Genomic DNA, 60,215 nt, shown 5'->3' with positions numbered 1-60,215 from the left:
ATTATGCTGATGTTAATATTCAAGTCCCTGTTCTGGAGAAACCTGCAATTTAGCACATTTGCAGGTTATTCCCGTTAAAGCTTAATGATCTCAGAAGGTTTTGCCACTCGAACCCATGCAATCAACACCCTCACATCTCCCTTCATCGCGAGAAAGCAACGGTGGGCAAAAAAACAAAAATAAATATGATATAAAATAGTACACAGTTATTTGAACATTGCATCAGATTATTTTCATGTCTACCTTTTCTGGTTAAGAGAAGCAAACATTTTTTATTACTGAGTTATAAATGAAGGCCTGTGTTCCCATGCACTCTTTCTGTTCTTGTTTGTCTTTTGCAAACTACACGCTACTGTGTTTGTTGCAAAGCTAATCTGTGCATGCAAATTAATGGGCATGCATTGCACACACAAGAAAATCAGTTGCTCTTACTGCATCGCATTACTTATGTCTTTTATCCCATTCAGACGCTGCTATGCTGCCATTTTCAAGTAACAAGTGCTGTTTTTGTTTTGTTTTTACAGCTAGAACTAGGATGTGGTGTCACTATGTTGATGAACATACACATTGCTGAGCCCATCTTCCGTGCAACCCCCACACGCAGACCCGCGTTTCCACCCCACTATTATGAGTATGGGATGTCTCCAGTTAATATATGGGTGCTTGTCTGAACAGTCAACACTTCCGATCATTTACTTTTTTGGGTGCAGCACACCTGAGGGTAATTTAAAACCCCCTAAATAACCTGGAATTTACAAGGATGGCCCCTCCTTACCTTTGAGCTTCTAAAGGAGGATTATACAGTATATGCAATTTAACGCTGTAAACGTTTATTTTAGAATTACTTCATAACATAGCTATGCTATGGATGTGGGATGAACACATGAAGGTTTTTGGCAAATACAATCAGCATTTATTAAATAATAATCGGAACATTGACAACAAAACGTTGTCAATTGTATCTTTTTTTCGCATTAAACATATTGAAGGAAAAAAATGGGGGGGGGGGGGAATTGTATTTGGGGCCCCATTTATGTTTGAGCTGGCACTGCATTTACTACAAATGTTTGGTCATCTATCTATGCCAGTGGCGTATAGTGACAGGCACAACAATCAAATGGCCTTCCACTAGATGGCAGAAGGTACTTTTTGTGACAGCCATATAAAATGTTTGCATTTGCTCAGTCAACACTGCTTGATAACACCATTTGTGGAAGGCAAATAGGAAATGCAGGAGTTAGTAAAACTCCCGGAAGAGTACTGTATTGTAGTTTTGATAAGTCGTAAGATAGCGATTTTCTCCCAATATAGAAAAAAAACCCACACTATTGTGCTATTAAATTCACAATACCACAACATTGAACAGCAACAAAAGGGCCAATTGACTTCAAGTGAGCGTGTTATGTGTGAGTGTCAGTGACAGTCAGCTGATGGAAGAAGGGTGGTGATGGGAAAGCCCCCAATCCCCATTCCCCATTCCGATTCCCTCCCCTTCTTCCTTCGTGTGCGGAGCTCCGTAGCATCCCGAAAAGAAACCAGCCGACGGCGGAGGAGGACGCCTGGGTAGCAGACAACCTCTCACCGTCACCCCTTGTGGGACCCCCACAAGGTGGAGAAAGCAGACCCTCCAAGCGGCCAAACACGTAACAAAGGTATTGTGACGCACTTTATAAAAAAAAAAAAATAAAAATAAAAAAAAAGGAGCTTGACTGAGTGTTTGCGCAATCAACCTGGTTAAAATGGTGGTACTGAATGCTGAACTCAATTAGTGTGACCTGGGATTCGGAGCTGTATTCGATGATGTCATTTTTTCTTTTTTTTGTCTTTCAGACTCCTCGCTGCTGTTGCGCAGCATCCTCAACTTGGACACTTGCCCGCCTCTCCTAAGCAGGACTATCCCGCTTTCTCTACCGCGGCTGTGTCAACTTCCTCCAGCGGATGTGGAAGTAGCCTCTTGTCCCCTGTTTTCTCCCATCACTTGAACTCACCTCACGACGATGGCGGTCAAGTGAAAGTGACGCCGAGGAAGGAGCCACAGCGGGCGGGCGGGCGGGGGCGAAAGCCATGCGGAGTCGTCGGTGAGGAACCGCGGCTGACCGGAGAGGATGGCGGGAGGCAACCGGGAGCTGCCGGTCACCACCTCCCCGGCGGTGGCTGCCAACGCGGAGGGAGAGGAGATCGAAGTGTTGGAGAGCACCGACGTTCTTCCCGTGGCTCCCGAAGACGTGAGTCGGCGCCAATTTTGCACGTGCACAAAAGTATTGGCACGCGCTCATTGGCTCTTTAATTCTGACTGTTCACAAAGTCACTCTGCACTTATAAAGATTTTGTTTTTATTAACATACACGTTTCAATCAAGAATAAAAGAGATACAGATATGATAATGTTGAAATTGACCAGTTGACATCAATCAATATAGGCTTAGATCTTTATTTTCTTTCTAATCACTGCGATCTGTTGCTAGCTTGAAATAGACTCGGTTAATTAATGCTGCGCTTTTCATTATCAGTTGCTTTCAGTATTCGGACCACCATTATTTTGTATGCTTTACGAGAGCTTTAATTTTGTCCTGATGGCCTTGTGCGTGGTTCCAAGATAAATATTGTAACTTTAATAACGATGATGATTGGGTTGGCCAAAATGCTAATCGCGATTGTTTTGATCATGATTATTCATCACAATTATTCATCATATTAGGGAAAACATCTATATTTTTCAACACAAACAAACAAACAAAAAAAATCAACAGTTTTCAGTGAAAATTAAACATTAAAGTAAGTTTATAATTTTAGAATAAATGATAAGTAATTCAAAAAATACCCTTTAAATAAAAAATGTACCAATGGCTAACTCGGTAAATATGCTATCATAGTGTTACGTCTTTTGCCCTGAGTTCGAAACACGTCCAGACAACGGATGTTGATCCCATGTTGCTCCTCATGTCCAATTATTGCTGTAATTTATTCTCTCAACGTGACTCGCTCTCATCAGTCCAGCGAGCGACTTTCGCCCCCCGCCGCACGGTGCGCTCGCTTGTTATTTCGGCGGCTTAATCAAGCCTTAATCGTGCTTCCGCCCCCTGCTGGTTGGCTGACTACTGGTTGAGAAAGTGTAGAGGGGTCTTTTGTGCACATTGGGCATAAAAAAAGTGTATGTTGTAAAATATAAAAGTAAAAATGTCTCTAAAGCTCTGACTCTTGAATAAGTGCATACAAAATAATTTGCTTGCAAAAGATTAAAAAGTGCGCGTTAATTGTATGGTGCAGAGCATGCAAAAAAAAAGAAATAAAAACTACCATTCCAGTCCTACTGTAATGCACGTTTTACAGTTATTCAAACCATATTGGGGTAAAAATCTGAACTGTATAAAAAAATGTGTTGAGAATGATCAACGATTTTCCGAATAATTCCGTATAAGTCATCTTATCAATATGTTTTGTTGGCAATTCTCTACTTTGCCCACCCTGTTCTAGATGTATGAACAACTAAAATATTCCCTGCGACACGCTCCAAAATCTTGGGCGTCACGTTCTTTATTCACAGTTTGAGTTCAAATTTGCTTTGAATGTGATAGCACAGTGGATTTCAAACAGTCAAATGTGTTCCAAAACAACGGAAGGGGTGATGCCATTTAATTTTAGAAGTTGGAGGCAATACTCGCCCAAATGAGAGCAGCTCCTTGTTGTGATGCGCTCTCATATTATGTTTGGCTGCGGCTCAGCGAACACGATGATTAGGTAATAGTCCAGTGCGCACAGCATGTTTAGGATAGTATTTTTAGTATCATCCTTTCCAAACAGGTACTCGGGCCTCACGTCTAAATTCCCTCTTTCCCCTTCTCTTTTCCCAGAAATGGAAGGAGCTCTTTGACAAGGTATGTGCTGCGAGATGGCTCAACTGTTGTTTGCATCACGCGTTGGCGTTCATCCTGTGTCTGACCTCTGTGTTATCTGCATGGAGCAACACGTTTATTTTAGCTGATGAAGGTCAGCAGTGTGTTGATTTAAAGTCATCAGACATTCAGATTGAATGCGCATAAACAAATAGCACATGATTGGACTGTAAATAACTGGTGGTATATTTTCCAAATGGTACGTTTGTGTGAACCTCTAAGGTGGAACACCATTTGTTCGGGGATGCTGTTCAACCTTCGATTTGTTCTGATTTCAAACCAGCCTGTGGATAGGAAATGGCAATAGTCTGTAATTGCATAGTAACTCACGATACCACGTAATCACTATATTTGACCAATGATAAAGATAATATCACAATCCAATCTCCTTAAAAGACAGTCTCCTTGTTCATTATGTACAACCCCAATTCCAATGAAGTCGGGACGTTGTGTTAAACATAAATAAAAACAGAATACAATGATTTGCAAATCATGTTCAACCTATATTTAATTGAATACACCACAAAGACAATATATTTAATGTTCAAACTGATAAACTTTATTGGTTTTAGCAAATAATCATTAACTTAGAATTTTATGGCTGCAACACGTTCCAAAAAAGACAGGGGCAGTGTTGCAGCCATAAAATTCGAAGTTAAGTCAAAAACTTGAGAGGTTCCACTATACGTATACCGCAGAGCTGCAAGACATTTCTGTTCGCCAAGCGGTGTCGGTTGACTTCTTTCTCAATCTCAGCTCGCTCTTGCTCCCCATCAGCTCCCTTTTCATTGAGTCTCATTAGGCAAATGTATTTTTAGATTAAAATTGTGCATCATGCTGCTCGATTTAAATCCTTCTTTAAAAGCCTGCTGGCTCGCTAAAAAGTGGAACCGGTGCTTTGACTTTAGTCAAAGCAAACTCCTGCAGTGACCAGTAGCGGGACACACACACACACACTGTGGCGAATTATGTGTGTGTGTTTTCATCATTGACCCCGATAATGCAAATAGGGTGACACGCACGCATCGGCCATGCCAGTTTGGTAATAATCTCAAGAGAGGGGAACACAGACCAGCTGATGCGAGGAGCAGGTTGGGCTGACAGACGGCGGACGGACCCCTATTACCGCACACACACACAAACACAAACACACGCGTACACACATAAACACGCACACAAACAGTCCTAACTCACCCTAGGCGGCTGCCCTGGCACCTGCCTGCCCTGGGGCCCCATACTCTCCCTGAGAGGAAATTGTATGCATGAATTTAAGTGTGTGTGTGCACATGGGATTTCAAGGTGTGAGGTCACATGGGATTACAGGAAAGGCAAAGACGATGGTGGGGTTCCCTTGTGTGTGGGTGTGTTGATACTCCACGAGTACACAAGAAGTCTTAAGTCTTCCTTTATGTGCCTTTGACATAAGTGTCAGTGTGAAAAAAGTGTCCAAATGGCGAGGTCGACGCCCGGTCTAGCTGCGTGTCATTTACAAATGCGTCGTCGCTCTTTTATTCAACTCGGCTACCCTTTTGTCTCGCAGTGACTTGCTTCATTTGTCAAATGACAAATGAGGGGGGGGGGTGACCCTGGTGTGGCGCCGTCCTCGCCGGCATCTCTGAAGCGACACAGGCCGCTTGCCTCATGTGTCTCAATTGTGCCACTGAGGCCAGATAAGACGAACAGGAAGGAGTTTTGATCAAAGTTGACACAAAGCTACAGGGTTTTTCCTGGCTCAAATTAAGCAGGGTTGTATATTCCGATCACTCGCGCGCATGCGTATGCCGTGCCTCTCACTGTGAGAACAAATACTTTTTCACATTATTTTATGTGTTTGTGTTCTTACATACAGTATTTCTTTCTTAAATCATACAATAAAATTCAAAATACATTTCACTTCCAGAGGCAGGCCATGTATATCTCCAATTTTTCATTTTGTAAAATGTCCTTGTGCACTCCTTGTATTCCTGATTTGGCCCATCGATGGCCTCTCTGCAACAGAGATCCAAAAGCTTGGCTTTGAGTCTGTTGGGATGGAGGACTTTCACATTAGAAAAATCAAACAATTCATGTATTACAACATTACAATTTTTCTGATACAAGCATGATGGTGTTTTTTTTTTTTTTTTTCAAGTTATATATGCTCCATTACAAGTTTGAGTGCAAAGTGTTCTCATCTTCTTCTGTTTTAGTACCAACCGTTTCTGGTATGGTGCTGCATTACTAAAGTTAAAATGACAACCAACAGAGTGCAACATTTGTCAAATAACAGTTTTCATGATGTCAGGTCTTTTAGAGACGGAGATCGACTCTAATTTTGTATTGCTGACCAGTCAGAAGTATACATTTAGGCTGGATTTCATTCACACTTCATGGTTCAAAGTGACCCAACTTGGATTTTTAGATTTTGATCCTAGGTTGGATATGTGTCATCTGCATATAACCGTAAACACATAAAAGTGGGACCTCCTCAGATCTGACTCGGTTATTTGCTGATAAAAATCTGCCCAAACAACACACACGGTAAAACCACATTTCTGCAAAACGGGTGCATAGATCATCTGCTTGTTCGTTAGAAGGTTAATTCCTGGTATGACAAATACTTTTACTATTCTGCAGATGAGATGGTTCCATTGATGCCTGGTGAGGTGAAATTTTGAAGTTAAACTCCTGTATCTGGGCCATTATCCAGAATTTTTTTTTAATGTTTTTTTCATTAGCCCATGCCCCGCCCCTCTGTCCTTTCAGTTTGGTATTTTTCACATCATCCTGCAAAACATATCCGTCTTGACTTTATTAGGGCCCAAGCACCAAGTGGTGTGAAAGCCCTGTTGGATTCCTTGTGGGGACCTCAATGTGTATTTTAGGGTCATCAACACGACCCCCCACACTAGCGCCCTCTGGAAAGTTTTTAAAACGTGTTCGCCCCAGACACCCATCAGACTGATCAAAACAAAATTCACAAAATTGGGTGGAGCTGTCTATCATAAGAGAATGCACGAAAAAGTCGTATTGACCCATGGCCAAAATTAGACAGAAAAGTCTACCAGTTTTGTTTTGACACAGACATTTTGCGCAATTCCAGAGCTTGTAATTTCCACTAAAACCACAAAAATGAACCCTAATCGGAAGAAGGTAAACTAACAACCTTTTTTTTCCTACGGCATTTAATTTAGCCAGAGCATGTTGGAATGCTTGATGATCATTACGAAGATTTGCAACGAAAAAGGGTGTGCGAGGGCCCATGGGTTTCTGCTTGCAGCTTTATTTTCCTTAGTTTGACCTTGGCTCAAGGCTTCAGTGTACTTCAATGGATCATTGGCGTTGACCAACTGGAATGCGTACTGTAGTCTAAAACAAATGCAGTAAAAGCCAATCATTTCAGAGTAGAATAAATTAATGTATTTCCAACCCCTTTGTCTCTTGCACTCCATTGGTCTTTAAATCGAACAAACTTGCCACATGCTACAATTGACCTTCAAGATAGATGTATTTATTTAGAATAAGATGTTCAATCAATTCTGATGTCCCCAGTGTGTCAGATGGAGAGCACATTCCTGTCTGGTTTGTTTATGCGGCAGAGGCAAGACTGAATCCTCTTCTTTGTTTAGTTTTTCAAGTGCTCCAGCTTCTTTGTTTAAAGCAAAATCTTCCCCTTATATACTGTAATATCATTTTTTTTTTTTTTTTTTTTTTTTTACTGACTGCACATATAAATAGATGGGTTTTCAGAATCACTGATTCTGGGATCTTATGTGCTGTGTTGTGCTGTTTGCGTTCCACTTCACCCTCTCTTTCTGTTTCCCAGAGGAGGATTTTGTTACTTTTTGTGCTAACCTCTGCATGTTGGACGTTTGAACACGAGCTGATCACAGACAGAGGTGAGCATTTAATTCGGCCAAACATGCAATCCTAAAAACAAAGAAAACCTCAGAGAAACTGTTATAAAAAGCCAAGAAACAATAAACCCACAAATACCTCATTATATTTAAGAATAAACAGTTGTTAGACCATATCATCAACTGAAAATGAAATGGCCGTACTTCTATTTTTCTGTATGTTATGCATCATGCGAAAAAGAAGACCTCTTTTGTGGCGTGCCCATTATACGTACATAGGTCCGACCTAGTTGTCGTCAATAAAGTGCTGTCTCATGTTGTTTTTGTGGGGATTTCTGGGGATTTAAGGATGGACCATAGCTCACGTCCTGGATTTTATCTGATAAACCGTATTAAGGTTGTTTAGATCACACCACCACGTGAAACGGTTCTGCTATCCTATTGTGAGGGAAGAATCGCTAATGGAGTCCCTTTGCAACTTGACACTACAAGTGATCTCGTACAAGTTGCCTCTGCACAGGTACGCTCGTTAACTCATTCACTGCCAACCTTCCCAGTTAACATGGATGTTTGACTTCTAAAGCCGTCAATGGCAGTGAATGTGTGAAAAGCAATGGGAGTGGCACACGTAACCTGTGTGGAAGTTCCCGCTGTTAATGTAGACTTGCAGTGGAGCCTTGGAATTAGGATTATTGTTTGACAAAAACGTGTGTGTGTGTGTGTGTGTGTGTGAGAGAGGGAACTCTGTGTGTGTGTTGCACAGTTGCTTTCATGTTGACAGCCACCATGCAGTGTTGGAAATGCCCCAGGCATGCACCCACACAAGCTTAGTGATTAAACACTTTCACATGGCTGCGTGTTTTCCACGAAATGGCTTTTCTTGCTTGATGACTGAGAGAGAAAAAAATCCTCTGAGCGTGAGTTGAGACCTTATAGGAGAGTCCATATTGAAGGGAGTATGTTCTCAGAAGAACAAGTACAGGTCATGCAGTTTGTTTTGGGTTACTGGTAAAGCTTTGGATTGATAGAGTTGCTTGGTTTGTTATCAGGAGTATGCAATAACTATCAGCCATAAAGAAAGAGAAATAAGTCATAAAATCTACTCAGAATGAAAATGTGGATCAATCAGTTTTTCTTGTTCAACCGTTCTGCTCCCCCCAAAATACAAATGGAAGTGGAACCATCCATCTAATCAGTCTGCAACAACTTCATGAACTTTTATAAAGAAGCTTCCTAATGAACAAACTATTGAAAAAACAAACACAAATGACTAATTTCCCAACTGTCTTTCCATTCTGGCCATTTAATAAATGGGGCTTCATTTATTCCTCATGTTTTACATCATTTTCTATGAACCAGGAACTAACACACGGACAGACAAACCAGCACATATACAATTTCCACAATTTCTTTCACTTTTTTTTTTTCTTCTAGTTTTCCTGTTTGAGTCAGCGGTTGGCTGATTCTTCACTTTAATGAGAAGATTTGATTTTGTTAACCTCCACTAAACCTGCGTTATGTAAGTCTGGCAGTTATGTTTTGACTACCATTTGTTAGTTATTAGCATTACGGTGTCTTGTACAAAGGCAGAACCTATTTTAATTTTATTGAGGGAGATCCAGATAAATATTTGAAGTGAGCACTCTATTTTCATTTTTGTGCTGTTACAGTCAATTTGCATTGCTGCCAAATTGGGCAGTGAGCCACTAGATCCAACAGATGCCATTGTGCGTGGCAGTTGCTACACACCTTTTAATGCGCTTTACTGCCACCTACAGGGCCGGAGTGCAACAATATCAACCGTATTGTCAAGCGATGCTTTTCCCTCGCCCAGCAACTTTCACATTTGCCGCTCTTCCCAATGAACACGTTTCCTCTTCATCCATGTCATCTGTGTCACGTTGATATGCTTCTCAGCATGATTGCCATTGACGTGTGCACAGATGGCGAGGTCACACTCTGGTGACCCGCTCATCCAAAATTCCCAGAATGATTGCGATCCCAATGGAGAAGCTGCAAATTACCCGCATGGTATTAAAAAACAACAACAGACAGCATTTCAAACTATTTAATTGAAGGATTTAATCCGAGCTCGTTGTTCTCTGCTGCTGCTCCTCCTCAGGGCCCTAAATAGATTTCCATACTGAAAGGCCGAGTTCCAGCTGGCGGAGTGTGAAAACCGTTTCCGCTTTTATGCTGAGGTAAAAATAGCCCCTGCGCCTGTTGATCGTTAAATGGGAAAAAGACGATGTGCCAGATCGGCGGTAATTGGCTTCACAGTTGCAACTCACAGCAGTGGCGGCATGAAATTGAAATGTTGCGCTAGGTGCAGTAGCTTGAACGTGTTATGCTTTATCCCTATATAAATACTGGACCAGTGTTCTCATGATAAATTACGAGGTCAAAACATGGGGGGTTAGGGGTGGCTTGTGATGAAAGCATGTGTATGCTTCTCAGTGTGTTGATGTCTGATCTCTCTATAAAATGTATGTTACTTGAGATGGGCAAAAATGGGGAAGCACGGTGGTCTAGTGGGTAGCACGTCTGCCTAACAGATCTGAGGTTGTGGCTTCGAATCTCGACTCCGACCTTCCCGTGTGGAGCTTGCATGTTCTCGCCGTGCTTGCTTGGGTTTCCGGTTTCTTCCCTCACTCTCACAACTTGTTAGGTGGATTGAAGACTCAAAATTGTACATCGGTATGAATGTGAGTGTGAATGCTTGTTGTCTATACGGGGCCTGCGATGGACTGGTGACCAGTAAATAATATGTAATAATTTGACCAGAAAACAACTGCTTTGAAACCATGTTGAGGTTGACATTGGAGTAGCAACTCCGCAATTGCCACGGCAACCCAGGAATACCGACACTCCCAGTGGTCTATGACATTTAGTGGACCAGGACACCACACATTAGTTAGCGTCATTGTCACTGGAGCAGTTTGTGTCACAAAATGTTATGTTAATTATTTCCAGAAATAATAAGATAACACAGCAATGTGCTTTATTGTTTTTTTTTTTTTTTTTTTTTTAAAGAATGTACATTATTGGCTTCTTTCATCCTTGAGTTACAATCGCTTGAGTTTATTGAGGATACTGTGTCAGCTATTTTCAACCATTTTGGACACATTAATGGTGATGAAGTTTGGTCCCAAAGACAATGCGCGCGCTGGTCCATTCACTGTTAACATAGCTGGAACTGTACTACGATTCCCACTGGGCATCGTTCCACATCTGTTGACAACGTTCTCAGTGCATGTTCGTTTAGCAAAGGTTCAAAGTCTTCGAAGGTCCGCATGGAGCCGCACAAGCGAAAGCGAACACATACAACACCAGACATGGACCGCAGACTGCCAATTTGACATTTTACTCCAGCGACTTGAAGCAGGGTATCCCAATTTTTTTTTTTAATTTCTTGTACCTCGTCAGGCAGGGTTCCAAGTGTAGTAACTGAGTATTTGGTTGATTTTAAACCACTGCTGGCCTCTCATCGGTCGAGCAGATTCATCAATGTTGTAACATTTGAAGATACACTGCTAGAACTGGCAACAATAAACTCACATTTGAACTTGAACATACCTTGTCACCAACAATCCCCAACAATAATGTGTTTGTGTGTGTGTGAGCGCGCACGTTAACTGTCTCGTTTGCGGCCCATTAGTGAACGTTCCACCGAGTGTGTAATTTGAGGGAAGGAAGTTTAGTCTAGCGAGGCAGATGGAACACCGACAGTCACCTTAAACCGAAGCAGATAGCTACCGGACCCTCCACATTTACACATCTTTGTTAGATTTACAATGCCAGATACGCTCTCGAAAACATTTGTGGGCTTTTCTGATTGCTTTGTGTTGTGCTCATCTGTCCATCAGGCTGCCTTCCAGCAAACTGCCTCACTGGCACGTCACTCGATTCATAAAAGACTTTGTGTTTGTTTACATTTTATGGTAGGCATTTAATTCCTTTGAATGAGAAGGATATTACCTATAAACGACATAATCTGCAAACATAAGAACATATTGTGTCTTGGCGTTTGTATTTACATGATGCCTGTAAATGTTTTGTGTGCAGGCTTTGTTTCTTGGCACAACGTCCTTTTTGTTTCTTTTGGCAGAGGAGTTTTGGCTCTGTTATAGAGCCATGATATTATGTGACAACAAGACCTTTGTCAAAATCCTCTATGCCAGTAAAAACAGTTTGTTCAACTACAGTATGAATCAATTTTATTTTAAAAGTGGGGTTGGTAAAACAAAAAAATTAAAATGCTTGCAATATCTCAATATTTTTTAAAAGTGAACCCAATTTGGAATATTGGTATTTTAGCAAGAAACACAAAGTCAATGCACACTCTCGCGGGCCACATAAAATTACGTGGCGGGCCGGATCTGGCCCCCGGGCCACCAGTTTGACACCAGTGCTCAATGCACTGAACATTGCTCAGATGGAGCACACAAGTGGCTTCCATCCACACGTCCCACTTTCTCGATCAGAGGGCCCAAAGGCGCTGTTTATTGAAATTGTGACTAATCAGAAAATAGGAAAATAGCTCTTATTGATCCGGAAAAAGATTGACCTCAGATGCTTGAATTCGTTTTGCATGGCTGGAAGCAGTGACATGCCATGTGCAGAAACAGCAAATGAGGTTTTCTACTTATTTTGTCTTTGTCACTTAAAAGTTGTAAAACTGGACACTGTTAAGACTAGTGGTGGGAATCAAAGAGTAGCCTGCGCTACCAAATTATGCAGACAATGACGATAGTATCACAATACAGAGATTCTGCAATAGTACTGTATATGTTTGCAGGTGCATCTCAAAAAATGAAAATATTGCACTGATTTATTTCAGTTGTGAGAAAGTGGAAATGAAACTCGTATATTATAGCAATTCATTAAAAACAGGAAATTAGTCCTAAAATATTCCTAAATGGAAAAATAATTCAGATTAATCCTTATGTACTATTCAAATTTCTTGAAAATGTTGTATTTTTCATTAGCTTTAAGCTATAATTACCAAATTATATATACAAAAATAGTGAAATATTTCACTCTGTGTCGAGAATCTATGTTTACTTTTTTGAATTGAACTACTGAAATAGTTTGTTTTCAAATGAGATTCAAATTTTTTGAGATTCACTCATTTATTGGAAGAAATCTATGACACTTCGCTATATGCTGTATGTATATTCCGCTATACCTGAAGATAATCAGGTCTTCTTGGACATGACGCATAAAAAATTGGAATGAAATTACACTTCGGTCATAAGTGTATCATAAAAATTAAAAGCTGTTTATATGTATTTTTAAGCCACTGTGGTTAGTGTAAATGGACAACTGTAAACGTGTCCACATTCTCCTCATGCTTTCCTTGGGGGGGTTGCCATGTTGGTGACCCCTGCGCTACAATAACAAAAATCCTTGATGTCTAAAATGTCAACCCCCAGCATCCCCACCATTATATCGACCCCGAAGACAAGTGAGCCACAGTCGCCAACGATTTGTTATTACAAGCCAATTTGTTCAAGTAACCACGGTATATATTTTTGACTTAACGATCAATGAGAATTAATCGTTCACGCAGGACTTGACGACACTATCTCTGCTTTTCCAAGTTCGCCCTTTAGCCCCATTACACGGCATATAAATCACTATAGCTTTGCTTAACTGCTGCGGTAAAGCTCGCTGATCGCACGCGGGTCCGCCGCGACCCGACGGTATCGGCACGTCCAAGGTGAGCGACAGCGCTTAGTCATGGCGGCCCGACCTTTTGTTTTCCGTTCCTGTATCATCTTACAGGACGCGGCTGCCAAAATCCGACAGCGGTGCCAAAGTGCTGAAGTAGCTGATACGGAGCACCCACAGTATAGTACACAGTACAGTATATGATTTTGACTTGATATGAACCAGGAATGGCCATAATAATTGATTGGTAATTGGTTAATTGTTCATTACAAATTTGATTTGAGTATAGAGAATTAATTGTTGATTAGCAATCGGGGCAAAATAGAATGCAATCATGGTGTTTGCTGTCTGAAGAAGTGGAACTTCAGTCAACACCTCCATTAAAGCAAAGACAAAGACAAACTGGCATCCGAAGTTCAGAACTTCCATTTTCTGTATTCTTCTCCATGTGCAATACAAAATTGCATATTAAACAACCAAAGAAAACACATTTTAAAGCGTTTATCTCCAGTAGTTGCCAGAAGCATTCGTCTCCACGTCCTTCCACTCTAAAAACGTAGCCACTTGTCATGACTTTGTTTTGATAAACCAAGTGTCGACAACAACGTTGTCATGTCATTTTTTAAATTTTTATTTTTTTTACTTAGCACAGTCTAACACACACAAATCAAGAATGGACGGCCTTTGACCTTTGTGATTGCATGTTTTTAATGTTGAATATTAGTGCAATGCGTCAGTCGTCGGAGGTGGAGGAGGACATGCGATATGTAAGTCTTGGATGCCACGTATTTTTTGTCATTTTTAATATGAATACCTGAGTAACTACAATTCCAAGGCAAACGAAATTAAATAGGGCTCATGTTGAAAATTATTATTTTTTTAAAATAAAAATTCCCAAAGCATTCAATTTTACGCACGATCCGTGAAACAACACACGTTAAGTTGGTCCAGCTTGTTGAATTTAAAATTTGTACAAAAAGTGGCCTCATCCCTGAAAATGACTCGTTTTCCCCAAACTACATATTTTTAAGTTTATTTTTTGTAGCATTACAGAAAGGCTTGTGCTTTTCCCTGTCGTCTGTGTTTCAGGCTTGAACAAGCCTCACCTCTAAGTTGTTCTTCCTTATTACACGCCAAAGTGTTGTACGAGGAATCTGAGTTTCCATAGATGCTCTCTCCCAAACCTGTTTGATAATATCTTCCATTTTAAATTGTGAAAAAAAATGCATGGCTCCTTTAAACTGTTGTTTTATTTTTTAACACATCTTGCTAATATTTCAGATCTTTTGAGCTCGAAGTGTCTGTTATTAGACTGTGAAATGATATCACTTTGTTTTTTTGAATTGGGATTTGTGCTTTAGGTAGTGAGGAAATTTGAAATGACTCAATGGACAAAGCGGTGTTTCACAACCTTTTAATTATTATAGTCTATGTAAGACGGCCTTTAACAAGGTGTTCGGCCAATCTTTTGAAGGCAACCATTATCGACTGAGGTTTATGAGAATGTCACCACTGTGAACCATCTTTTTTTCTGGAAGTTCTCTTGAGTTTCCCGCCAATGTCATTATATATTTTGAAAGAACTGCGTTCCAAAAAAAGGACATGACATCGCTCCAAGGATTATGGGAAGTGTGTTATGAATTCAAAGGGAACCCAAGTGCGGTTCTTGCCACTTGTAGCAAAGAGGATCAGTGGTGGCCAATCTTAAGACCCGTCAGGAAACATCTCACAGAAACAACGCTGCAAGTGAAAAGTGGATGGTCACCCCCACGTCCATTCATCCCTCCAGGTAGCGGAGGGATTTTTATTGGGGATTGACAGGCACGTCAACCCTGAAGGCAACCTTGAAAATGTTCCCGACAACGCCGCTTGCTAGCTACCCCCCAACGCGACGCCTGCTCCCCGTTTTCCCTTCTCTTCCACATTTGGAGAAATCAAAGCAGAAGGGGGAGCAGATTGTCGCAGCTCCATTTGCCAGCTATTAAGGCTTCTTTATACTCGGACGTCACTGCGGTTGTCCCACGCGCAGTTTGCCTTTATACTCGAGCGCAACCCACGCGCGCAGTTTTGAAAATGTACTGCAGTTCACCTCCAAGTCGGGGGTGTCGCTACGGCTGGTATTGGCTAGGACACCACAGGGTGGAGTTTCCTCTGCATTTTGTGGGCCATTTCCGGTAGCTGTTTTTACTTTCCTTTCAGTAACAAGGAACAAAGCAACAACAATGGCGACCGTGGAACAGCCTCTGCTAGAACAAATGGACCTAGATGACCAGATGATACGTTTAATTATACTGCAAAATCGATCGAGAAGGCGGCGGCGTAGGGGCACGCTGAGTACGTCATCACAGCATGTGACTAAAACGGACCAATCACGAGAGATGATCTCCGCAGCGCTTGACGCGCAGCAACAATTTTTGCCGTGTGGGCCAATTCATCGGTCACATGATGCAACGCGGGCGTTGTCGGCCGCGCGACCGCGGGAGTATAAAGAGGCCTTTAGAGCTCATAAATATACGCTGAATGGAGCTGCTGCCGTCATTGGTGCTGGGTTTTGAAGGTGCTGTGAAGAATGGGGTGAGGGGGGGAGGGGTGTTGACCTCCAGGCAGGCCTGGAGGAAAACAAACGATTGAATGGGAGAGGAAGACAGCCAGAGAACGGCTCGTTAAACAAATGTTTCTCCCCTCTTTTTGTTCCCCTTGTTCTTGTCGTATAATGCCAGCCGGAGTGTTTGATAGAATGTTCGGCCTGACGGCCCTCTCACCTCGCTGTAAATGGGAGGTTTTGGGCTCTAGGTCACCGATGTGCACTTGTCTTGATGCTGACCTGAGCGTGCTCTTTGCCCGAGTGACGCAGCCGCTCCATTACTGCTTTGTTTATGCATGTGTGCCTTTTGACGCTGCTTTCACGGTCTCTGTGTCGGTGAGAGTGACTTCTATTGCAAAACTTTGCCTTTTCCTAGTGGGAGGTGTGTGCGTCTTAGAGCAGGAGTCGTGTTTACGTCACGTGCGTTTACGCGCGTGAACGCTTTAGCAAGCAGCAGAAGGAGGTTAAGTGTTTATATGAAGACATGCTGAAGTGCCTGCTGAGAGGCGCTCGGCTCGGCTGCGCCTCCCTTTCGCTACTCCAGACACCCCGAGGGGCTCCACTCCTTGCTCTCTCTCACACCCCCTCACTGTCCTTCCAAACATCAACTATCAACTAGCATTTTAAACAGTATTGCCCGGGTGTGTTTGTTTACGCAACAAAATGTCATTAACACAATGATAGCTAGTGAACAAAGACCTTTCTTTCTTTTTTCTTAAGCACATGATGACTTGCTGATGTGTCGTACTGCCACAGTGTAGCGCCATCTTCTGGCGAGGATGACTTTCTTGATGTCCTTTTTTTTTTTTTTTTTTTTTTGCTTCAAGTATATGTGGCCGGCATCGGCAGCCTGCTTGAGGCAGCGCGCTTGGAATGTTTTATTCAACATCGATCGCTCAAGCAAGAGGACGGCGACATTATTCACAGTCAAGTTGTATGGTTGGGGCGCACAAGTCAGGATGCAAATGCCACATCTTCAGCACAATACAATATACAGTATATTATATGGCTTCCAGTGAAATAATAATAATAACATTATTGTAGCTTTCACCAAAGTTATTTAGTTAGTTAGTTATTTTTATTGAATACAAAAAAACTGTACCATTAACAAAGTAACAATACGAAATGGTTCATAAATTGGTTAATAACTAGCTGGTAATGCTATTTAAAGCTGTAAGAATGGCAGTAGCTTATATGGGTACAGACAAACAGACAGGTGAGCTACTTCAACTTGATAGTTCAGATAAGCTGGTCAAACATGAACTAAGCTGCATGTCGGTTATGTGTTTAAATGAATGAAGAAATGAAGAAAATAAAGTACTGGACGATACATAGACTGCTTTTGGAATCAATACAAAATATATGATTGGGAATATGTTAGAACAGCTAACAATTGCAACTACAGATACTGAGTGGAACGTCGCTGATGTGCGAATATGTATGCTGTAAACTGAGCAAGGTTTTATGACTTGACTTATGACTTGCTTGAAATTTTGTGGGGATTCAAATTCACTTGTTTGAGTTTTGCCATCGTAACTTGGGACTTGCATAAAACTTGAAGTTAAAAATCCATTTAGGACTAATACATCCAGTATGTGTCTGACTCCCACCTCTGGTGAGCCAGCACCTGTGCTGAAAATTGCAGTCATGTGTAACTATTTATGATTTTCAAATAGTTTTTGTTATTTATAATTTACAAAGTGTGTTTTAACTTCACAGTAGTAAGTTGAATGTCCACCGATGTAACCCTTCAGTGTATCACGGGGATTAGTTACGTCTCCAAAAAGCATTTTAATGAGCACTTTCTCATTCAGTCACAAGAGCGTGAAGCACTATTAGCGCGGGGGAAATGAGGAGACGCCACTGTGGTGTGAATGACATGAGCCTCGATCAGGATTTTTCAGACACTCGTGAAAACTCACTTGATTCTTAATGCACGCGTGCTCCTGTGCATAAGAGAGCGGGGATTTAATATAACACCTCAGTGTCTGACATCCAACTACACATCTTCAAGTAGCACACGTGTCAAGTGTATATGTGCACATATGGCCGCTTAGGGCATGGCGGTTGCTTGGTTACAGACCATTTGGCAAGGAAATGGTGCATGTATGTGATGGGCTCAGAAGGCTGTGTGTGTGTGTGTGTGTGTGTGTGTGTGTGTGTGTGTGTGTATACTGTATGTATGTGCGTGCATGAGCTCTAATCTGTCAAAGGAGACAGGTGACTCTGATTGGCTGATTTAAATCCTGAGAGAGACACTGTCAATCTTCTATAGTCACATGACACACTTCTCCCATGTCAAAAAGACATACTGCATCTGTCTGAGAGAATTATCATTACTATTTGAATATTCATATGTATTTTGCAGGTCCTAATAGCAGTGCTGTTTAATTTTGAGGAGCAAAGAAAGAAGAGGAGATGCTGTCATTCCGTCTTCTGTATAACATTACTGTGGTAAATTGTAATGTAGTAAGTGCACTTGAATGAAATCAGGCTTCATTTTCTTCTGCGTCCATGCAGACAGAATGAGTCCAACTTCAGCTGATTTACTGAGACAACCCTGGAATGATTTTAAAACTTTGAAAAAAAAATTCTTCCAGTTTGGTGCTTCAGTGATGCCGATGAACACAGAAATGACGTTATTACACATGGGTCCTTGGGTTACGACAGCACCGGCATGGACATTTTGGGGTCACGATATTAGCTAACTAATATGTTGTCACGTGGCACAATAAGGCGTTCTTAGTTACCACTGTTCCTTAGTCCTTTAGATTGTTTTATATTTCTGGCCTAGAAGGGTTTTCAGACAAATATTTACTGTGACTATGACTTCCGTAAAGGTAGGTTAATGATAGGCTACAGGATGTTCCAATTTATGTACAAATTCAAGTTAAATTGCAACTCCAGGGAAGGAACTCACTTTGCCCATATACAGTACCCTCTAGAACATCAAATGGTGAAAATGGGGCACAGCCCATGTTTTGTTCAAATCAAGCGTTAACATTCATGGGGATCTGTTCTAATCCTTGATTGAGTCATAGATTGACTGAAAGGTGGGTCTCAATCCTTGTAACAATTATACAACGTGTGCGAAACAGTTTAAAAAGTCTCGTTTGTTTTCCAAAATTAACTATCCATAGAAATGTCAGGTCATCTTTAAATACGCTTTAGTTTTAGGAATTTGTAATTAGTCTGTGATCACCATGCAATACTAAATATAAAATATATAGATTATATAAATGTATAATGTAATCTAAATAATAAACCATTTGTCCATGTGTCATTGATTATTTGATTTATTTATTTAATTCTAAGATTGACCCCACATTGCCCTCTCCTTATGGAAATATCCAGTCAATGAGAGGTCTTAAATTTGATTGAAATGGCTTGAACAAAAGTCTTAAAAAGTGTTTAATTGTGCTTCCTTAAACCTGTAGATAGCCTGTAAAAAGTAACTAACACCTATGTGTGGACGCGGATGTCCCACGGAGACCATAGCTGTAAAATAAAATCATGTGATAAAACACGAACAATATCTGGGACGTCTACTGATAGTACTGCATTATGCTTGAAACATTTTTTTACAAAATATTGTGAGAAGAATTTGCCGTGACCGGTAAAGTGACGTAGGATGGATCCATGAATCTAATGTAAACGACGAAAGCGAAATCATCATATCTGTCTTGTGAATCCCACTTGAATTTCTTGTGTGTTTGTTTTGCTGCAGCTCTCCTGACTGCACACGTGTCTGAGGCCCTCGCCTTCACCTCCGCATTCTCTTGGTGTGTTAATAGTGGCATTAACCGGCGCGGCTGTGACATTTTGGGAGCTATTAGAAGTCTCGCAGAGGCATTAGTCATGTGACATGCGCGTGGTCAGAGCACCGGCCGGGCCGGTCTGAAGGCGATTGACTGTGGCGCGAATGGCGAGCTGCTCTTTGTGCGAGTCCAAAGGCTTGACCTTTTCTTGGGGGTTCTCCGCAATCAGAGAGGTGATGTCTGGGTAATTAATGATGTGAAGTCACGGCTGCTCGTCACATCCCTCCTGTCGCACTTTTCCTCTTTCGAGCGGAGTGGAACAGAATATCAATTTCTCTCCGTGCAGCATTCCTGCATCTTGACCTTCTCGTCTGAACAATAGTTCGTTTGTCGGGATTACTTTGAATCCACTCTTTGTTGGAGAACAATGAAACAGGCCCCACTGGCTGGCAAGTTGGCAACAGTGCTGACTTGAGCCAGGAGCTGACAGGTCAGAGCCGCACTGCGCATGCGGCGGACAAAGTAACGTGCGTACTTCAATTGTCAACTCACTTAAGTCTCAGAATTAGATCACCTGAATCGACTCATGTATTGCAAAGAAGAGTCCACTGTGACATCGTACATGCCATTCAAGGTCATTTAAATGGAGGAAATCGCAAGTTGAACTTTTCCAATCATACGCTTGCATAGTACTTGCATTTTTGACTATTTAAAGCTGAAGTGAGCCAAACAACCTTGACCTATCATCAATTTATGAATTTTCCAAGTTATGAGCTGTCAGTTTTTTGTGCGCCAAAATTAGAGGTACAAGCTAGTTAGCCCCCCACCCCCAATAATGCAAACACCTGCCAGACCATTCACATACACGCATGGCGATCTCTGCCTCCAGAGGAAAGAAATGAGGGAATTTCAGCTGGATTTGGCCATGCCGGTGGAGATAAACGACTCCCATCCGTCCGTGACATCAGGTGGCCTCGCACATTTGCCTGTGTTCATTTAACGTCACCCGCCCTTCAGAAAGACTGACTGCCAACCCCAGTCCCTCCCATTCAGACCCCCGCCCGCTGACAAGCTGTCGGCTCCATTCAACTTGAACTAGTCTGCTAAATGAGGCCAAGACTGCTCGCCGGCCCGAAGATAAGCCGCCCCGGACCAGACCCGCACGTTGTCCCTGGGCTTACGACAGCCAACGGCACTGATAATGTACTCTCTCGGCTGTGACAGATAATGTGACAAAAGGGGTGTGTGTCTGTGTGTGCGCGTGTGCGCGTGTCTGCGTGAGAGACCGAAATAGCAGCTTGGAGCGTATCGCGCGGAGCACGAGCACGGGCCAGCGTTGAGGGTGAAGGGGGCGATTAACACGAGAGGGCCAATGTGTGTCCGTTGGACCTGCTAGCGACGCCCCTTTGGTGCAATTAACAAAGGAAACTAGCCTGCGTCTCGTGCTTTTCATCCTTCCTGACCTCCTTCCTGGTTTTCCTTCCTTCCTTCCTTGCGTTAGAGTTGCTTTTTATATTTTTGCCTCGTTCTTTCCTTTCTTTGTTGAAAACCTTCTTTTTGCCCTTATTTCTCTGTTCCTACATTCCCTCCCTCCTTTCGGACCTCTTTCCTACCTTCCTTCAGACCCAGGCATCTTCCATCCATCCATCCATTTTCTACCGCTTAGCCGAGGTCAGGTCGCGGGGTCAGTAGCTTTAGCTGGGACGCCCAGACTTCCCTCTCCCTAGCCACTTCATCCAGCTCTTCCGGGGGGATCACGAGGCGTTCACAGGCCAGCCGAGAGACGTAGTCTCTCCAGCGTGTCCTGTGTCGTCCCCGGGGTCTCCTCCCTGTGGGACGTGCCCGGAACACCTCGCCGGGTAGGCGTCCGGGAGACATCTGAATCAGATGCCCCAGCCACCTCATCTGGCTCCTGCACCGATCCGCCTGTCGATCTCCCGTTCCACACTTGGGGCAGGATCTCATCCCCGACCTGGAGAGGGCACGCCACCCTTTTCCGACTGCGGACCATGGTCTCAGATTTGGAGGTGCTGATTCTTCCCTCGGACCTGCTTTTTTATTCATGCGCCCTGACATCCTTCCTTCCTTCGCTTAAACCTACTTTTCTGCTTTCCGACCTTCCGTCACACCTGGTTTTTTATTCATCCTTCCTTCCATCGCTTGAACCCGATTCTCTGCCTTTTCTTACTTCTGTCCTCCCACCTCAGACCTGCTTTTTTTTACTTCCTTCCTGCCCTCCTTCATTCCATCCCTCCTACCTTCCTTTATGCCTTTCATCCTTCCACCTTGGACCTGCTTTGTTCTACTTTTCTTCCTTCCCTCCTGCCTTCCTTACTGCCTTACATCCATACCCCATTTCTTCCACCTCGGACCTGCTTTTTTTCTACTTTCCTTCCCGATCTCCATCCTTCCCTCCTTTCTGCGTTCCTTTCTTCATTCCCCCTCCTTCCACTTCATCTGCTTGTTTCTTCTTTCCTTCCATCCCTTCTACCTTCCACCTCAGACCTGCTTGTCATTTCATTCCATCCTACCTGCCTTTCTGGCTTCCTTCCCTGCCTCCTTCCGTACAGCTCATTCCTGCTTTTTTTCTTCTTTCCTTCCCAACATCCTGCCTTACTTTTTGACGTCCTTCCTTCGGCCCCCCTTACTTCCTTGCACTTTTAATTTTACATCCTGTCTTCCTTTTTTTTTTAAACTACTTTTCTGCCTTCCTTCCTTTTGCGTCCATCCAGTATTGCTTTATAATCCGCGTGTTCTTTGTTCTCTATTTGCATTGTTGTTATTTGCCATTGTTGTTCCCTAAAAAAACGAAACTGTTTATTTAGAATGTGCATATCTACTTTTGGCCCACCCTGTATATTGGCAGTACACCCACGCTCCGTGCGTCTTGTCACGGCAGTTGCCGCGGTGATTAGCCACGGTCATGCCTGCCATCCTGCATCAGCCTGCAGGGGGATGTTACTATCGTAACATGTGGCATTTCCAATCGTAAGCAACGCCACGAGCCGCTGTTTTGTTTTTATGCTTTGCCCGTCACACTTGTCATGTCACGCAAGCAAAATGGAAGTCACTCATTGCACAATATTTGAACCTGGAGGTAACTAGCACGTAGAATGAGACAGGAAATGCATGTCGACAGTAAATCATGCCCATGGCTGCCATGCACAGTGTAAACTGTGTCCTGCAGAGCTCCCAGCATGCATCATGTCTGATGTGGTCAAAGGCTTCAGGGATTGCATTTTTGGGCTTTTTCTGTGTGTACTGTCAGCAATGCAGCAAACTGCTCTAGCACCAATCCAAATGTGTGTTGGACCAGAGCCGGTGTGTGCAAACATTTGTGATCAAGGGTCATATTTGATTTTTAAAATTGACAGATGGGACAGATTAAATGTAGATGAGGTAAAAAAAGAAAAAAGAAAACAACAACAAAAGAACTTAAAACCTGTATGGAAAAAAAATGCTTTGTTTGAATAATAAATTTTTATTTCATTATATAATTCACTCATTCACTGCCATGGACGTTTATATTATATTATTAAACAAAAATATTGGTGAACTGGAATCCAACCGTTCACTGCCACCGCCGAATATATTTGTAAAGTAAATTTTTTTTTTTCATCAGGTCGGCGCAGGTCTCTCGCCCAGCTTGTCTGTGAAATTCAATCTTCTACATAACTGTAATGACAAACATATGTCAGTAGGCGTCAGCGTTGCATCCCTTTTGATTTGAGCTCACTGCAGCTTTTGAGTTGAAGATAAAAATTAGGCGGTGAATCTCGGCATGTCACGTCGATTATGAGGCCGAGAAATGCCAACATGTTGAAAGTCGAACAATTTTAGACACTTGACGCTCGAACAGAGTATGGATAATTATGTATGGTATAGAGTATGTGTTGCAGTAGTTAGTACAAATTTTGTCGTGATTGTAAAAAAAAAAAAAAAAGACAATCCAGAAAGTGGGTGGCGAACAGCTTGTAAAAAAAGTCACACACGAGCGGTGATGTGAGTCACTCAAGACACGTTTCTCAGTTGTATGTCAAGTCAATTATCATTTTACCACCGAAAGTCTTATTGTTGTTTTATAGTTTGCTTTGTCACAAAAGCAAACAAATATTAGCCTCAAAGTCACTTTTCTACTTAACAAGTTTCCTTCTACAAAAACTTTTTTTCTGGTCAGAAACCGGTATTTTTGTTGAAACCACCCCATGTTCTACTGCTGATTACTAAAGAAAAGAAAAAGCTGGAAACAGGCTGTTTCTCGTGAAATAACCGAGTCTACTCTTTTTTTTTGGATTGCAATTTGAGGAACTCTTCTATGAAAATGAATTATTATCATCAATTAAGCTTTAAAAAAAAGATAAAACAGCGGAATTTCAGTCTGTAGATACTATAGTTCACACACAGACATGAAAATAGTTTAGTGTTGGGCCTATTTGAACTCCATTCCGCCACAGTGGCTGGTCGATAACCAGAACAGCAGCACCTAAGCACATAAACTGTTTTGCAGGATTTTGTTTACGAATGCAGCATAAAAGATGGTCTCGCGTGATGCGCCGATGACATCTTTAAGGATAGTTGGCGAGTTCCAGTAGATTCTGACGTGAACGCTCCACAAATTTGTGTTTTTTGTTCTGGTTGGAGCTATAACTCATTTGTTCTGCCACGTCTGTCATAATAGTAAACATTTTTTTTTTTTAACTTCAGTTGCACTTAACACTTAACTAAGCACTTAACATTGTCGTTGTTACAAATAAGAATCTTTCATGATAGTCAAATGTAACAGTAGAGAATAGAAAATAGTCTACGTTAAAGAGAACAAAAAAATCACTTCACGTTTTTTATTTTCAAGAATAAGTTTTCAATCTATGTTGGAATTATTGAGCATGAGTGTTTTTTTTTTTTTTTTTTTTTTTTTTTTTTTTTTAAATATAGTTTCACAAGCTGCTTTGATGTTTTTTTGTATGGACTCAGTCAATCACCCGGAGGCGAAGATATTAACATTTCTGGTTTTGTTTTTGTTTCCTTTCTGTGTATTTCATTGTAGGCTGGGCATTTCTTTAGCCTTAGGCAAGTCCTTAATATTTATGTTTTTTTTACAATGAAAATGTAAAACACACGACATTGTCTTCAGTATGCAATCCCTCATTGCGACCTCCGCCCAACTGAAAGACCCCCAGTGACCTCTGCTTCGCCTCACTGCAGTTTCATTTCCCACGCGACAAAGATGCTCTCATTATGACTGCTTATTATGTTCGTGAATGTATTGAGTATTAAATCTGTGCATCTTGTATGCGTACTTGTTTCAATCTGAGGCATTGACCTTTCAATGTTTTCTAAGCTTCTTTGGTCACAGACAGTAACTTTGTTTCAAATAACATTAAAATGCTCGCAACTACAAGCTCTTTTAAAATAAATTCTGCAGCCATGTTGATACTGAAGTATCTTTGTGAAAGTATAAAAATGATTATACTACATTAGTATATACTGCAATAATAATATTCATTGATTTTGTATAGCACTTGTTCTCATTAGGGTTGCGGGTGAGCTGAAATTTATCCCAGCTGACTTTTGGGTGAGAGGCGGGGTACACCCTGAACTGGTCGGCAGCCAATCCCAGGGCACATATAGTCAAGCTACACAACCTGGTAAACCTCGCAGGAAATTGGCGTCATTGTTGTGTAGATCGAGCAGATCCAGCCTGCAAACCGGCCCGTTGCCTCTTTTACGGGTCTCACAAACTGTAATGTATGTGCGTTTGTGTGTGTTTTGTAAATGAAGTATTACTGGGCTGGGAAACTATTAGTGGAGATAACAGCCAAATGTAATCAACTCTTTAATTGTTTTGGTGTCTGTTATTTGGCTGTCTGAGAAACATAGTGACTTTGACACGAGAACAAAAGTAATTGTCTTTCACATAAATTGCGTTTTTATTTTTTATTTTTTTTGGGGGGGGGGGGTGTAAATTTAAAATAAAATAATAAAAATTCTAAATGTTTTTTTGTATTATTTATACATATTTTAAAGCTGTATGAACCTTATTAATCTTCCATCCTCTAATAAACAGTTTCTATACTCATAATAAACACCCTTTAAACTATTAAACAAACAGTAATGCTGTTACTGTTAAACAGTAATGCACAGTAGTACTGTACACTATTTATACTTTATTCCTTGTAATGTGTTTTAGTAACTTTTTCCAGTTTTTTTGTTTTTTTTACAGTTTTAATTAAGCATTTATTTTACCCCCAAAAATTAAAAAAATCAGCATATACTCCAAATCCCGCAATATCACAAATTATGCGGGGTATGAATATGATAAAAACAAATCTGTATTATGTTTTGGGATACCGTGAAGCTGTGTGAAACACACACGGCAATGTCCCACTTAGTTGGGTTCTGTGTGAAATAAACCGGCAAACAAATGGCAGCTCTCGGTGATGAAGCTTTTAAGGGTTATGAGTGTGTTAATGTTTGTATATTGGGGGAGGGAAGTGGGGGAGGTGTACTGCGAGGGTCTTGGATTGAACTCTAATCCTTTCACCCTGTTTGGAAATGACCCCGCGCATTCTCGGGTAAACAATATGACAATGAGAACACGCAAACGCACGCGCACACACGCACGCGCATTGTCTTAGTGTGACACTGCTTACTGTAGAAGTTTTTTTTACTTCATCTCGGGAAAATGCCTGCAGCAGAAACTGGCTGATTTACTGATTTAGGTTGGTTCTTTGTGTGGAACAAATCTTCACTTTCACTTTTGCATCAAGAAAGTGTGTACGTGTGCGCATAAGGAATCTATGGTGCGGTGTGTTTGGTGTACTTTCCCGGGGACAATATTGTGCGAGTGTTAAGAGATGCAGTGCAAGTTTAATCATCGTCGGCCTGCTTTTTCTCATTAGGGAGCGAATACGTACATTCCGCAAACTCTGCAGCAGATGCTAAATGTTTTGGCTGCTGTCCTCATGCCTGGTACAAGTGCACTTGCTAAGTGTGAATTTATTATTTTTTTTCAATGTATTTTATTTCTGCATACAGCAACAGCAGCAGTACAGTATGTACGTCTCCCACACAAGATCAACACATTCTGTTTGCTGCCTGGTGTCACATAACAAACTGTGAATGAGAACTGGTTCACAGTTCTCAGCGTGGGCGTGGAAGATATGAATAGCAATTTATCTGACAAATCAGGGTGGGATATTGGTACAGCTGAGTTTAATTCTTTCCTTCATCACGTTGGTAACTTCTCTCAAATCATATTTCTCAATTGAAATGAATGCAAATGCCATTAATCCATGACAGCCTCCTTCCCAAAATAACTTTTTTAATGAAAAAAAGTTTTCTTTTTTTTTTTAAAGTTTTTTTTTTTTTTATGAGAAAAATAGCATTTTATTAAAAAAAGAACAGAAGAGAACGTGTGAATACAATTCAAGAAAATGAAACGTTTTTTGTCACACTTTCTCCTTCAATTGTGCTGCTCATTCTGGTTTACGAGCCTTGACCACCTGGGGGCAGTATAAGACAGACATACGGATATATTGTACTTAAGGCTCAGCTCCTCTCTGACCTTCTCAGTACGACAGTAATATTAGTCATTCTTCGCAGAGGATAAATAATCCATGCCAGTGAGCATTGTTATATGATCTGTCTCCATGTGTTGCAGCACTCAACAGCGCCACATAGATGCTAATTGTTAGCTTGTGTGCCTATGGAGTTTCCCATTGTATGTTAGCATTCAGGTCACGGAGGCTTTGTAGTCATTTTAAATATACAACTTGTAATTCTCTTTCTCTTTTCACGTTGGATCGACAGCTCGTATCGACCAAAAAACCCGTAATTTGGGTCATTCGTATCTCGCGGTACCACTATATTTTACTATCACAACCTCGTAAGCAAATAATTTTAATAGAGTTTTCTGTTCCACCCATGTGGTGTCTTATCGTAGGACTTAAAAAAAAAAAAAAAAAAAAAAAAGATCCCTCTATGTTGCCTTTAACATTTTTAGTCTTTATTTTTCTCAAGCTGCTGCAGCTCCCCTTTGACAACATCTGTTGTAGCATCTGTAACTCTTCCACTTCGTTCCCAAACGCATTCATCTATGACCATATTTACCAGATAAAAGCAATCAACCAAAGACAAAGCATTTGAAAGAAGAGTAGCCCTCCAAAGGCATAGACCTCACCCAAAGCGTTAACATTTGTCAGGTCCAAAATCAAAGAGTATTTGTGTGTGTACACCACTCCCAAAGCAATATTGGCGGTGTGTCAGCTGTTGCATTGAAGTTCATTATTTCAGTTAGTCTTCAGGGAGCAGAACATGGCTGCTTGCCAAGCTCCGTGTTGCTGCCCATTGTCCTGCTGACTCTTTCTCTCTTTGCTTTATTTGTTGCACTTGAACTAAAACCTAACCATGTTGCGATTGTAATTGCTGACAGTGGTGACAGTCGTAGTTTTTACATGGAAGCTATGGCGTGTAGAACAAATGTATTATTATTTTTTTGTTTCATCTGGAAATAGCTTATTAGTTATTCTGCATGTCTTAATGATAATTCAATTCCAAGCGTAAATGTCCCCTATTCATACCTTTCATGAAAACATATTACATATCAGCTCCTGTTAAATCAATCTGCCTTGTCTTCGTATGTGTGATCATCTATAGTACGACCCGGACAGTTCGGGCTTCATCAGCACCGAGCGCTTCAGGGACCTGTTGGCGACGCATGGCTCCGAGCTCGACCCCCACAAGCTCGAAGTCCTATTGGCCCTCGCTGATGGTAACTCTGATGGAAAGATCTGCTACCAGGACTTTGTCAACCTGGTAAGACTGTATTTCCTATTGTATTTCTTAATTGGATATGCTCGGTGGTTCATCGGTCATTTAGTAGTTAAGAATGTAACTCCTAAACTAACCAATAAAAGAATACCTTGCCGTAGTATCTCAATCAATAGGGGCATTGAGCCTTTGGTATTCCAAGTTCAGCTTCGAGGTCCAAAGACGGTGTAATAGGAAATGAGCTTCTGACAGATGATACATTTTCCGTCTTACCTCACACCTTGCCCTACTTTCACTGACCTTGAAACTGCTGCCAACTGATGTTTGACCAAAGTCCACTTCAAGCCATCTCCAGGGTACCCAATCCCAGTACTTTAGTCAAACATGATTCGCTCCAGGAAACTGTTTGACCTTGAGTTATTTCAGACTTTCGCCATAGGAAACAGAGGTTGGATTTGAGCTTTTGAATTATTTTAAAATTGTTAATTGTTGCAAAAGGGCCAAACTATTTAGTCTCGTCTCCATCCATTTTCTGTACTGCTTATGCTGTTCAGTTGACTTTGGGAGAAAGGCAGACAACCTGGGCAGTCACTGGGTGATCGTGACTGTGGCACTGAGTGAGAATTGATTCCCTCCCAGAAAAGTCAGCTATGTGAAAACTTTGAGAAAAGAAACACAAAAGTTATGGAGAAAATGCAACACTGAAGTCATTTTGTCTCATCTCACTCCGTTGTCGTTCGAGCTCAGGGTTTTTGTTTGTCATTTGGTTCCGATTTTCCTTGGACTTTTTGGCCTATACTGTTTTGTTTAATAGCCGAAACATTTGCGATTTAGGGCTCTCTTTAAGTCAGACATGGCATGCGTGGAGGAAGGTTAGACTGGGTTTCTGTAATTTGGTAGATAAACTAAAAACGTATGTGTTGTACCGGTCCGCGGCCCAGTGGTTGGGGACCACTGGTCTATAGGTTAAAAACATCCATTACATCGAACTACATCCAAACCCCAAAATATTCCAGACAAAATTGCATTTTTAATAGGACGACACTCTGGTGTTAAAAGCTATCAAAATTAATATAGTTATACAAAGAAAGCGCAATCAAACACTGATGGACTGTACAATAAGTGCCCGCTGTAAGCCAAGACTTATCAGCCAAAATCATTCATAAAACGCTGATCCATGAAAATATAAAGGCCATACTGTGTGTTGTTAAAATACAGTCATCTGGCCAAAGAGTAGAATCTGACGCCTTGCAAAGTATTGAATGGATTCGCTTAAATCTTTCACTGAATCAGGACTCAATTCTTTGTCTCATTAAAATCTGGAACTATGCGCCACCATTGAGCCAGCTCTTTTTGTGCTAAATAGACAAAAGTGTTGAGACAGGCACCTTTTCATTTAGGTGACTGGGCCCCAAGACATTTTTGACAATTCAAGGCTCCCCGCTTTGTGGGAACAGTTTGGAAAAGGCTCCTTTGTGTTCTCCGTGCACAAAGCAAGGCCAGGATGGAAACTTTTTACACCAACTACCACCTAAAAATATACCTAGCTCTCAAAGTACCTCCATCATGACAAACATACGCAGTAGGACTATGGGTCCATAAAAAATGAGAGGCAGATTTCATCCTTAAAAAGTATATTTACTATTATTGTAAGGTACTGTGACATTATGCAGTTCGAACCTTATCTCTGTGCTTTAATATAACGTAATTTAAAAAATGCTTAAAAATTGCTCCAATTGAAATCTATCGGTATTGCATATTGTGCCATTTTCCCCATAAATTAAAAATCTCAAATGTGTGACTTGGGAATTATCGTACAGCGACAACATGGGTGTCATCCCGCCTTCTGTTCAATCTCGAATGCTAACTATGACTAAGAAAAATTGGTGCGTTAACTTCATCCCTGCATGTCGGCGCTGCTTTTTTTTTTTCTGTACAGAACAGCGTTAAAATGGCAACTTGCCAGGCAGCGTTGAAGATGGGAGTGAAATGTCTCTTTGTTATGCCTGAATCAGACTATAAGACAAATTTGGTCTTTCACGTTATGTAGCCTCGCTAGCTAGTGCTAGCACTAACGTTTATATGTAAACATGCCGGCGTTCCGCTGAATCATGCTCTAAATTTTCGGGAAACATTGGTTTGTGCAAGTGAATAAATGTTGATAACGGCCACAGAGTCGGTCACAATACGCAATCCTACTGGTCGACGTCAAGGTGAGCTATCGAAAAGTTGTCGTTGATATGTCACACGACACGGAAGATATCCCAAAAATCAAGCATGCGAAACTTTTCATTTTGGCGTCGTAGGCCCAAAACTGTTGGTCGTGGATTATGTCCCATGACAACAAGTTTTGTCGTTCCCGACAAAATATATCGGACCGCGATCGCTAATCGGCCCAATATCGAGGCTAAAATCCTGTAGTCTGATCCAGGCCAAAGGAAACCAAACCTTCAATCAAGCTTAACACACTTCTGCTACTGTCATATTTTCCATCTGTCTTCTATTTCTTGCTCCACCATTTTCCGCACCTCTTATGTGATTTTTGCTTCTTGAATAAGCATTTATCCCCTCTAACCTTTTCCTCTTCTTCCTTTTCCCCGACTTCTTTCACCAGTGTCTAAATGGGGCAGAGCGTCACTTTTTTTGTGTCGTATACAATAAAGAGAGGAATTACAGTCACTTCACATGGGATATTGTGGCCAGTCCTCACATTTTGGCATTTTATTCAAGTTGCCAGACTTGACTTTAGAGTTACGGTGTGTGTTAATGAAGTGCAATGCGATGTTTTTTTCGGGATCGAAAGCCAGGTGTGTGTGTGAGAGCATCTCCCTGCCTGCGTTGTCGCTGTTGTTCGGCCCCAAAGTGGCCATGGTAACTCCTAATCATTTTCCCACACTTCTATTCTCCTCACATAAAGGCGGAAATAATTGGCTTCTGCTAAACTTCTCCAAACACTTATCCCTGCCGAGACGCTAAAGGTCTTATGAAATAGTGCTCGAAACGCTTCTTGACTTTTTACTACTTTTTTCTCCAATTTCCCCTCACTATTAGTATTTTTATTCTATACCTTCTGTATTATATTCAAGATTTATCATAACGGCACACCTTTCCAATGTCACGCTTTTATTTTTTACTCGTACCACTTGACAATAAGTGTATCCTTTAACATTGTTTACTAATTGTTCTAAATAATAAATGCTAAGGGGCCATTTGGAGCCACAAAAGAGCCAAACTATATTTATGAAAATATATAATTTATACATTTTTATCATTGTATATTATTAGCATTTGTGCATTTAATGTTTTTGACTTTTTATAGCAGTTTCATCTGTTGTTTTATTTTTTAAAAAGTAGACTCATATGCTCTTGTAGGCCGTATACTGATTTATGACCCCTGATAAACCCTAAAATTAATGTAATGTTACAGAATAACTTATTTTACTGTTTCTATTTGATATGTTCCACTGCCCTTAAAAACAATTTCTACTCTCTGGGGGCACACAAAACAATAGCAGAATTGACTTATGGGCCATGAAATAGAAATAAGATCGCGATCATGGAAGGTGAGGCAGACTGCAGGGGAGAAGTGAGGAGGCAGTTATTATGTTGTCATGGACACCGTTATAAAAAGTTCAGCTGCAAGGCACATTGATGACAGCAGCACTGCACATCCTCACGAGGAGAAAATACCATCTTTGGTAACTAATTGGTACTTTGAGTTTTTTTTTCCCAAAAAATGAATAATTTTACAGAGAATCTATGAAAGCAATGGCATGGCTCCACTGCGTAAGACTCAGTAGCCCACCCCATTAAAAAGGCCGTTTTTGTTTGGAGTTGAACTCCTTGGAGGCAGACAGCAGTGAGGGGAAGGGTTTTTGTTGGTTGCTAGGCGATGATAATGGCATTCTATAGTCTGTGTGGCCTGTGCTCAGACTGCCGTGTTATCAGGCTTCAGTCATACATTGATTGGATCTCAAATGTTGACTGAGTATAGTCCCCTCCAAATGTATTGGAACAGTGAGTCTGATTATTTTATTTTTGCTCAAGAAGGAAAACATTTGGTTTTGACACCAAAAGATGAATATGAGACAAAAGGTCCTCCAACCCCCACCTCGTGATCCAACCAACCAAAAATAGTGGTCAGCCAACATTTTAGTGTACAACTATTCTCCAAATCAAGGGATTTGCTCAAAAATATATGCTTGGAAAACTGGTTAAAGTGAAGAAAATTTGCAATTTTGGTCCAGATTTTCTGCCAAAATAAAAACGACAAACCCATTAGGCAAGAAACTTGAAGTAGACATACTTTATTTGCTTTTGTGGTTGCTTAAGTGGTTCAAGGAATTATGTTGAAGTGAAGCTTCTCGATTGAGAGATTAGCTTTGCATGTCGGGGAGGAACTAACTTTAGCCTGGGTTGTTAGGGAGATTCTCCATTGCCTATTAAAAACACACAGGGTGCATTTTTTCCCAAAATCAAATCATCTGTAAGCCATTTATTTTTAAGGGTAACGTTGTAAGTTGGAGGCGTCACAGCGGGCGACTGGTTAGCACAAATCTGGGCTCGGCCTTCCTGTGTGGAGTTTGCATATTCTCCCCCGTGCCTGCGTGGGTTTTCTTCGGGTTCTCCGGTTTCCTCCCACATTCCAGAAACACGCATGGTAGATTAATTGAAGACTCACATTCACACTGTCACTGAGTGGGAATTGAAGCCACGCCGTCTGTGCCAAAATCAGGCGAGCGTACCACGACACGATCAGGGAGTGCATTAAAACACTTCAACTCTGTCCTAATGTGTTTTTTTTCTCCAGATGAGCAACAAGCGCTCTAATAGTTTCCGGAGGGCAATCCTGCAGGGGGGCAGGCACCTTAAAGGCAGCAGTCTGCGGGATGAGGTCGGTCTGGGTCTTTCTCAGCGCCTGGTCCGACACGTCGCTTACGAGACGTTGCCGCGCGAAGTGGATCGCAAGTGGTACTTTGACAGCTACAACTACTGGCCCCCGCCCTGGCTGATTCTGACCATCACCATTCTTGAGGTAAAACATCGAGTTAGAAATGAGGAGAGACGGACTGAAATGCTAGAACAGTCGTTCTCAAACCTTTTACACCAAGTACTGTACCACCTAAAAACAAATACTGAGCGCTCCAAGTACCACCAGCATGACAACATTAAAATACAGTTGCATAGTAGGGTAAGTGTTCATGAAAATATTTTTGCAAGTCACTAACATATAATGTGACACAACTGTGAAACAGCTGAACTGTACTTGAGGAGTGGTTCTTTCACCTACCGCCAGAGTTAGCCTGCGTACCACTTGTGGTACTAGTACCACACTTTGAGAATCACTGTGCTGTAAGATGTATCTTACAAACATTGGGGGTTACTATAGTATGGTGGTGCTATTAGAGGGATGCATAACTTTGTTTGTTCACATGTCTAAACACAGGATAGGATGTGTTTTGTTTTCCCATATTAGCTGGCACAGGAATACCACTTAAATGAGGAAATAAGAACAAGTGAATAAGATTACACCAAATGCAGTTATTTAGTTTTTTTTTGCTATCCATTAACTACTATGGTGACTGCTTAATTGTTGTATTAAACAACAACAAACACCTTTAGAGTTTTCGTCCTCTTCTGCTTAAATTTCACCTATTTCCTCATTCGAGGTGTACCAGTGTTTAGATTCCAGCTGACACACAAGATCACTGATTCCCAAACATTGTTAAAGTGCCATGAGAAATTAGCCAATTCATTCACTGCCAGCCTTCCCAGTTAACATGGATATTTGACTTCTAAAGCCGTCAATGGTACTGAATGTGATTGGTCCAAAAAAATTTTATTTACTAAAAAAAAAATTATCCTTGTTAATTTCTCCATGCCAGCTACGTATCGTGTCAGGCAGGACAATAAAATGGTCTCCCACTAGATGGCAGAAGGGGCAGTTAATCTGTGTATCCACCTGTTGCCTTTCATACAACTGATTAATAGCTTTGTGTTCGATTTAACAGGCCCAGATGTTAATTTGTGAGTAAAGTAAGATGAGATAATCTTTTTTTAAATCCTTTTTTAGCATATACACTTTTTGTGACATTTTTGTTTGGTAGTGTGCCATGAGATTTATTTCATGTACAATATGTGCTCAATAAAGGCTGGGAAACACTGCACTCCAGAGAGCCTGGAAACTCAAGCTATGATGTATTATGATGTACAAGCGCTGATGTATTTGTTTTCATCACTACTACACATTAAGCTAGAAGCTGCCATGTTACCATGCCTACTTACAAAAAAAAGCAGTCTGATCTTAGAAATCATAATGTCGCCAAGTATCCGTCCGTACTCAGTCTGATTAGTAGGGGACTTAGATTGCACGGGTGCATCGCCATGACAACGAGGTGGTTTCACTGGGGTTTTTCACTGTAAGAAGTCGCTGTCTGTTAGTATTAAGGTTGCACAGCTTGATAATATTGACAGGCTCATCAGTCAACTACTGGAGTTTGAGCAGGTTCTTTATGTACAGGTGGAACCTCCAAAGTGGAACTAAGCCCTACAATTTAAAGCTCAACCACCATTTTGTGGGGGAAAAAAAATATTTCATGCGAGACATCAAGATAAAATATTTTTGGCTATGTGAGCATTTAAAGGATTATCAATGTGTTTAGCTTTTTCTTTGGCTTTCGCATGATGCCACCACAGTAGATTCCACTCGTGATGGTCGATGTGATAACCACAGAACCAGAAATGGAACTTGCTGCGACATAGGAATGGGTATAACTCTACAGTGTAATTTGAACAATACAATTAATTAATAAATATCAATTACTAACCAGATAGTAATGTAAATAGCATGTAGCTAAATGCAAATGACTGAAGCAGCTTTCCAACAAACAGGAGATTTTCACTGTCGGTTACTCCCCATTACATGTCTGACAGGCATCATTGGTGAGTATTTTTTTAACCTTATTTTGGTTGACTATCCGAATCTTAAAATGTTCCACTCTGGGTCCTAGACTATACTACTATATTTATCTCCTTTTTTAAGCCAACCGGTTGAGGCATATGCCTTGACACTTTGCTTCTTCGTCAAGGTTTCTTTCTTTGAAGTAGAAGTGACCAATGTTTGTATTCAGTTGTGTCTTCGTGATGCATAAGGAGATAGATTTATTTAATTACAGGTAATATTTTGGCTCATATCATTCATTGTCAAATAACCGCTGCTGCCTGTATTTACTGCCCTAGGTATTCGTTTTCTTTTATTATGGCTGTCATCTGGATCGGCTGGTTCTGCAAGTGTCCAGCCCATCATTCCTTAAGAGTCCGCTACCTTACCACCCCCAGCTCCGGGCCCAGGCCTGGAGATACCTCACCTACATTTTCATGCACACCGGGTGAGTTGCACATCGTGGGAACTACAACCCTAATTCCAATGAAGTTGGGACGTTGTGTAAAACATAAATAAAAACGGAATACAATGATTTGCAAATCATGTTCAACCTATATTTAAATGAATACACTACAAAGACAATATATTTAATGTTCAAACTAATCAACTTTATTGTTTTTAGTAAATACTCATTAACTTAGAATTTTATGGCTGCCACACGTTCCAAAAAAGCTGGGACAGGGTCATGTTTACCATTGTGTTACATCACCTTTTCTTTTAACAACATTCAATAAACATTTGGGAACTGAGGACACTAATTGTTGAAGCTTTGTAGGTGGAATTCTTTCTCATTCTTGCTCAATGTACAGCTTCAGCTGTTCAACAGTCCGGGGTCTCCGTTGTCGTATTTTACGCTTCATAATTTTCAATGGGAGACAGGTCTGGACTGCAGGCAGGCCAGTCTAGTACACGCACTCTTTTACTATGAAGCCACGCTGTTGTAACACGTGCAGAATGTGGTTTGGCATTGTCTTGCTGAAATAAGCAGGGGCGCCCATGAAAAAGACGTCGCTTGGATGGCAGCATATGTTTCTCCAAAACCTGTATGTACCTTTCAGCATTAATGGTGCCTTCACAGATGTGTAAGTTACCCATCCCTTTGGCACTAACACAGCCCCATACCATCACAGATGCTGGCTTTTGAACTTTGCGTCCATAACAGTCCGGATGGTTCTTTTCCTCTTTGTTGCCACTGCCAGCTGAAGGTTACTGAAAAAGAAAACATTAAACAAAGAGAATTACACATTATGTTCTTAAAACAACCGCATAGCCGCCGCTACCGGAATGCTAACATACACTGGGAAATTCCATAGCCACACAGGCTAACAATTAGCATCTATGTGGTGGTGTTGTTACTCTTTAAGCAAAGGATATCTGAACACAAATGGTACTGAAACACACAGAAAGATCATATAACAATAATCATGGGCATATATTCTTAATCCTCTGTGAAGAATTTCTAATATTACTGCTGTACTGATCAGCCCAGAGAGGAACTGAGTCTCCATGTAGAGTAGAGCCTTGTACTGCCCCCAGGTGTATGTTTTATAGGTGTATGTTTTATAAAATATAATGCTATAGAGTGTTAATTTTCCTCATTAAAAAAAACTACAAACTACTTTTTTTGGAGGGGGGGGGGGGGGGGGCTGGAACGGATTAATGGCATTTTCATTCATTTCAATGGGGAAAAATGATTTGAGATATGAGTGTTTTGAGTTAAAAACATGGTCAAGGAAAGAATTAAACTTGGGGACAAGTCCAGGCGAGATACCAACCCGATGTCATCCACATCAGTCCATCGTCAGAAAATCTTGCGAGACCGAGGTTAGCTATCCGGTGACGTTTGAACGAAGTAAGCTAAATTAAATGAACTCTGTTGCATGAGTCAGTGATACCAGTCATAGCGGTTTGGCCTTAGAGGCCATCCCTCAGTGTCAGATGCCGTTATCTGGCCTGGAGGTGTTCTTGTGGTTTTCAACAGCCCCCCCGACATGATTAAAACCCCCCTTTGTCTCCACCCTTATCATTGAACCATCTCCCAGCTGGTTTGTCATGCACTAAATAGATTATAGGCACACTTAGTGGAAATTGTTTGCGTGCTTGTTTGCTGGGAAAGTTTGCACTCATTCCTGTTTCGGCTCTTTGTTGTGTGCTCAACGCAACCAGAACACGGCGCTTTTATGTCGGCCATAATTACTGCTGCTTCCGCATGCGAGTTTGTCATTTATCCCTAAGCAAACTTTAAACAGAGCTGGAGCTTTAATTCAGACTGCGAAAGCGAGCAAGTGTGACAGAAGAAGAGAGGCTGGATTATTGTGGCAGCTGCGCTTTTGGTTTTTGGACACAGCTGTGTGCGTGTCTGCTGCTAAATGAGGTTTGGAAGGAAGGACACTGCCGCTATGAAGGACGAGGAAACACAGAAAAAGTGTTAATTTATCTCCTGCCTTGGTTTGTGTTTCCACGTTTTGCGTGAAAATGTGTAAAAACAATGTTCTTTGTGCTACAACAGGCATTGTGGTGCCTGAAAAAGCAAATACTTGGCTGGATTTACACTGCAGTTCCAAGGGCAGAATTCCGATATTATATCATTATTATATCAACTTACATGAATGTTTCAAGGGAGGCAGAAACACATGAGACAAGCCACATTTGCAGGCACCCAAATTGCACGTAATTAACTCCACCAAGCAGTGACAACACCGAAGTAAACAATATGCATAAGTAATGCAAAATATTAAATCATAAATTAGGATAACCTCCACATTGCCACACTGGCCAACGTTAGTATTTAAAGGGGAGGTTTGCAATGTTAAAACTGCTTGCAAGATTTAAATGCAGCGTCACTTCACCGCCTGTCTGTGACCAAAGCCATGCCGCTCACGAACGTGCACAAGAGCGATTCTCAAATTTAAAGAAAATGCATATTCCGCTTCAGCAAAATAGCAGCGCTAGCAATAATAAGCTAGCGGTAGGACTCTAAACAAGACAACTGCTACATTAGTGTAGCATGACTTATTTGTAATGTTGTGTTGTTAATTCCGCGTCGCTTCTGAATCTTCACAGCTGCCTTAAGACCCTTCGCTTTGCTTCTATTTGTTAGACTCATGCAAACGAAGGATGGACATTTTTTGCATTTTCCGGAGGTGAATATTTAGTCAAGCTCCTAAAGCCCAGAGTAACAGGTTAGTGCGACTAAACCCTTATGTCCTGATAATTTTGTGTGTTTGTGCGTGTGCGTGTGCGAAAGGATTGAACACCTGAGCCTGAACATGGCCATGCAGCTGCTGGTGGGCGTCCCTCTGGAGATGGTCCACGGGGTGGTGAGGATCGGACTGGTCTACGGGTGTGGCGTGCTGGCAGGTGGGCGTGCCAACAAGCACTAAATGAGTTTATAGTAATGTCCAACGTGCATACATGTTCTTTCTAATCGCACACACTTACTGTACATGCAGAGAGAAAAACACATGGGGCTCTGTTTTTGGGACCGGCGTAAAGCTGTCCTCTGGCGGGTTCGACCGGGTGTTGGTAATTTTGCAGACGGGTGCAAGTGGCCCATTTAAAAGTGGGAGGTCTGCGCCGCTGTGGGAGTGAACACAGCCGATTTAAAATCACGTAAAATCAAAGCGACTCCTCTCATTCCCTTTAAATGTGGCGCAATGACAGTCTCGTATGGCGACATCTTCTGTGTGTAAGAGAATTATGCGTAATCACAGCCATCCGTGCGTGACGCTAAGCCGGTTTGGCAACAGACAGTGTGAGCGGGTACCCTTGTTAAATACTGAATGAGCTGATGATAACTCCAGGTGACTTAAATATGTCCGCGAACCTCATCTATATATCCCCACCCCCGATCATTTGTATGCCGCCCCCCCATAGCTGTGTCTGTCTGTGCCCCGATCAAAGTCACCAAAATCGCGTTAGACCAGCGGTCTACCTACTGCGCCGGACTGAGACATGGTCTCAGCTGGCATAAGTTTAGACCGACTTTCTGCCACCAAATTGTCACTACGCTGGGCGCGTGTCAAAGGACACACCCTCGTTGCGCCGGAAGGCCCAGTTTGGCGCAAACCGGTCTGCTAAATTGGCAAACACGAGCAGCGAGTCTTGCGCTTGCTTGAAAATCAGGATGCGGCAGTTTTTGTGCTGCGCCATCTAGGAAAATAGAGCCCATGGTCTCAACTTTCAAGTCGAATTGCTCGCCCCGTCTGTTTGATTTTCAGCTGCCTATCATTTTCCAACCGTGCGTGTGCGTACTTGTCTTCTGGACAGATGGCTCCGTGTCTTTTGGGGGTAGGGCAGTGCCCTTTCGAAAGCCCCCCTCGACATGTACAGTATGGCACTGCAACAAGAATCATAGCAAGCAGAGCTATGTCAACCACACACAAATAATTCACTCAATCATAGCAAACCAAAAATGGAATTTCAAGTTTTAATGAAGCTATTGTCCCCACATCCTTCCTGCTTCATTATCCTTCAACAACCACAGGCTATTGTCGTCTGTATATGTGTGTGTGTGTGTGTCTTACTGAAGTAGGGGAAGTGCACCAAATTGCTGAATATGAAATGCTGCATTCAGGACTTTGATAAATATTCATGCAAATTGTCTCCGTCTCTGAATATATCCCACTGTGGTTGCTTGTGTGTGTGTGTGTGTGTGTGTGGTGTGTTAGCGCGGGGGTCAGTGACAAACCCCCTGTGGATACCAGCTGAAGTGGCCTGTACAGAATTAAGGCCAGAGTGAAATGAGGAAACGCAACATAAATCATGCACACACAAGTCAGCTGTTTTAATTAGATATCGACCCCCAGTGGAGACCAGGGGATGGCTGCTTGTATTGACCGTAATGTTTTTGGTTTGCTCTGTCTGCCTGCAAGTTATATATTTCCTCTCAGACATCAACATGATCAAATAAACATCAGGGTAAATGTGTCGTCACATTTTTGTGATGTTTACTAGTCTGTCATTTCCATTTTACATTACTCACTGACAGCTGAATTTGTCATCCAGCTATAAAATATAATGGGACAGCTTGGTTCATGGGCATTATTACGAAAATAATGAATCAAGTGTTTATTTAAAAAGTCATCAATCATCCATCATCAGTCATCAGCCATCCATCAATTTTTGATGCCACTTGTCTTCATTAGGGTCGCATTTATCGCAGTTGCATGGTAGACAAATTCACACTCCAATTTTGAGTCTTCGATGAACCTTGTTTTTCCGCATTACTATAACAGTCGGGTCTCGTGTTTTCCCCTGTTTTTTATATTAATTGTAATTTTTTTTAATGTCTATGTAATCCCATTATTGAAAATGTCTTTTTTTTAAGCCTGTGATAAGAAGATCTGAACAAGGATGGTCAGCAGACAGAAGCTCAGCTGCAGGCACATGCGTACACTGGGGGTCAGGGCAGAGGTCGTAGGCCAAGTCATGAGTCGTTGACCGGTCAATGACCCTCTGACTAATGCACTTTTGTGCGACTCAATGAACTTGTATGTTGACAGCTAAATCCTGGGCTGTAAACAATAAACAACAACAAACAAACAAAAACGTAGCAGTCAACTGATAATACAACACTTAAAGTTCTCGTGTGGTTGCGTTGCATGCGCGCAATTGTATTTTGTTAGATTCACATGCGAAAACAATATTTGTTCATATATAATGTGTGTTTTGAAAAACAAACAAAACAGGAGAGGCCTCGTGGGAAGTGATGAGGGAATGTATGAGGAAATGTCCTCTTTTGAGTGTTTGTAGGGCACCGATGAGACATGTTTTAATTTCAACTCAGGAGCACGAAGAAATAATAACAACATGAAGTACCGGTAATATTTTCTTGATGACAATCGTATGTTGTGATCTTCACTGAATATTTTGTTTTGCCAACATGAATGCAATATTTGTGTTCAACCAACGAAATACTATTGTGTGGAACCTGAAATTATGAATGTTTGGTATATCTTTTATACATGTGCATCTCAATAAGTTACAATAATGTAGAAGAGTTCATTTATTTTTAGTCATTTAATTCAAGCAATGAAACTCAGATTATACAGATTCCACAATGACACCGTTCCTACCTAATTTCTATATTAAGAATAAATTCTGTTGTTTCTTGTATAAAACAGTATTCAAATTTCTTGGGATGGTGAATGTGGGATTTTATCTATCTATCTATCTATCTATCTATCTATCTATCTATCTATCTATCTATCTATCTATCTATCTATCTATCTATCTTTAGTGAACTGATATAATGTAAGATTAAATTACTGAAATAAAAGAGTTTTGCACCATATTTTAATTGATTGAGATGCATTTGTATGTTTTATTTAGCTGTAGTGTTTTGGTATCATTTGACTGACATATTTGTTTATGTAATACCTCGCTGACGGATGTCAATCAAAACTGAGCATTATTATTACTGAGCGGTGTAATGAAGTGTCTTGTGTGTATGGTGCAATATAGAGAGACTGCGGCTTCCAGGGTCAAGAATGAAGTCTGGATCGCTCATCTAGTCCAACACTAATTCAATTAGCTTCATATAGCTTAGCTCGCTAAGCTCCTCAATATTTATTTTTTCATTATTACAAAATGGACAGCCCTTTACATTTTCTTTTACAACAGCTGTGACAGGCAGTGATATTGTGTCGATTGCTTTGTGTTTTTAAGGTGCTCAGTGGCGTATCCACAGACTCTAAAGACTATGCCACTTGTATTATAATTTACCGCAAGTCCCATTTTTCTGTATAAAAATAACCAGATGAAGTTGTCTCACATATGATGCGTCTGTTCTCTGCAGGCTCTCTGGCGGTGTCCGTGACCGACATGACGGCTCCCGTGGTGGGCTCATCTGGAGGGGTGTACGCCCTGGTGTCTGCACACCTGGCCAATGTAGTCATGGTAATGTGTGTCCGCGTGTGTAGATAATAATTATCAAATCGTTCACTGCGCTTCATCATCAAAGCAGCTTCTTTTGGGGGCCCATCAGCAGGTGCGGCTCTATCTGCACATGCCATACATTCCATGATGTTTTGTGATATGAAAAGACTGTATGTTTTTGTAGCATGATGGTAATGTCTTAGTCTGTCCTGTCTTTCTTTTCTCTTTTTTTATAGAACTGGTCTGGCATGAAGTGTCAGTTTAAATTATTCCGGATGGCCATGGCTCTAGTGTGCAGTAAGTCTGATTATTGACCTAACATTTCCACAAATAGTTAATTAGACGGTCTGCCTCAATTAATCACTGGGTGTGTCCTCTAATTAAACAAATAAGTGCCTCACCACAAATAAATGCCAACTTCTTCCCCTCGGGAATCACATGGTGACTGTAATTACCTGTTGTACAGTCACGATATGAACGTGGCACCTTCGGGCATCTGGAAATTGCACCCAAGGATGAACCAGACTTCCTGATATTTTTTTGACTTTCCCATGATCTTACACAAAGGAGCGTTGTGTTTCAGGTGTGCCTAGTTCAAATACTTCCACAGACGTTTCTCTAACTCAAATGTTGTCAATAGGTTGACAACCTATCAGAAGTTTCTCAAGAAATGACATCATCATTTGAGTTTTCTCAAATTGTTTGAAACCATAGTAATCTTACTGTATGTAAACTTCTGCCTTTGAATAAAGTCATGACAAATTGCATAGAAAAAAAAATCATAGTCTTTATTCTGGCATCTAGCAAATAGAGCTAATTTTGAAAGTAAAAATGAAAAGTGCCTCTCTGACAGTGATCTCAGTGAATATATTTTTCAAATCAATTTAGTTATGCCTTGATCTTGCTCTAGTAACTTTTAGATATGAATATGTATACAATGATATTTGAACCAATGTTTGATTAACAAAAGCATGTTTTTCTGTGTCTTTTGCGCACACACACACACACACACACACACACGCACGCAGTGAGTGTGGAATTTGGCCGGGCGGTGTGGCTCCGCTTCTACCCGCCAGCCTTTCCTCCTTGCCCCAACCCCAGCTTCGTAGCGCACCTGGGCGGGGTGATGGTGGGGCTCACGCTGGGTGTGGTGGTCCTGCAGAACTACGAGCAGCGGCTCCAGGAGCAGTCCCTCTTTTGGATCTTTTTCTGCGTCTACACCTTGTTTGTGCTCTGCGCCGTCTTCTGGAACATCTTCGCCTACAGCTTGCTCGACGTGCGGTTGCCCCCGCCACCGTGACACCCGTTCGTCCTTCTGTCGGTCAAGCGGACGACTCCCCTTGAATGCGGGATCAGTCGCAGTGGTTGACCTGATCTTCATCCTACGGCCAGTGCGAGGATGCTGCAACGCAAATGTCCCTTTTCTGCATTTTCATTCACTTGCTGCATTTCTAGAAGCCTTACAATACCTCTGCATGTAAAATCATGTGACCACACCTAATCCTCATCGTCCCCTACATAGCAGTCTAAAAAATGTGAAGCCTGAAGGAAGTCCGACACTATTTGTCGTACCAATTCTATAATATAATATAATGTTCAGTGCAACTAGAATTTCACGGATCGTAGAACTTCCCCGAGACAAACCGTCGGCAAAAGTGGAAAAAACAGAAGTCAATCCTGCAATATTCCGCCTTCTGAGGTAGTATCAGAGGCGTAACAGGCAGCGATTCAGCAGACGTGTATAAGCTTGAAGATTTGTTCACGTGACAAAGAGACATCTAGACATTTCACCCACATCTTCAAACCTTCCTTTACATCCAGTAAAAGCTGGCATCTACACGCCTTTTTCCTCTGGTGCCATTCTGTACGAGGACAGCGCATTGGATAAGGTCATAATACTTTGTTCTTAATTTGTTTTTATTTTTGACCCTAGAATTTGTAATTTTTATTATTTTTTAAATCTCCATTTGTCGACATAGTCTCTGCTCCTTGCTACACTCAACCCAATGGTGCCTACTCATGAAACTCTGAAAGTATGTCTGCGCAACTCTTCCTTTTGTCGTCATTGTGCGCTTGAAGGTTCAGTTTAAATGTTATGGTCTATTATGTCAGTGTCCAATAAAACATGCTTTATTTATGCATTTATTTTTGTCTAAAAAGAAAAAAAAAAGAATACTAATTTGGAGGAGTTTTTCATTGCACATCAGCGATAAGCATTATGCTACTGTAAGATGCAACATTATGGTAAATTTCAAGTTCATAGGAGATAACAGTTCCATTTTATCTTCAGGCTTCTTTGTACTCAATATTATCTGAACCGCTTACATGTGTCTTTGACTTTGTGTGTAGCAACTGCACCAAAATGTGTGTATACAGCTCAATACACAAGCACAAGTGCCATTCAGAATTGTAAGTTTTCAGACATGATGCCAAACTGTTGTGTTTAGAGATTGTGAAAGTCAGCAAAGATGTTTTAATATTGATGGTGACCTACTATCTGTATTGTTACAACCAAACAAACAGAAGAGCACACGTGTGACTTGACTGTCGAAACTAGTGTCGGTTCACACTTAAGTATGTCACGATGAAAAAGTTCGAAAAGAAATCACTACTCTGTCTGTCCCTGTCAAAGCATAATACAGTTGTGTAATTGACTTGAGCTGTCAACTGTACTGTACTTGTAACCTCGTTACTCTGGTAACTGCTTTGCACACACCTGATTATTGTGTATTTAAACAGATTAATGTGTTTGCTGTTTTTACTCTGAGGTATTGGTATGTTGTGTGCATTGTGTGGTCTGTCTGCATTGTGTATAAATCTTGTATGCATCCCATTTAAAAGTGAGTTAAAAATAGTCTGCCTATGTATTGTCAGGGCTGTGATATAACTAATATAATACTAATATTTTACCATTGTGGATATTTTGTAGATTTGATATGTACAAACCCAATTCCAATGAAGTTGGGACGTTGTGTTAAACAAATAAAAACAGAATACAAATAAAAACAGAATACAATGATTTGCAAATCATATTGAACCTATATTTAATTTAATACACTACAATGACAAGATATTTAATGTTCAAACTGCAACTTTATTGTTTTTAGTAAATAATCATTAACTTAGAATTTTATGGCTGCAACAGGTTCCAAAAAAGCTGGGACAGGGTCATGTTTACCACTGTGTTACATCACCTTTTCTTTTAACAACATTCAATAAACATTTGGGAACTGAGGAGACTAATTGTTGAAGCTTTGTAGGTGGAATTCTTTCCCATTCTCGCTCGACGTACAGCTTCAGCTGTTCAACAGTCCAGGGTCTCCGGTGTCGTATTTTGCGCTTCATAATGCGCCACACAATCTAGTGTCTAGTACCCGCACTCTTTTACTACGAAGCCACGCTGTTGTAACACGTGCGGAATGTGGTTTGGCATTGTCTTGCTGAAATAAGCAGGGGCGTCCATGAAAAGACGTTGCTTGGATGGCAGCATATGTTTCTCCAAAACCGGTATGTACCTTAAAGCATTAATGGTGCCTTTACAGATGTGTAAGTTACCCATGCCATTGGCACTAACACAGCCCCATACCATTACAGATGCTGACTTTTGAACTTTGCGTCCATAACAGTCCGGATGGTTCTTTTCCTCTTTAGCCCGGAGGACACGATGTCCACAATTTCCCCAAAAATTTGAAATGTGGACTCGTCTGACCATAGAACACTTTTCCACTTTGCATCAGTCCATCTTAGATGAGCTCGGTCCCAGAGAAGCCGGCGATGTTTCTAGGTGTTGTTGATGAATGGTTTTTGCTTTGCATAGTTTCAAGTTGCACTTATGGACGTAGCACTGAACTGTATTTACTGACATTGGTTTCCTGAAGTGTTCCTGAGCCCATGTGGTGATATCCTTTACACATTGATGTCAGTTTTTGATGCAGTGCCACCTGAGTGATCGAAGGTCACGGACATCCAATGTTGGTTTTCGGCTTTGCCGCTTACATGCAGCGATTTCTCCAGATTCTCTGAACCTTTTGATGATATTATGGACCGTAGATGATGATATCCCTAAATTCCTTCCAATTGTATGTTGAGAAACATTGTCCTTAAACTATTGGACTATTTTCTCACGCACTTGTTCACAAAGAGGTGAACCTCGCCTCATCTTTGCTTGTAAATGACTGAGCAATTCAGGGAAGCTCCTTTTCTACCCAATCATGGCACCCACCTGTTCCCAATGAGCATGTTCACCTGTGGGATGTTCCAAGTAGATGTTTGATGAGCATTCCTCAACTTTCTCAGTCTTTTTTGCCACCTGTCCCAGTTTTTTTTGGAATGTGTTGCAGCCATAAAATTCTAAGTTAATGATTATTTGCTAAAAACAATAAAGTTCATCATTTTGAACATGAAATATCTTGTCTTTGTAGTGTATTCAATTAAAGATAGGTTGAACATGATTTGCAAATCATTGTATTCTGTTCTTATTTATGTTTAACACAACGTCCCAACTTCATTGGAATTGGGGTTGTACATACTGGAGTACATTAAACTGTTGTATACATAAATACAAAAGACTCCACCCCAAAGTGGTTGCCAGCCAATCTCAGGGTACATATAGACAAACAACCCTACCTACTCACATTCGCACCTATGGACAATTTAGTGTGCCCCTTTGCTCGGCCCCTATTGACTTTTTGAACTATTAATAAATTGCCGTTGGACTAGTACTTACTCACATAGAATATAATAGCCTTTAATGTCATTCTAGTGCACAAACGAAAGTGGAATTCCACACCTTGGTGTGATACGAAAAAAGAGAAAAGGCAAACACGACAGTACTCTGCAAATTAAATTAATACCATCGTGCAAAATGCAGTCGAAGCAATTAGAAAAATAATAAAAGGAAATACAGTAAAGACTGTACCTGGAATAAACGCAGTATTGATTGGAATAATGTTTGCTCTAACTGTAGTGTTTGTTGTGCAGTATGATAGAGTACATTGTTCCTAAATAGTTCAAGTCCCGAATGAAAGCACCTCTGTAACGTTGTCGCCATCAGGCGGCCACTCGACAAACTACATGTAATCTCGCGAGGCTCTGCTCTGCTCCGGGTTTTTAGACACGCCCATACTGGCATCGGAAACAAAAATCGTGTACAGACGGAATAGTAGAAATATTATTAAACTACACTAACAATAATACAAAGCGTGTATTTTATAATTTAAAATAAACATACTTTTGGTACAGTAGTTAACGCGTGTGTGTGTGTGTATATATATATATATATATATATACACACACACACACACACACATATATATATATATATATATATATATATATATATATATATATATATATATATAGTGTATATACGCGTGTACAAGTGTATACGTGTGTATGTATGTGTGTGACGTCACTTGCGTGGAGCGACACAGCCTGCTTGTATTTCCTGCGCCCAGGCGCCATTTTCGGCGTTGTGGTTGAATTACAGCATGCTGTTGTCAAAGAGATAATAAGAATTCCACAAACTAACAACTTGCTTTTCAGTACTCGTTTCAATTATGGGGAGAAAGAAGAAGAAGCAGATGAAGCCTTGGTGCTGGTATCCTTTTGAACGGAGACCCAAATGGCGATTTAGAAGGCGAAGCGGTTCCGACCTAGCTTGACAAAAGGCGGACGGGCCTCAAGCTAGCTCGGACGCTTAATCGATACGTAGGCGAAGCAGTGCTTATATAACGTTATTGTGTGCGGCCCAGTTGGTTTGTCTGCCAGTGTTTATTAATTTTATAGTATAGTAATAGTCACAAGCAAGCTAATTAGCGTAGTTCAGCTCCGTTTCCGTTGTTTCGTCTCACAAACCGATGTTAGCGAATAGGTTGTTAGCCTTGTCGACTGCATGTTAGACGACATTAACTGCCAGCTCATTGACTTCGCGTTAAAGAGCGTATTGATTCAAAGTTACTATTATTAAAGTCTTAATTAGACTGCCCCCCCCAAAAAAACATTCAAACAAACCATTAAAAAGTTAGAAATGACTTCCTCATTCAATAACTGTGTGCTTTGGATTGCATGAGTTGCGTAATTCGAGAGCCTTCCTTGACTCTCTCATCTAAGGTACTGCAATCGAGATTTTGACGATGAAAAGATCCTCATTCAACATCAAAAGGCGAAGCATTTTAAATGCCACATTTGCCACAAGAAGTTATACACTGGCCCGGGCCTGGCCATTCACTGCATGCAGGTGGGTTGGCCAGTTCTACTAATCTTGTTGTACTGTACATTGTAAGCTCACTTTGCTTCCATTACAGGTACACAAAGAGACTATTGACAGTGTGCCAAATGCAATTCCTGGTAGAACGGACATTGAGCTAGAGATCTACGGGATGGAAGGGATTCCTGATAAAGACATGCAAGAAAGGAGACGGACATTAGAACAGAAATCGCAAGGTTTGTTCTCCTTTTGGTGAACATTTAAGATGGCATTCTAAACTGGTTGGAAAATCAAAGCTTAAACCACACACGTCGTATTCCTTCAGATGGCAAGAAGAAAAACCCGGATGACTCGGATGACGATGACGACGACGATGACGAGCCTGGACCGTCTGTGCAGCAGGTGGCCGGAGTGCCGCCTCAGGCGGGTTATGCTGCGCCCATGGCTCAGCCAGGGATCCCCCCTGTGGCTGGTGGACCGGGGATGCCTCCTGGTGGATATCAAGGTCAGACACATCAACTTAAAAGTAATAAAACAATATGAGCAGCCTGTGCCTTCCATCTAACATTCCAGTCACTTTTGTGAATGCTCTTTACCATCATTGTTGCAGGAATGCCTCCAATGATGCCAGGTGTTCCTCCCATGATGCACGGCATGCCTCCCATGCACGGAATGCCTCCAGGGTACGATCGCAATTTTGAATTTTGCGTCGAATCACACGTTCTGTCCTTTTCGCAGTGGGAAATTTACTCAACTGAATGTCTTTTGCAGGATGATGCCAATGGGTGGGATGATGCCTCCCATGATGCCAGGCATGCCTGGTATGCCGCCAGGTTAGTTGCCTTGTGGTGAAGTGTTCTTTAACTTGCTTTATTTCTGCAAATAGTGGCCTCTTCTGTTTTATCATCTTCATGGAGGCAAAGCGCATACTTCAGAAAAAATCTCATGGCACACTATCAAACAAATGTTGCAAAAACAATGCCATTTTGTTAACTTTCATCTTAATGTACTCACTAATGTACTTGGTGTGAAATCTAGGCCCGTCTAATTGAGCCCAAAGTTATAATTCTGTTGTACGAATGTCAGCAGGTGGTGACAAAGGCTATTTGGAACTTCTGCCTTCTAGTGGAAGAACATTTAATTGTTCTGGGATAGCGACGTTCGATAGTATTTAATTTTTTTCCCCCCAGACCAGTGCCAGTATGAGTATTGACTCTTGAGTACTGACCAATACAGAGTGACAACATCAGTAGTACTTTTGATACATAAAATCTCAGTTAACACAATGACAGATAATTGTGAGCAAAACCCTTTCTTTCTGATGCACACAGGGTGTGTTAAACTGCCGCAGCGTAGCGCCAACTAATGGCGAGGTGGACGGACTTCTCAGAAGTTCTTGTATTAAGTATTGGCAGTCTTCACGATTACCCGATACCTCGAAATTACGCTGGTATCAGCCCGATAGCTGGTATGTGCCCATCCCCAATTGCTGGCATAGAGAGAGGAACAAAAATTCATTTGTAACAGGTAAATCATTTTCAGACTACCTTGGTGAAATTGGATAATGTCCAGCTGCACACACGATGGTCTCTTGTGGTACACTGTATTTTTTACTGGTTGGAATTACGACAATGTTTCTTTCGTACGGCGGTGACATAACCTGAATTTGTTTGCAAGTCAGAACTCGCAGTGTTCTCTCAGTAACCTACGATAAAGCTGAAGTAAATTCTTACTAACAGGAAATAGTTGGATACATGCAAAACAATCAAAGGAAAAACAGTCAGGACAGCGCTAACTGAGCATGGCTTCTTTTGCAAGATTACTTTTTTTGCCACTGCGCAAACTAGTTAATCGCACGCTGTCAAAACGTGTGACGGGGCTGTGTAAATCGAGGGCCCCTTGCACTTGTAAGTTTCCTATTGTGTTACTCTATGTTGCTGAGGGATAAGCCCAATTTTTCATCTTGGGTCTATCTGCTGTGCTCTCAGGAATGCCTCCGCACATGGCTCCGAGGCCAGGGATGCCCCACATGACCCCCGCCCCCGCAGCAGGAGTCATACCCAGTCGACCAACGGTGCCGGCGGCCCAGCCCGCTGTCACCAAGCCTCTTTTCCCCAGTGCAGCACAGGTCAGAACCCTTCAACACATCCACATATCTCTTACTTGAAATATTCTTTATTTGATTGTCATGTGGAGGTTTTTTGAGTTATTGCTCGCATACTTTTTCCAACATCCAATTTTCCACATTTAGTCAGCTCGTTTGCCCCCACCACTCCCCCACACTATTAATGTTTAAACTCTTGTGATATGCCAATGCTGTCATCTCCTTTTTACCATGCTGCAGATGGGCACAGCAGCTGTTTCCTCACCACCTGCAGACCATCAGTCTGCCTCCTCTCAGCTGCCCTTTCCTAACACACCACAAGTACGCTCACAGATCAGACTGTGGCTGGCATCTAGATGCATGTCCCCCCCCCCGCCCCCCCCGTAACGTCATAAGCCGATTGATAACGGTGTTTGCCTCACGCCTTTGCAGCAAAAGTAGCGCGGTGGCTAAGGTTGGTCACAGAATAAGCTCAGACAACACCTGGCTGTGGTCTTGGTACCGATGCATGAGCTTTTTTAAGACTAACAATGATACACTGTGACAGTCTGCATCATGTGGCCCTCTTTAGACATGCATGAATTCTCTTTGTATGAATACTAAATGTATGGATATATTCATTGCTGTATTGGGATTGAAAACCAAATTGGAATAAAAATTCAGTACGAGGTAAGGTTACATATAAGTACAGTGAACCATCTTAATTGCAGGGGAAAGTGATGGGTACAAATCTGTGATATAGAGAGACATTATCGATGGCCGAAACGCAAAACCTCCTGTCGGCAGATTTCACTCTGGATGATGAAAACAGGGAAGGATGCTCATATTTCGTCTGTCTACAAACAGAAAAGTCACCTAATCAAATTCAGTGGGAAAATTTTGAAGCGCACCTGCTATCTGCATCATACCAGTTTTCAGATTGGTGGTTTTGCTTTTCAGCCAACTTGTATTGATTTTCCTTTCCCACATGCTTAAGACGCATTTAAATTAATTAAGACGCACTTAATATGATGAAAACACTTTTAAAAGTGTGACTTTGAGATTTTCCTCACTTTTTCACAGTCAAGAAATGGGAGACTCGTAATATCACTTTGAGGAGACAAAAGAGACTTATCCAAATAAGAGGCACACCGTGCTTGCTTCAAGCCGTTTGTCAGTTGAAGTTGGAAAACTACCAGAGTTCGACGATCAAACCTTTCTCAATCTTACCTTCGTCACTAGTGAAGCTATCCGCCTACCATTCCGGCGCTGTCAACCTAACAAACAAGCGTGCTCTTACAAGTGGGTCTTCTGCACAACAGCCAATCAGAGGAAAGGAAGTGGTCTTAGCCAAATGTGGACAGTCAGACTGGGTTAAACAGAAGTGGCTCTCAGAGGGGCCGTTTCTGGACGCTCGTATGAAAAAACCAAGATGTTACAATGAAATTGACGTTTTTATACTGAGTCACTCTATGGAGGGCTAAATCCCCAAAATATGGGACCTTTAATGCTGACATATAATGTGAAATGATGTTGGACTTAACACAAGTTAACATAATGTTACAGTAATTATACATTTTCAAACTACTACTCCTTTGACAGACACAGAGCAGCAACACATACAAACGGCATCCAACAACATTCAGAGGCATATATTCTCTTTGCTCTGTGGGAACAGCAAATATCAGTCCAGCTTAATGGTGAACCTTCTCTACCTTCTTGCCTCTCCATCCAGTAGACCTCAGTTGTTCCCGGCATTTTGCGACACAGCGTGACACTACACTGAATGTGAGCAACTTGAAATTTAGACTTTCCTGCGTACTGTAAAAACCCATGAAAAACAATTGCTTAACAATCTGCGGTTTTGCGGGGTTCACTGTACTGCAATTCCAATTGTAAAGTTGGGTCGGCTTTGTGTGTCCACAGTCAAATGTGTAGCGGTTTCCTGTTACGCGTTCCACTGGTCATTGACTTGTTGTGTCCACGCAGGCCCAGCAAAGCGCTTCAGGAACCGCAGCAGCAAACCCCCACAGCGCCACCTCGGCCTCCTCCGAGCAGCCCAAAGCAACATTCCCTGCATATACCCAACCCTCTGTCTCCTCCTCCGCTTCCACTTCCTCCTCTAACCCCTCTAGCAGCACTGTGGCCAAAGCCCTGGCCCCAGTGCCCACTAAACCTGCCACCCTCTCTGCCACGAGTGCAACTAGTAAGTTGATCCACCCTGATGAGGATATCTCGCTGGTAAGTTGCTTGAACTCTCTTTTTTGCCCTTTCCACAGTAAGTAATTGACTGATACATATAATAGTATATTTACTTAGTTAAGGAAGGAAGGACGGAAGGAAGGAAAGTTTGTGACATATTTTTACTATTAATGCATGCTAATGATGGTGTTTATTCACATAATCATATCTAGACAAAATTGTGAACTCCTAGTTAGTCGTGTTATCGCTGAGAGTTTCTCTTGTGCGCATGTTGTAAGAGGAATCCAAGCTTGAATAGCCTCAGTTGTGTGCATTTGTGAACGTTCATTGTTGTGTGCTGTAAAGGGCCATGGCAGTGTTTCTTTACGTCTAAATATCTGCTCTGTCTCGTCCCTGCCCGCAGGAGGAACTGAGGGCCCAGTTGCCCCGTTACCAGCGTCTGCTAGCCAGGACGGCTCAGGCCCATCCGGCTGCTCCCCCGGTGGCGGCTGTAGGCGGCATGATGGCCCCGCAGCAAGGTCTGCCACCGCAGCAGCCTGGCATGAGGCATCCCATGCATGGTTAGAAGTCAACTGCTTTTAACACACACTGGAACGGCGAGGTTCAGCACCATATGTTGCGGGACCACCGATATCCGATGGATTTAGAATAAAAGTTTAAAATAGTCAATTACAGTAGTCCTCAGTTACAACGGTAATGACATATGACATTTAGTGACACTTGGTACGCAAACTAGATTGCGGTGGTGTGTTGTATGTGGTCACACAACACGAGAAGCAACACTCTGTTACTTCCGTATGGACCTTTTTTTTTACTTGTTTTATATTATATTAAACTTATTATATATTTGAAGTGTTTTCCTTACAAATATTTTCTGTTATGACCCAAATTACTGCGTGAGTGTAGGTTAGCGATAGACTATGGCACATTTTGACTTGAGTAGAAATGTGGGTCACGACAAAGGAACGCAACTTCGTTGTAACAAAAAAAAAAAAAAAAAAAACTGCAGTCACATGTAATGTTTAAAAAAAATAAAATAAAATAAAAAAAAAACACAAAACAAGTTACTGTTAGCAGTTGAAGGTGGGTAGCAAATAGTTTAGGTGTGGGCAAAGAATGAGCCACAGGGGCCCCGCCCTGCATTTACATTATCAAGAGTCCTGTTATATTTGTTGCATATAGTTAGCCCTTTTATCCCCTAAAATTGGTTAGTTAAAACGTATGCAATTATTTGTTTTATTCATTCTTTAAAATATTGGTAAAACAATTTTACATGTACATTAAATTCTTTAAACTAAATCATTGGTTGATTCATTATAAAAAGAATCTTAAATACAAATTTGCATCAATTATTGAACTTTTTTTTTAAAAAGTCAGTGTTGCCTCTTGAGCACAAACGTTTGCCCATTCCTGAACTAGCCAGTCTGCTTTGGCATATCTGGTGACAGATTCTGAAGTCTTGGGAGATTTACTTAAATCAGCGTTAAATTCGTTTTTAAATAAGTTTTTGTGCCCTTATGAGGCATGCTTTTCCAGAAAAGTACCATTTCATTGTCGATGTTTCCCTGTAGTTATTTTCTGTGAAGTTGAATGAGAATGAAGCTTCTGTCTTGTCGAGCGTCAACACTGATCCGCTCCCATTCCATGTGTTCTCTCTAGGTCAGTACGGTGCCCCCCCACAGGGCATGCCAAGCTACATGCCTGGGGGGATGCCTCCGTTCGGGCAGGGTCCTCCTCTGGTGCCCCCGTACCAGGGAGGCCCTCCCATGGGCATGAGGCCGCCCGTCATGTCTCCTGCTGGGCGCTACTGAAGCGGCAAAGCAACCACCACATTAGGTTTGAGGTTAATACCTTTCTCTCATCCTTGTACATTTTCAGACCTAAGAGCAGTTAGGCCCGTGGTGGCGAAGACTTAATTGTTGTTGGCAACACATGGACATTTAATGTAACTACACAAGTTCCAGACTGCTTCTTTTCTTTGATCACATATGTGAAGATAAAATTCTTTCCCCTCGTAGGTTTCACTCAGGTTCTTAGAGGTGAAGTGTGTTAAAGTCATTCATATTTCTGTTGAAGCTGCTGGACTTACATGAGCGTACCAACCCCTTACAAAGGCAAGTTTATCCTGTAAACCATTTTATTGAATTTAGTTTATTTTGTAGCTCACTGGAGCCCCTCACAGCATGCTTAGGTGCTGTTGGACTTGCGTCCCCAACCTTGGTTGGTGAGGGTCTCGGTGATGATTCCAACTTTGTAGTGTTACTTATCTGTGCCTCATGAGTCTAGACTTCTTATTTCAGGTTTGTTTTAATAGTTTCCGCATAAAAGGTTACCTGTGTGCATCCTTTGTAAATGTTTTATCAAGCTGTTGTAATAAAATCCACCTTAAAACTGCAGTGCTGGTTTGTTGTGACGTACGTGAAGGTGAGTCACGAAGGTTTGTACCAAGTTTTGTATTTTTACACGCAACACAAAGTTGGCCATCGTTCCATTTTGGTGTCATCCATCAGAATGACATCGTAGTCCAAAAGACTGAATATTGCCATTAACCAAAGGCTATTGGCCTTTAACCAAGATGGTCAACTTGTGGTCCATACTAGTGCATGACAAAACAACTGGAGATTCTTGCCATAGAAGTGACTTAAAGGTGCTGAGAATGTACACATACTATCACTTTATGCTGAATGCCGGTAACACCCAGTAATACAGGAACTGCAGCAAATACCAGCTAGTACATAATTGGTTGTAAGGTGCAACCGTATTTATCCTGACCTATCCAATAGAGTACAACAAATGGCTGTTTCCAGAAAAGCGCTGCACCTAGCCTTATTTACTGCAGTATGCGTGTTCCAGGGTAGTTTTGCGCTCTAATTAAAATGCTTCCTTATTCATTTGTCATGTTAGCCACCTGTTTTCTGTGCAGGAGTGCAATCAGGTTGGTGAAGTTCATAAGGACTTTGTCAATTACTGTGGTAGATTAAAAAGCTCCCTCCGATCACTTAACTGCTTTGTATCTGTTTGTCGTCTGTAGCACCTCCCACTCCACTTTTCAGCCTTGTACCCACTCAGCTGGCGCTACAGGCCTTTTAAACCCAGTAAGTACCCGCTGTTCATTGTACTGTGGGTCTGTACTGTACAACTACTGTATTTCATTTCACAATGCTGTATGATTCAGACTTGAGTCAGATGGCACAGACAGATGAACTGCTTACTCGCATGTTAACTGTACAGTCATGGAATGGACTTGCATGGTAAGTAAATGTAAAAAAAACAAAAAACAGTATTAAAGTAAACCATTTAAAGTTTCAATGCCGTATCAGTGCAATGCCAATTTGGAAAGTATTCCAACAAACTGAGACTCAACAAGAAACATGAAAAAGCCACTCGGGGTATTTTGTTGTAAACGTGTAATGGCATCTTGTGCAAGTTGTTTTAAGGTGGCTTTCAAGCTCTCCGAACTATTTTTACCTGTTAAGACGCATTACATTATATATACACGTGTGTCCAGACCATTGTTTTACAACGTTCACAAATAAACTATGAAAATGATTGCATTATTCTGCCTTGTGTATTTCATAATTGTGGATGTTCAATCTGTGCCGCCACCCAGTGGAAAATGGGTGGTAATGCAACCGATTAAATCCATGGAAGACCACAATTTAAGATGCAGTGTTAATAATGTACAAGAACTGAAGGTTGGTCTGTACGGAGCCCCCCTGGTGCCAAGGTATGGCAAAAATAAAATTCATTGATAAGCTGTTCCCTCAGTTTAGTAATCCCTACCCTCAATTTAGTCCTGTGTTTAGGAAACACGCAGGCTAATTGTAGGCAGTCCTGTTAGTACTGCTATATAATGATCAACCCCCTCGAATTACAGCAATATTGCCTTTCAGTTGAAAAAATGGGATGTAGGATATATCACGACATGACAATTTATACACAGAATTCACACAAGAATATAACATACAAATAGAATTTACTTCACTTGACAGATATACGTAAGTATACGGAGCCCCAGACATTTGCTAAAAAAAACCTTCTTCTACAGAAACTTAATACTTGAACTATTATCCTTCTGATTTTAAAAGTAGTTATCCCTCAATTTGTTCTGTAATGGTAATATGGTTTCACTGTTCTAACGGCCCTCTGAGGGAAATCAGAACTACAATGCAGCCAGAGACAAAAATAAGTTTGACACCCCTGGTTTGTTTTGTTTTTTTTTCCTCCCCCTCCCTCCTTGAAAAGTGACTGCTTTGGAGGTGACATCAGCACCAACCTCCACAGAGCAGGAGGGAAGATTTCACAATGTACTGTTTGCAAAAGATTTCATCAACATATTGTACAAAAGCTACAGTAGAAGACACAAATCACTAATTTGAGAGAACACTAGGAGGGCCAGGCTGAAATTTTACCAGTCGAGATGCGCCTCAAAGATGACTGATGAGATGAAGATCAACCTTTGCCAAAGCGATAGCAAGGCCAAAGTTACCAATTACAAACAAGCTCTTCTAACACGGTGGAGGTAAGGTCATGAAAACAATTACAGCCCCCCCCCCCCAATTATAGAATATTACAGAACCCGAACACTTTTTAAAGACTAATAACTTGTTTGCTCTACCCACAGACAAATACTTTTGTTACTTGATGGAAAATGGTTAACATTGCCTTACAAGCTAAACCTAAATCATGCACAAATTCACCATGTCTGGAAGACGACACAAATGCAATTTAAGCCTTCATTTTTTAGTTTCACTGTGAGCACACACTTTTCAAATAGTTTTATAACGATGCACATTCCTTTTAACTCTTTTGAACTTGACACCCAACCACCTCTAAAGTGGAAAATTTGCAGACATCTTGATGGCATCTTCTTTCAGATTTAAAATCTGCATCTCGATTCTCCCGTCCAGCTCGTCCATGGCAGCTGAAAGGGTGCCATACATAGCCTAGAGACAGAAAATAATAACTAAAACCAACCAACAGCGATGACACGTAATCATTTCTTGTGGTCGTACCTGAGCCGCCTCGGTCTGTTTGCGGGAGACATCTTTGAGGCTCTGGATCTGAACTTTCAGCTGCTGCGACTCTCTGGAGATCTCTTTTATTTGGTCTGCCTTTTCCTCACGCTTCTGATGTACTTGTTTACACTGTCTGGATTATAGTTAACCAAAAACACAATGAAATATTTTTTTCAAATTAAAAGGGTTAAGCTCTAAGATCAATTATCTCTGGTTAATTTTGTCATACAAAAGGCTAATTTCTTTGGTGTCTGTAGATTAAAAACATTTTGGTGTCACATCAAAGATGGATATGAGACAAAAGTACAACGATTCACCTCTGTATAAAGGTACACAATTTAGAAGAGAGCAATAATTCTAACCATCCACATTTTAGATGAGCAAAATAATTGTAAAAATTCTATGTGAGCTCCTAGTTAATAGTAGGAAATAAGATTCAATGTTTAGTTGAGAATCAAAGCCTGTACCCGATTGAGAAACGTTTGCATTCGTCTTTGTGATGCTTTTCCAGGCTTTCGCCACAGCCTCTCTCAGTTGTTTGTTTTGAGGTGTTACTCCATTCAGTCGCCTTCTAAGCAGTTCCAACCTTTTTCTACAACAGACCACTATCCATAGTTGTGTGTTACTCATGTTTGTAATTTTGTTTTGGTTGCAGTCATTGCAAAAAAAATCCACTTTACAAAGATAGGCTGTTGGAAGTGGAGGCAAAGAATTCAGTGCTTTTTGGGGCGGAGGCAGTTTTGAAGGCTTCACTGCCGACATGTGCCAGTCTGATTTTCAAAACTTCTTACAGACGCTGATGACCAATAAAATAATATTTTGTTCAGTCTCTCTTTGCAGCCGGTATCAAATGACACCGTGGCCGCTGCCGGTTGGTGTGAGGTCTTGACCAGTCCCAAACCTTGCGCATCTTTCTCCCAATGACACCAACTTGTTTCATTTTTAATCAAAGCTTCAGCTTTTCAATTACTTTCCGAAAGGTTAGTCTTGTATTTTAAATTCATAAAACTTTCTCCCAGAATTTTTGAGGCTCCTCGCTTTATTCTTTGTCAAATTTCAGCTGGGCCTTCCTCTTCTTATTGCTCAAGAGGGCATCTTTATATTTGTTCATTTACTTTCCATTTTCTCTGAGCTACACAATTATTAGACTTTACACAGATTTTATCGGGCTGCTCGGTATCGGCCGATATTTAGCATTTCATGCTGATCGGCTTTGTCATAATTCGCAGATCGGATCAAAGACGTCATTGATCGTCTCTGCAAAAGACATTTACTATAAAGCTTCTTAATTTTTAGCCTTGTCGCGTGTCTTTTGACGTAGTACTGTAAATATCCGACGGCCAATTAAGTTATTAAAAAAAAAAAAAAAAAAAAAAAACGTTGGCGGTGTGGGACAGACAACACGTCTGAGACAGGCAACACATAATTCCGGGATCAGACTACACGACAAATTTGCTCTTTTACGATTGCACTTTCAGACTACTGCAATAAAATCATGTATTCCGATACCACCGCATCCCGTTTTTTTTTTACGATCATTGGACTTGTCAACTCAAATGCAACCGGATACTCGTTACCGTAGCGACGACAAGAGGAGAGCGTGCAGACGGTATTATAAGGACAAAATGGGCAAAAACGTGTGTTGGTGGTCACCGGTGCTCAGGAGAGGAGAGGACGCTCGTTTAAGGCTTGCTTGAGGTCGTGCACTCACTGTAGTTGTCTCGCCATGCTGCACTATTTGCATATACTGGCCACTCATGCCAGAGTAGCATCTGCTCCATTTGCACACTGTTTGAGGAGTATCTGTATCATTTGCACAACCAACATTGTCCCAGATGATCGCACTACTCGTCACTTTAAACCGCATACACTCCTTGAAGTCTCAGCGCCCCTTGCACAATGGTCATTAACCGGTCTATTGCAATATTAGTCGTTCGAACTGCTCTAAGTGCTAGAGGACTCTGCATCTTTTTGCACAATTGTTTTTTGTCAATGTCTTTATGTCTCCAAAGTGTTCTGTAAATTGACTGTCTGTTGTACTAGAGCGGCTCCAACTACCGGAGACAAAGTCCTTGTGTGTTTTGGACATACTTGGCAAATAAAGATGATTCTGATTAACGTACTTTTGATACGATACGGTTCACAAGCAGGCAATAAAACGTTATGTAGCCTAGCAAGCTACTGCTAGCACGAACGGTTGGACGTAAACATGCCTCCGTTCCGTCGAATCATGCTCTGAAGTTTCGGTGTTGGTGAAGTCATTTAATTAAAAATCAAGTCATTTAATTACAGTAAGTTAGCACCCATTATTTCTGTCCTGTGATGTTGGTTTGACCTGACTGATTAGAATACACGATTTGATTAGAGCAG

General features: G+C 41.4%; 3 protein-coding genes across 5 annotated transcripts in view; 2 read left to right on the top strand and 1 right to left on the bottom strand.

The window, feature by feature from the left end:
* Positions 1-1,041: 1,041 nt before the first annotated feature.
* On the top strand, positions 1,042-46,403 carry rhbdl3 (rhomboid, veinlet-like 3 (Drosophila)). The gene is made up of 10 exons (XM_061680385.1): positions 1,042-1,652; positions 1,831-2,225; positions 3,851-3,874; positions 28,399-28,557; positions 33,323-33,547; positions 35,752-35,900; positions 38,703-38,815; positions 42,255-42,355; positions 42,571-42,631; positions 43,363-46,403. Exons 2-10 carry the CDS (start codon positions 2,106-2,108, stop codon positions 43,632-43,634), a joined length of 1,224 nt encoding a protein of 407 aa, XP_061536369.1. The 5' UTR covers positions 1,042-1,652; positions 1,831-2,105; the 3' UTR covers positions 43,635-46,403.
* A 1,345-nt stretch (positions 46,404-47,748) lies between these two features.
* Positions 47,749-55,223, top strand: znf207b (zinc finger protein 207, b). Of its 3 annotated transcripts, XM_061679684.1 has the most exons (12): positions 47,749-47,933; positions 48,446-48,572; positions 48,640-48,778; positions 48,868-49,047; positions 49,153-49,225; positions 49,314-49,375; positions 50,531-50,670; positions 50,887-50,967; positions 52,615-52,866; positions 53,231-53,387; positions 54,487-54,670; positions 54,846-55,223. In XM_061679684.1, exons 1-11 carry the CDS (start codon positions 47,893-47,895, stop codon positions 54,636-54,638), a joined length of 1,404 nt encoding a protein of 467 aa, XP_061535668.1. In that variant the 5' UTR covers positions 47,749-47,892; the 3' UTR covers positions 54,639-54,670; positions 54,846-55,223. The 3 variants fall into 3 exon arrangements, with proteins under 3 accessions (XP_061535668.1, XP_061535667.1, XP_061535669.1); XM_061679683.1 differs by having other exon boundaries at positions 54,487-55,223; XM_061679685.1 differs by lacking the exon at positions 50,887-50,967 and having other exon boundaries at positions 47,751-47,933; positions 54,487-55,223.
* Positions 55,224-56,786: 1,563 nt separating this feature from the next.
* Positions 56,787-60,215, bottom strand: part of nuf2 (UF2 component of NDC80 kinetochore complex) — a 10,532-nt gene continuing 7,103 nt past the window's right edge. Inside the window, exons 12-13 of the mRNA XM_061679686.1 lie at positions 57,843-57,978; positions 56,787-57,773 (exon numbers count right to left, since the gene is read on the bottom strand). Of these exons, the coding sequence (XP_061535670.1) occupies positions 57,660-57,773; positions 57,843-57,978 (250 nt within the window). The 3' untranslated portion in view covers positions 56,787-57,659. The remainder of the gene's footprint in view (positions 57,774-57,842; positions 57,979-60,215) is intronic.

Source organism: Phycodurus eques, chromosome 6 (assembly GCF_024500275.1).
Source record: "Phycodurus eques isolate BA_2022a chromosome 6, UOR_Pequ_1.1, whole genome shotgun sequence".
NCBI classification, from domain to species: Eukaryota; Metazoa; Chordata; class Actinopteri; order Syngnathiformes; family Syngnathidae; genus Phycodurus; species Phycodurus eques.
This window is presented reverse-complemented; position numbering and strand designations above follow the sequence as displayed.

What these genes read in the sequence shown, in the direction of transcription:
- rhbdl3 (XM_061680385.1), top strand. Translation starts at nt 2,106, where the DNA reads ATGGCGGGAGGCAACCGGGAGCTGCCGGTCACCACCTCCCCGGCGGTG. An exon ending in GGAAGGAGCTCTTTGACAAG is followed by an intron (nt 3,875 to 28,398) that starts GTATGTGCTGCG and finishes GATCATCTATAG; the next exon opens with TACGACCCGGACAGTTCGGG. An exon ending in ACCAGGACTTTGTCAACCTG is followed by an intron (nt 28,558 to 33,322) that starts GTAAGACTGTAT and finishes TTTTTTCTCCAG; the next exon opens with ATGAGCAACAAGCGCTCTAA.
- znf207b (XM_061679684.1), top strand. Translation starts at nt 47,893, where the DNA reads ATGGGGAGAAAGAAGAAGAAGCAGATGAAGCCTTGGTGCTG. An exon ending in CAGATGAAGCCTTGGTGCTG is followed by an intron (nt 47,934 to 48,445) that starts GTATCCTTTTGA and finishes CTCTCATCTAAG; the next exon opens with GTACTGCAATCGAGATTTTG. An exon ending in CATGAGGCATCCCATGCATG is followed by an intron (nt 53,388 to 54,486) that starts GTTAGAAGTCAA and finishes TGTTCTCTCTAG; the next exon opens with GTCAGTACGGTGCCCCCCCA.